The sequence below is a fragment of the Hylobates moloch genome, unplaced genomic scaffold (genome assembly GCF_009828535.3).
Source record: "Hylobates moloch isolate HMO894 unplaced genomic scaffold, HMol_V3 SCAFFOLD_3, whole genome shotgun sequence".
Taxonomy (NCBI): Eukaryota; Metazoa; Chordata; class Mammalia; order Primates; family Hylobatidae; genus Hylobates; species Hylobates moloch.
Window position 1 is genome coordinate 58,364,766 of NW_026652278.1, and position 71,666 is coordinate 58,436,431.

The 71,666-nt window shown below is 43.1% G+C and overlaps 2 protein-coding genes across 3 annotated transcripts in view; one reads left to right on the forward strand and one right to left on the reverse strand.

Annotated features, from left to right (window-relative positions):
- Positions 1-30,446: 30,446 nt before the first annotated feature.
- Positions 30,447-52,151, forward strand: NRBF2 (nuclear receptor binding factor 2). 2 transcript variants are annotated; one of them, XM_032138220.2, is made up of 4 exons: positions 30,448-30,669; positions 43,264-43,348; positions 49,265-49,305; positions 50,630-52,151. In XM_032138220.2, the coding sequence occupies exons 1-4, from the start codon at positions 30,640-30,642 to the stop codon at positions 51,335-51,337; spliced, it is 864 nt and encodes a 287-aa protein (XP_031994111.1). In that variant the 5' UTR covers positions 30,448-30,639; the 3' UTR covers positions 51,338-52,151. The 2 variants fall into 2 exon arrangements, with proteins under 2 accessions (XP_031994121.1, XP_031994111.1); XM_032138230.3 differs by lacking the exon at positions 43,264-43,348 and having other exon boundaries at positions 30,447-30,669.
- A 10,703-nt stretch (positions 52,152-62,854) lies between these two features.
- LOC131383159 (probable JmjC domain-containing histone demethylation protein 2C) overlaps positions 62,855-71,666 on the reverse strand; it is a 19,376-nt gene continuing 10,564 nt past the window's right edge. Inside the window, exons 3-4 of the mRNA XM_058437015.1 lie at positions 65,497-65,628; positions 62,855-65,207 (exon numbers count right to left, since the gene is read on the reverse strand). Coding sequence (XP_058292998.1) covers positions 65,118-65,207; positions 65,497-65,628 — 222 coding nt within the window. The 3' untranslated portion in view covers positions 62,855-65,117. The remainder of the gene's footprint in view (positions 65,208-65,496; positions 65,629-71,666) is intronic.

A 71,666-nucleotide genomic window follows, 5' to 3' on the forward strand; every position in this document is an offset into this window, starting at 1 on the left:
TGTTTTTCCCCAGTTTTTTTTTCCTTTGAAACAGAGTCTTGCTCTGTCACCCAGGCTGGTGTTCAGTGGCGTGACTCAGCTCACTGCAACCTCTGCCTTCTGGGTTTAAGCGATTCTCATGCCTCAGCCTCCTGAGTAACTGGGACTACAGGCATGTGCCACAATGACCAGCTAATTTTTTGTATTTTTTGTAGAGACAGGGTTTCGCCATGTTGGCCAGGCTGGTCTCAAACTCCTGGGCTCAAGTGATCTACCCATCTCAGCCTCCCAAAGTGCTAGGATTACAGTCGTGAGCCACCTTGCTGGGCCCCCAATTTTATGTACTCACAGAGCAGAATGCCATAGAAATGTTGATGTTATCATATGACCTCAAGCTTTGCAACTTCATGTCACAACCCTGGGTGAGATGGTGCAGAGGTAGAAAGAATATTCCTGGAACTCCTTCCATATGGTATGACCACACTGGTATGACCAAATCCAAACTCAATGTTTGTAACTCAACTTTCCTGAGCTGGATCCCAAAATGCAGGAAGAAATGTGATCAAGAGGAGGTGAGAGTGAAACCAGACAGTGGTCTTGACTGACTGCGGTAAAAATAGTTTGCAAATTATACAGAATTACATGACCTTGTGAACTCATGGCTAGAATTCCTTGTATGTCCTTGGAAGGAGCAGGTGCCAGTGAAAAGCCCTGTGTCCTATGCTTCGTTCTCTTCACAGAAAATTATTCTCCACAAGGCAATAAAGTGTTTTAAGAGGAAGATAGGGTTTGCTGTATCAAATGCTGCCAAGAAGTATAATAGGATAAGGACTGACACGCAGTCCAGTCCTTTGGACTTGGCAATTGAAGGTCTTTAGTGATCTTGAAAATAATAGTGATTCTAAGCCGGGAGCAGTGGCTCATGCCTGTAATCCCAGTACTTTGGGAGGCCAAGGTGGTTGGATCACAAGGTCAAGAGATCGAGACCATCCTGGCCAACATGGTGAAACCTCATCTCTACAAAAAATACAAAAATTAGCTGGGTGTGGTGGTGCATGCCTGTAGTCCCAGCTACTTGGGAGGCTGAGGCAGAAGAATCACTTGAACCCGGGAGGCGGAGTTTCCAATGGGCCGAGATTGCACCACCGCACTCTAGCGTGGCAACAGAATGAGACTCTGTCTCAAAAAAAAAAAAAAGAAAATAGCGATTCCATTAGATGATACAGAAGCCAAATTAGAATAGATTAAGGAAAGAATGGGAGATTAGGAAGATAAGGCAATGACAACATGCAAAAACTTCTGTTTGGCTATGGTCTTTCTGTACTGATATAGAAAGATTTCCAAGATACATTGTTTAGTGAAAGGTAGAGAATAGTGTGTACACTATACTTCTCTTGCTGTATGGATTGATATGTGTATCTCTCAAATCCACAGAAGATGCCTCCAGTGAGGGAAATTGGCCTTTGGAATTTTTGAAGCATGCAAATGTATTACCTATTCAAAACATAATTTTTAGCCAGGCATAGTGGCTTGTAACTGCTCAATGGGTTCACCTTGCCTGCTGCCTAGACAGAGCCAATTTACCAGGGGAACTGCAATAGAGAAAGAGTAATTGATGCAGAGCCGGCTGTGCAGGAGACCGGGAGTTTCATTATTATTCAAATCAGTCTCCCCCAGCATTGGGGATCAGAGTTTTTTTTTTTTTTTTTTTTTTTTTTGAGATGGAGTCTTGCTCTGTAGCCCAGGCTGGAGTACAGTGGCACAATCTCGGCTCACTGCCAGCTCCGCCTCCCGGGTTCAGGCCATTCTCCTGCCTCAGCCTCCCAAATAGCTGGGACTACAGGCACCCGCCACCACGCCCGGCTCATTTTTTGTACTTTTAGTAGAAACGGGGTTTCACCGTGTTAGCCAGGATGGTCTCGATCTCCTGACCTCATGATCCACCCGCCTCAGCCTCCCAAAGTGCTAGGATTACAGGCGTGAGCCACCGCGCCCGGCCTGGGGATCAGAGTTTTTAAGTACAACTTGGTGAGTTGGGGGAAGCCAGTGAGCCGGGACTGCTGATTTGTTGGGTCGGAGATGAAGTCATAGGGAGTCGAAGCTGTCTTCTTGCGCTGAGTCAGTTCCTGGTGCGGGGGTCACAAGATCAGATGAGCCAGTTTATCAATCTCGATGGTACCAGCTGATCCATCAAGTGCAGGGTCTGCAAAATATCTCAAGCACAGATTTTAGGCTTTACAATAGTGATGCTATCCCCAGGAGCAATTTGGGAGGGTCAGAATCTTGTAGCCTCCAGCTGCATGACTCCTAAACCATAATTTTTAATCTTTTGGCTCATTTGTTAGTCCTCCAAAGGCCATCTAGTCCCCAGGCAAGAAAAGGGTTTGTTTTGGGAAAGGGCCTTTGTTTTAAACTATAAACCAATGGCCAAGCATGGTGGCTCACACCTGTAATCCCAGCACTTTGGGAGGCCGAGGCAGGTGGATCACCTGAGGTCGGGATTTCGAGACCAGCCTGGCTAACATGGTGAAACCCCTATCCCTACTAAAAATACAAAATTGCCAGGTGTGGTGGTGCATGCCTGTAATCCCAGTTACATGGGAGGCTGAGGCAGGAGAATCCCTTGAACCTGCGAGGCGGAGGTTGCAGTGAGCTGAGATCGCACCATTGCATTTCAGCCGGGCAACAAGAGCAAAACTATATCTCAAAAAATAATAATAATAATAAACTATAAACTAAGTTCCTCCCATAGTTAGTTCACCCTGCACTCAGGAATGAACAAAGATAGCTTGGAAATTAGAAGCAAGATGGAGTTGGGGGCCCAGTGAGGTGGCTCATCCCTGTAATCCTAGAACTTTGGGAGGACGAGGTAGGAGGATCACTTGAGGTCTGGAGTTCAAGACCAGCCTGGCCAATATGGTGAAACCCTATCTCTACTAAAAATATAACAATTAGCCAGGTGTGGTGTCAGGCCCCTATAATTCCAGCTACTCTGGAAGCCAAGGCAGGAGAATCGCTTGAACCTGGGAGGCGGAGGTTGCAATGAGCTGAGATCGTGCCACTGCACTCTAGCCTGGGCAACACAGCGAGATCAAGCTGCAACTACATTTACTGAGTCGGAGAGGGAGCTGGTGACAGGAAAAAGCAATCAGAAACAAGAGAAAGACCTCATCCCTACAGAAAACTTAAAAACCAGCTGGGCGTGGTGTCATGCCACTGCACTACAGCCTGGGCAACAGAGTGAGACCCTGTCTCAAAAACAAAAAAAGTGATCTCACACTTACTGTTTTGTTTTTTGTTTTTTGAGACAGAGTTTCACTCTTGTTGCCCAGGCTGGAGTACAATGGCACGATCTCAGCTCACTGCAACCTCCAACTCCCGGGTTCAAGCGATTCTCCTGCCTCGGGCTCCAGAGTAGCTGAGATTACAGGCGCCCACCATCACAGCTGGACAATTTTTGTATTTTTAGTAGAGACGGCGTCTCACCATGTTGGCCAGGCCTGTCTTGAACTCCTGATCTCAGTGATCCGCCCACCTCAGCCTCCCAAAGTGCTGGGATTAGGATTATAGGCGTGAGCCACCGAGCCTGGCTACACTTACTGTTGATATGTACTAAGAACTATGGTAGGACATTCACATGTGCTACTTCACTAATTTATTTATTATTCAAAAATATTAATTGAGTGCCTATAATGTATGTGGCATAAGAAATACATTTGGTCTTTGTCTCAGGTTCCTGTGACAGAGTTCCTAAAACCCTTGGAATTTCCTGAGTAATAGTGAAACTGCCTTTGCAAAACTGTGACTGAGACAGTGAAAGAGATCTAACGTAATCGACTCAAACTTGCTTCTACCCTCCAAGCTGTCTTGTTCATTCCTGGGCATAGGCTGAACTAACTTTGGGAGAAACTCAGTTTATTGTTTATAGTTTAAAACAAAGACAATAACAGCACTTTCCCAAAGCAGACCTCCTTCTTGCCTGGGGACTAGATTGCCTTTGCAGGACTAATATTAGCCACAAGATTAGAAATTATGGTTCAGGGGTCATGCAGCTAAAGGCTACAAGATTCTGACCCTCCCTAAACTGCTCCTAAGATCAGTGCTTGAGATATTTTGCAGACCCCGCACTTGATGGATCAGCTGGCACCACCCAGATGAACAAACTGGCTGGTCTGATCTTGTGGCCCCCACCCAGGAACTGACTCAGTGCAAGAAGACAGCTTCGACTCCCTATGATTTCATCCCTGACCAATCAGCACTCCTGGCTCGCTGGCTTCCCCGCACCCACCAACTTGTCCTTAAAAACTCTGATCCCTGAATGCTCAGAGAGACTGACTTGAGTAATAATAAAAGTCTGGTCTCCCCCACAGCCAGCTCTGTGTGAATTACTCTTTATCTATTGTAAATTCCTCTGTCTTGATGAATCGGCTCTGTCTAGGCAGCTGTCAAGGTGAACAAACCCCTTGCGTGGTTACACTAGGAGGGTGTCTCTGCATCCCTCCCCATATCATACCCTATGCATCTTTTCATCTTGCTGTTCATCTGTATCCTTTATCTATTTTTGTTTTTCCTTTTTTTTTGTGAGACAGAGTCTCACGCTGTTGCCCAGGCTGGAGTGAAGTGGTTTTATCTTGGCTCATTGCAACCTCTGCCTCCAGGGTTCAAGTGATTCTCCTGCCTCAGACACCTGAGTAGCTGGGATTACAGGTGCGTGCCATCATGCCCAGCTAATTTTTGCATTTTTAGTAGAGACGGGGTTTTACCATGTTGGCTGGGCTGATCTCAAACTCCTGGCCTCAAGAGATCCACCTGCCTTGACCTCCCAAAGTCTGGGATTACAAGCATGAGCCACTGCACCCAGACCTATATCCTTTATAATATAGACCATTAAACCAAATCCTGGGGAAGGAGGGTTGTGGGAACCCAATTTGTAATCAGTCAGCCAGAAGCACAGGTCAAAACCTGGGACTTGGGACTGATGCCTGAAGCAGGGCAGCCTTTTGGGACTGAACCCTTAACCTGTGGGATCTGACCCAATCTCCAGGTAGGCAGCGTCAGAATGGAATTGAATTATAGGACACCCAGTTAGCACCTGCTGGAGAATTGCTTGGTGTGTGGTGAAAAACCCACACATCTCTTCATAGAAGTGTTTTGCATTGGGTGTGAGTAGAGAGAAAAACAGTTTGGGTTTTTCATTACAATGTGCTAGCTACTATGCAGGTGCTGGGTTATGGTGGTGAAGAAGCTAGACAAATCCCTGCTCTTGGACAGCTTCCAGTCTAAAGGGAGGACATAAAGGACAAACCAGATAACTACAATATCATGTGGTAAAGGTTCTAAGGCACACTATGAGAAGACAGAGGGAAGATTATGTATTAGGGGCTGGGCGCAGTGGCTCACACCTGTAATCCCAGCACACTGGAAGGCTGAGGCAGGCCTTAGGCCAGAAGTTTGAGACTAGCTTGGCCAACATGGCGAAACCCCATCTCTACTAAAAACACAAAAATTAGCTGGGTGTGGTGGCGCTCACCTGTAATCCCAGCTACTCAGGAGGCTGATGCAGGAGAATCGCTTGAACCTGGGAGGCGGAGGTTGCAGTGAGCCGAGATCACACCACTGCACTCCAGCCTGGGTGATGAGAGCCTCAAAAGATTGTATGTTAGTGTGCGAAGGCAACCATAACAAAATAACACAGACTGGGTGGCTTAAAGGACAAAATTTTATTTTCTCACAGTTCTAAAGCCTGAAAGTCGGAGACCAGGTGCTGGCAAGGCTGGTTTCTCCTGAGGTCTTTCTTTTTGCCTTGCAGACAGCTGCTTTCTTGCTCTCTCCTCAGATGGCCTTCTCTGTGAAACCACCTTTGCAAAATTATGACAGTAAGAGAAATCTGACAACGTTGACTCCATCTTGCTTCTGACCTCCAAGCCATCTTTGGTCATTCCTGGGCACAGGTCAAGCTCTCTTTGGGAGCATTTTAGTTTAACTTTGAAGCAAGGATGACAATAGTCCCTAAAATGAATCCAATCGCTGTTCAGGGGCTGAAACTGCCTTTGTAAGACTAACGAAAGGCCACGAGATTAGGATTAAGGGAATGACATGAATTTTGCTAAAATGTAAGCATAGTTCCTATAATCCCTTACTGCTCAGGGGTACCACCATGTGGTACAAGGTCACAAGACTTACGACTTCCCCAATTGTTCCTATAGATAACATCACCATTGTAGAACCTAAGATTGGTTTTCTTTTTTTTTTTTTTTACTTTTATTTTTTTGAAACTGAGTCTTGCTCTGTCACCCAGGCTGGAGTGCAGTGGCGCGATCTTGGCTCACTGTAAGCTCTGCCTCCTGGGTTCACGCCATTCTCCTGCCTCAGCCTCCCGAGTAGCTGGGACTACAGGCGCCCACCACAGCACCCGGCTAATCTTTTGTATTTTTAGTAGAGACAGGGTTTCACTGTGTTAGCCAGGATGGTCTCGATCTCCTGACCTTGTGATCCGCCTGCCTTGGCTTCCCAAAGTGCTGGGATTACTGGTGTGAGCACCACGCCCAGCCTATAGAACCTAAGATTGGTTTTCTGAGATGTTTTCCAGACTGACCCCACCTGGACTCATGACTGATGACTCAACTGGTCATGTGGCCCCACTGACAGACTCAGCATATAAAGACCATTTTCCACACCCCTGTGATTTCATCCCCAACCAATCAGCAGCACCCTTTCCCTAGGTCCCCCTACCCCCCACCAAATTGTCCATAAAAATCCTAACCTCTGAGCCTTTGGAGAGACTGATTTGAGTAATACTGTTACGTCCTGCGTGGCCAGCCTCATGTTGATTAAACTCTTTCTCTACTGCAGTAGCATGTTCTCTAGTTTTGTCTTTGCTATGGGCAAGAAGCACTCATAGGGTGATTACACCTGTGCAGACATACCCCTGGTGTCTCTACCTCTTTTTGTTGTTGTTGTTGTTGAGACAGGGTCTTACTCTGTCTCCCAGGCTGGAGTGCAGTGGTGTGATCTCACACCACTCTACAACCTCTGCCTCCTGGGTTCAAGCAATTCTCCTGCCTCAGCCTCCCAAGTAGCTAGGATTACAGGCACTCACCACTGCATCTGGCTAATTTTTGTATTTTTAGTAGAGATGGGGTTTCACTATGTTGATCAGGCTGGTCTTGAACTCCTGACCTCAGGTGATCCACTGAAGTGGGAGCGCTGGGATTACAGGATTGAGCCACCTTGCCCAGCTTCTCTACCTCTTCTTACAATTATACCACTTCTGTCAGATTAGGGCCCACCCTTATGACCTTCCTTAAACTTAATTATCTCCTTAAACGCTGGTCAAAGGCCAGAGAAACAAAAAAGTATGACACATCAGAAAACCAAAAGTATTTTCTTTTTTTTTTTTTTTTCTCTGAGATGGAGTCTCGCTCTGTCACCCAGGCTGGAGTGCAATGGCATAATCTCAGCTCACTACAACCTCCACCTCCTGGATTCAAGTGATTCTCCCACCTCAGCCTCCCCAGTAGCTGGGATTACAGGCGCCCACCACCACACCTGGCTAATTTTTGTATTTTTAGTAGAGATGGGGTTTCGCCGTGTTGGCCAGGCTGGTCTCGAACTCCTGACCTCAGGTGATCTGCCCGCCTCGGCATCCCAGACTGCTGGGATTACAGGCATGAGCCACTGCACCTGGCCAAAAACCAAAAGTATTTTCTAGATAATACCAGAGAGGTCAACAGAGAACCTTGGAAGGCCTTGGAAGTCATGACAGAATTGGGACTTTGTCTCAGGGCAACAGGAAGCCAGTGGAACTCTGTAAGCAGAGACTGATAGAACCATGTCTACATTGATCACTTTGGCTTTAGTGTGGACAGTGAAGTGAAAAATAGTAACATTGGAAATAGAATGACAAGTTAGGAGGTATTTATAATAAAATAGGTAGGATGGGAATAGAGAGAAGTATACAGAACAGAGAAATCTTCAGAACCTGTAGTTGGCAGGACTTGCTAATGGACTGGAAGATAAGGAATAAACTGAGGATGATGCTTAGGTTTCTGAGTTGAGCCAGTGGTTGGGCAGTTAGTGACATGCCCTGAGATAGAAAACAAAAAAGCAGATGGTCAGGGCGAGGGCCGGATGGTAAACTCAGTATTCAATACAGTACATTGAGTTGTAGATACGTGAGTCATAAAAGTAAAGATGTTCACAGCCTTATCAGCTAGCTATTTTCATCCCTGTTTTAGAAATAAAAAGCAACAGGCCAGGCGCAGTGGCTCACACCTGTAATCTCAGCACTTTGGGAGGCCGAGGCAGGTGGATCACCTGAGGTCAGGAGTTTGAGACAAGCCTGGCCAACATGGTGAAAGCCTGTCTCTACTAAAAATACAAAAAAATTAGCCAGGCTTGGTGGCGGGTGCCTGTAATCCCAGCTACTCCTGAGGCTGAGGCAGCAGAATCACTCAAACCCGGGAGGCGGAGGTTGCAGTGAGCTGAAATTGTGCCATTGCACTCCAGCCTGGGTGACAAAAGTGAAACTCCATCTCAAAAAATAAAATAAAATAAAAATAAAAAGCAACAGCTGACGTTTTGAGACATTAAGTGAAATGGGATCCATGCCCAGGTTCATTGGACTCTATGCTTTTTCAACTACAGTCCACAAAATCTTGCCCAAAACTCCGAGTCAGTCAGATATCTTACAGAATTCAGAATTTACTGATTTTAGAAAGATAATATAGTGCCTATACTCTATATTATAGAACAGGGACTGGGAAAGTATCTCACAATCAAACACGTTGATAAATCTTTAATGAATCATATGAATATTCGTAAGTGGGTTAAAGAAGGACCAAAAATAGTCTTGTGACAGTTCAGGATGAGTGTGCCATTAAATGAGTATATAAAAATTTCACCAGCCTGAGCAACATAGTGAGACGCCATCTCTACAAAAAGTTTAAAAATTAGCTGGGAGTGGTGGTGCATGCCTATAGTCCCAGCTACTGGGGAGACTGAGGTGGGGGGATCACTTGAGCCTGGGAGATGGAGGCTGCAGTGAGCCATGATTGTGCCACTGTACACCAGCCTGGGCAACAGAGCAAGACCCTGTCTCAAAAAAAAGAAAAAAAAAAGAAAAAGAAAAAAAATCAGGCCAAATGCGGTGGCTCATACCTAATCCCAACACTTTAGGAGGCCAAGGGAGTGATCACTTGAGATCAGGAGTTTGAGACCAGTCTGGCCAACACGGTGAAACCCTGTCTGTACTAAAAATACAAAAGTTAGCTGGACGTGGTGGCACAGGACCTCTAGTCCCAGCTACTTGGGTGCCTAAACACGAGAATTGCTTGAACCTGGGAGGCGAAGATTGCAGTGAGCCCAGATCGCACCACTGCACTCCAGCTTTGTTCTGTCTCAAAAAAACAAAACAAAACAAAACAAAACAAATACCTTGAGAGCAAGGTTCTGTCTCAAAAAAAAAGAAGAATTTAGTTTTCAGGGTATATTGGATTTTGAAATTGTGGATAAATGATAAATGCGTACCTTCTAAGATAACACTGTATGATAGAAGTCAAAAAAATAGAGTTTCGAGAAAAAAGTGGTGTTAAATATTACTGTGAGATGAAGGACAAGAATTGAAGAAAAGTCTTCAAACTTGGTGATCAAGAGCTTAGTAGAGATATCTTCAGAAGCACCTCGTTTAACTGCATAAAGTAATGGGAACAGAAGTCAGCTTTTAAGGGGTTAAAGAGTAAGACAATCTTCATACCCAGTAAAATTGTTAAAATTAAAAAGACAAAGAATACAAACTACTGACAACCTTTTAAAGCAAGTGGCATTTTTATTCACTGCTGGTGGTAGTGTATTTTGAAAAACTGTTTGGCGATCTCTGCTAAAGCCAAACATATGCATAATCCTTGATGCAGCAATTCTAGCCTATATAAGTGTTTAGCAAAATGCATGCACATGAACTCAGGAAAACATGTACAGGAATGTTCACATCAGCTTTGTTTTGGAGTAGTGGTGGATATTCATTACACTGTAAATCAAATTAACTACAAACAAAAGGTACCATGCATGAACCACTGATGACAATTGGTCATGAACCAAGGATTATAATTTATTCAAATCTGTGCGGTAATATTCATAAGAAAAGGGGAAGAATGTAAGTCATTAATGAGAATGCACCTATCCAAAAATGAATTAGGCCAGGTGCAGTGGCTCACACCTGTAACCCCAGCACTTTGGGAGGCCAAGGCAGGCAGATCACTTGAGGCCAGGAGTTTGAGACCAGCCTGGCCAACATGGTGAAACCCCTTCTCTACTAAAAATCCAAAAATTAGTCAGGCATGGTGGCACACACCTGTAATCCCAGCTACTAGGGAGGCTGAGGCAGGAGAATCACTTGAACCCGGGAGGTGGAGGTTGCAGTGAGCCGAGATCTCGCCACTGCACTCCAGCCTGGGTGACAGAGCGAGATTCTGTCTCAAAAAAATAAAAATAAAAAAGGATCAATTATTTATACATTTACAAAGTAAACATCCTGTTAAAGCCAGCCAAGAAAATTTGCTCCATGATGATGGAAGGAGTCTAGAGGTTTCTGCAAATTATTTCAATATTGTGACCAAAACTTTTCCAATTGGTCCATTTCTCTAATTACTTTGCTCCCTTCCCTGAAACCCTGAACTGGAAAAAAAAAAAAAGCTTGTGATATGTATGGCAATCATGCTGGGAAAGTCAGAGCCCTGCAGATTTTAGAAATGGCAAGAGAGAACTCAGTGTAGAATAACCTGTGTCTAGCCAAAGCTGAAGCCTGGCCAGGCTCCATGTATGTTGTGAAAATTCTTTGGCCACAGTCCTGATGTCCTAACATCTGAGGTTGCATCATTCTTCCCGTAGTTGCTTCTGGACTGAATATCAACAGCGTATGATGAAAACATGTCAGGGTAGAGGTAAAAGGTATTTGTCATATTTTCTTTTTCTTTCTTTTCCTTCCTTCCTTCCTTCCACAGAAGAATGGAGAAAATATTTTATTTTATTTTTTATTTTTTTTTTTTTTTTTGAGACAGAGTCTTGCTCTGCCGCCCAGGCTGGAGTGCAGTGGTGCGATCTCGGCTCACTGCAAGCTCCGCCTCCCAGGTTTGCGCCGTTCTCCTGCCTCAGCCTCCCAAGTAGCTGGGACTACAGGTGCCCACCACCACGCCTGGCTAATTTTTTGTATTTTTAGTAGAGACGGGGTTTCACCGTGTTAGCCAGGATGGTCTCGATCTCCTGACCTCGTGATCTGCCCGCCTCGGCCTCCCAAAGTGCTGGGATTACAAGTGTGAGCCACTGTGCCCAGCCTGAAAATATTTTAAAGGACCACCTCAGAAATAAAGAATACAGTGAAAATGAAAGGTAGAAAATTCAATTCATGGTAAAATTCTTATTTTTCCTGTGCTGTTTGGCTTGACCCTTCCCTTTCCCGAAGCGCTCATATGGCTTCCCAGGATGTCAAACACATATCTTCTGTGCTAGTATCATTTAGGAGGGACAGCAGCAGGCAGCATGGAACACAGGAGAAACAAAATAGATTAACAGTGGATTGAAGAATCATGGCAACTGTGGAAAATACTTTTAAAAGGAGGCTGGAGGCAAATTTCTCTTAGAAAATTTAATAGCAGAGGCCTGGCACGGTAGCTCACACCTGTAATTCCAGCACTTTGGAAGGTCGAGGAAGGCAGATCACTTGAGGTCAGGAGTTTGAGACCAGCCTGGCCAACATGGTGAAACTCCACCTCTTCTAAAAATCCAAAAATTAGATGGGTGTGGTGGCAGGCGCCTGTAATCTCAGCTACTCAGGAGGCTGAGGCAGGAGAATCACTTGAACCTGGGAGGCAGAGGTTGCAGTGGGCCGAGATCACGCCATTGCACTCCGGCCTGGGGAACAGAGAGAGGCTCCGTCTCAAAAAAATAAAAAGAAAAGAAAAGAAAACTTAAGAGCAGTTGCTGAATTTATGCCTTATGATTTCAATCATTTCTAAGTGTCCTCTCACTGACATTTACTTAAGGCCATGATACTCTACCATCTTCTAATATCTCATGATTCTCTTGATCCCTTCCCAGTATGCGACCACTCTGTTTGAAATAAAGTCCAGATTGACTAGCATTTTCTATCAAAGGATCAGAGGAAAAGGTAGAACTGGAAGTTTGAGGTCTGTGTAATTGGGGGTAGTGAATATAATGGGTGGAAAGGATTTGATTAGGATGTCTCAGTGTCCTGAAGTGCCTGGAAAGAAAATGTAGGTGAAACGGATTTCCCTTGTGTCCAACCCAGCATAAATCAATAGGTAAGTTCTATATATATATATATTTCTTTTTGAGACAGAGTCTCGCTCTGTCACCAGGCTGGAGTGCGGTGGCACAATCTTGGCTCACTGCAATCTCTGCCTCCCGGGTTCAAGCGATTCTCCTGCCTCAGCCTCCTGAGAAGCTGGGACTACAGGCACGTGCCACCACGCCCAGCTAATTTCTGTATTTTTAGTAGAGACGGGGTTTCATCATGTTGGCCAGGATGGTCTTGATCTCTTGACCTTGTGATCCGCCTGCCTTGGCCTCCCAAAGTGCTGGGATTACAGGCGTGAGCCACAGCGCCCAGCCGAAGTTATATTTTATAGATAGAAAAAAGGCAGCACTACTGGTGCACCAGAAGCTGAGTGGTCCAAGGACATTAGGATTCTGGAGCATTTGCTTCAGCTTCCTTATTTGAGAAACACTAACTTAGTACAAAGTCGATTGAATCATTGCCTTTCTGCATTTATTTGACTGCCTTTTCCCAAGTGTCAGCTTACTGAATAAAAAACCTACCCTGAAATTCTGCTTTCCTTGGACTCTCCTCTATTGAACTTGGTTGAACAGAATGCCTGACTCCTGCCTAACTTGGCTTTGTTCACCCTGGCTCAGGCTGAAGCAACTGGACAAGTTGGCTCAGAGTCCCAGGAGTTAGAGCCTGCTGACCTCACGCTACCCTCCCCCTTCTCACATGGCCAGTTCCTGCCCAGTCTAGTTTGTGAATAGTTCTTGGAAAATACCCTGGAGGAGAATAGAGTCACTAACAATAGCAACTCTCTTTTTAGCCTGAACCTCTTAGTACTCTGGACTGTGAACCTAGGAAAACCAAAAATAACATATGTAATTGCAGTGGGTTACCCTCTATTTCTATTATTACCAACATCCAGTCATTCCGGTAGATATTTAGCTGCTTGTCGTGGAAAAATAACTAGGTTTATAACCAGACAGAGCTAGATTCAAGACCTAGCTCAGCCATTTATTAATTTTATGACATTGGACAAGTCCCTAATTTGAGCCCGTTGGAATTGAAAGAGAGAATGTACATGTAAGTGCTTGGAAACGTGCAAAGTATTATACGGTACAAAGTTAAACCATTAGTATTGGGAAATAGGGATAATTTGAAAGTTTCAGGAAACAGAATAATTTAATTGTTCAAAAAACACTTGGGTCGGCCTGAAGCAAAATGGGGCTTACTAGTCAACACCAGTCTTAAAAATAAACAACTAAACTATACTGTAGTTAGTTTCTGTTTAAAGTTAAAGGCAGTCTTCCCTTTTGTTCATGAGGAAGTTGGAAATGGGGAAAGACTTATGAGATCCTTTCATATCAGGGAATGACGCAGAAGGATGATGGGCCCTCACACCTATTAAGTACAGGAAAGATGGCCATTGCTTACAAGCTAGCTCTGCTGGCAAACTGTTTTGTTTTTTTTTTTTCTCTGAAGTTAAGCCCTTGTTTTTGCCACTTAGAATTTTTATTTTATATATAATGAAAGGGGTTGGTTCTTCAGACTTAAGCATATTTTTACCCTATATCTCTCCTGTGCATATATAAAAAGGGAAACAGGCCAGGCACGGTGACTCAGACCTGTAATCCCAGCACATTGGGAGGCCGAGATGGGCAGATTGCTTGAGCTCAGGAGTTCAAGACCAGCCTAGGTAGCATGGCGAAAACCCGTCTTTACCAAAAAAGATACAAAAATTAGCCAGGAGTGATAGCACAAGCCTGTAGTCCCAGCTACTCAGAGGCTGAGATGGGAGGATCACTTGAGCCCAGGTGGTCGCGTTATCAGTGAGCCAACATTGTGCCATTGCATTCCAGCCTGGGTGACAGAGCGAGACCCTGTTTAAAAGAAAAAGGCCGGGCGCAGTGGCTCACGCCTGTAATCCCAGCACTTTGGGAGGCCAAGGCAGCTGGATCATGAGGTCAAGAGATCGAGACCATCCTGGATAACATGGTGAAACCCTGTCTCTACTAAAAGTACAAAAAAAAAAAAAAAATTAGCCCGGCATGGTGGAGGGCGCCTGTAGTCCCAGCTACTCGGGAGACTGAGGCAGAAGAATAGCGTGAACCCAGGAGGCGGAGCTTGCAGTGAGCCGAGATCACGCCACTGCACTCCAGCCTGGGAGACAGAGCAAGACACTGTCTCAAAAAAAAAAAAAAAAACATACTCCCCCAAGTCCAGATCCCTATGGTAGCTTCCTGCTCTAGTTCTTCTTTAACAGGCTCAGCTTCAAAGATTACCATCTACCTCATTGGTCTCATATCCCGATACAATGATCTCTAGCCCCTGGCTACCCTCTGCTGTCTCCAGAGAGCCCCCAGGTTGCTGCCCTCTATTGTCTTAGACATCATGTCCCTCTCTCTACCAGGTAGTGGGGCCACTGTTCTTTCTTGTAGTAGTGTTGGCTTTGCAGTAGCTTAAGAAAGAGCCTATCCTGCTGGATATCTTACTTACAGAATCTGAACTAGTTTGTAGAGCAGCTTCCCAATTCCAATGGTGAAATGTCCTAGAATCTTTTATGGTGGGATAGTGCCTAAAGTTCTTGTGAGTGGAGAAGCTGTTGCTGGTGCCTCTTGGGCTGCTCCTGCCCTTGTTCTTTTTGTAATTTATTTATTTACTTTTTAGAGAGTATCTGGCTCTGTCACCCAGGCTGGAGTGCAGTGGCCCAATTATAGCTCACCACAGCCTCAAACTCCTGGGTTCAAGCAATCCTCCCATGTTGGCCTCCCAAAATGCTGGAATTGCAGGTGTGAGCCACCATGCTTAGCCCTTTTTAAAATTTCTAATGGTCTCATGGCTAACGACTGGCAGGAAGATAATTTTCAGATTTACTTGTCTTCATTTGTCTTGCTGCTATCTTCACACATCCTCCTGTAATGGAGGATTCTCCAATTTAGAGTTCTATGTTCTGTACCTTCCCCTTGCTTCCTATCTTTCCATCTGGACCTCAGCACTGACCTGGGAAACTCTCTATCATCCCATTCATTTATGCAGCCTTGATTCTGTTATTATTATTATTTTCAGATCCAGACCTATAGATGCAGACTTTACTCTATAAGATTGAAAGGAGAGATCTCCCTACTGGCCCTTTTGCTGTTTTCACAACACTCCTGGTAGTGATCTCTACTACTGTAGTCACCACACTCATTCTGCCTTCTGGGCATCCCTTGGCAGCCCCTGGCCACATGCTAGACATGCTCTCCAAGGATATGCATGAAGCACCCGCACAGCTAATTTAACACCCACTGAGGATGCGCTGGTGGTCCTGCTATGACCATCCTGGCTCCTTTTCCTCCTGGGCCCTTGCTGGCTGCTCCTGACATTGCTGTGCTACCTGTTCTGGGCATGTGGACTTGGTTGCAGCCAAGCACCCAGCAGTGCTCTGGGGCCTGCTGCTGCCCCTGCTACTCCCAACCCTGCTGTTGTCCCTGTTACTGTCTCTGTGGCAGGCCCTTGTAGGTTTTGTGACTACAGAAGAGTGTTCTTAGGCGGCTTCACTGGGCAGTCTGCAAACATCATATGTGTGGCAGGTGCACTGGACTCCCTCTCCTACTGCATAATGGAGGTTCATCTTTTTCTTCTGTTCAGCAGAGAAGCTCAGAAAGCAGAAAGTGGGACCAGTACGGTCTGCTCCACTCTCTTCCCATAAATGAGCAAACGAAGGGCTTATAACCAGACAGACTTTTGAGGTCATCAATCCAAGCTTCCATCTGATGCAGGAATCCCTCTCTCTAGCAGGCCTGTCAAATGGTCTGGCTAGTTTTGTTTGAACTATTCCAAAACTAGGGAGGGCACTATTATGGCACCCCCATGAACATCCTCACATACCTTTATTTTCTACCTCTGTGCTAGTATTTCTGTAGAGAAGGTTTCTACAGTGGGGATTGCTGAGTCAAGGATGTGCACATTTTGCATTTTGATACAGGGAACAGATTGTGCCTGGTTGCACACACATATGTTATAGTGATTTATAAAAAAAAAAAAAATTCAGAGCATAATAGTCATGGGAAGACAGATTACAATTCACACAAATGAAAGACTTTCTAATAGTAAAAAAAAAAAATCCAACACCAAACATACAAATATTAGAATTTTAAAATGTATCCTACCACAGATTGGTCTGCCTTGATTTGAGTAGCTCAAGGAGAGACTGGATTATCATGATGGTAAACAGATGATTATAATAATTACAATATTGAGTATGAGATTAGAGCAGCTAATATCCAAGGAATGTCTGAAATTTAGCCTTGTGGCACATTCTGGAGAAGCATCAAGAACCTGTCCAATGTGGCAAATACCTCAATACTGGCCCATTTAGGCTTGGGCTCTTTGACATGAAATGCATTTTCCTGGGGAGGCTTGGAGAGCACCAAAGGCTTTGGAGGACCAGCTTTTAGATGCTCTCTCAAAGCACCCAGGCCCCATTTTTTTCTGAGTTGCAGAAGCCTTACTGCTTGGCTCTTCTTGTCTCTCATTTAATAATAGGCATTTCCATTGTGTCTCTAGTTGGGATTGCCTAGGGATTAGTGCAACCCTCCACTGGTGGTCTCAGAAAATAAATGGCTTTTTCTGATAACTAAGGAAGTCTTCCATGTATCTGAAGGGATACAAAAATGGAAAACAAAGAACACCCTGTGGCCAGTTCAGGCATAGCTGCTGTTTCCCAAGTATCAAGGGAAGAAACCTGGATAGGTTTTATTTGTTTGTTGGCTTGTTTTTTCCAAGACAGAGTCTTGCTCTGTCGCCAGGCTGAAGTGCAGTGGCACGATCTCGGCTCACTGCAACCTCTGCCTCCCAAGTTCAAGGGATTCTCCTGCCTCAGCCTCCCAAGTAGCTGGGATTACAGGAGGGTGCCACCACACCCAGCTAACATTTGTATTCTTAGTAGAGACGGGATTTCACTGTGTTGGCCAGGCTGCTCTCCAACTCCTGACCTCGTGATCCACCTGCTTAGGCCTCCCAAAGTGCTGGGATTACAGGCGTGAGCCACCGTTCCTGGCCAAAACCCAGATAGTTTTAAAGTCTTTGTAGGTGCTATGGATTGAATGTGTCCCCCAAAAAGCAAATATTGGAAACTTAATCCCCAATGCAACAATGTTAATAGGTGGCATCTTTGAGAGGCAATTAGGCCATAATGGCTTCACCTTTATGAACGGACTTAGGCCAGTTATAAAAGAGCTTGAGGCTGCAAGTTTGATCTCTTGCTTTCTTGCATGCATGCTCTCTTGCCCTTATACCTTCCCCCAAGGGATGCTGTAGCAACGTTTTAGGACCAATAGCTTGCATGCCGGATGTGCAGTAACAGACTGAGACAGCAGAGTTTGCAGCAGACAAAGAGTTTAATGATCACAGTGCACAGGGCAAACAGATGGGAGGAGGCCCTCAAATCGATCTCCCCAAGGACTTCTGGGCTGGGGTTTTTAAGGGAATCATGGGGGATGAGGGGCTGGAAAATTGAAGTCATTAGTTATGGTAAAAGGAATGAAATAATCAGGACATGGCAACTGCATTATTTGGTGAGTCAACTACTTCTCGGGTCCTTCAGACCAGCTGGTGTCAGTAGTTTCACTGGTATGCAGGACTTGACAGAATATCTCAAAGAGGAAAACTTAATGTTTTATAATGTTCAAGTTGTTATCTATAGATCAGTGGTCCCCAACCCCCCATGCCACTAACTGGTAATGGTCCATGGCCTGTTAGGAACCAGGCCGCACAGCAGGAGGTGAACAGTGGGCAAGCAAGAATTACCACCTGAACTCCGCCTCCTGTCAGATCAGTGGCAGCATTAGATTCTCATAGGAGCACAAACCCTGTTGTGAACTGCACATGATCTAGGTTGCTGAAGGGTCTAGGTTGCTAGCTCCTTATCTTATGAGAATCTAATGCCTGATGATCTGAGATGGGGCAGTTTCATCCCAAAACCACCCCGCAACCCTCGTCTGTGGAAAAATTGTCTTCCACTAAACCCATCTCTGATGTCAAAAAGGTTGGGAACTGCTGCTATAGAGCATTTAAGGGGACCTATAATCTTGTAACAGGGTCTATGTGATTCTGAGGCAATAGGCAGCAAATAACTATGAGGCAGCAGGTTAGGGAGAACAAGCTGACCTAATAATTCATGCTGAATGTGCTGCAAGCTTGGTTTATTTTTGGTTTTCCCCTTTCCTTCTTCCCTGATTAATTCATAAAGTTTATAAGCATAGTTTCAGTAAGAAGGCCCTCACCAGATGTGAGCCCCTCAACCTTTGACTATCCAGCCTCTAAGACTGTAAGAAATAAATCCCTGTTCTTTATAAATTACCTAGTCTCAGGTATTCTGTTATAGCAGCACAAAATAGACTAAGACAGTAGGTTTATAATATCTTCCCTTAATAGCCTGGCCAAGTCCAGCATGCTCTTCACAGCCTGTGACTGATTGACCAACAGCCTGACATCAAATGGCAGAGAATGGCACAGGTGGGTGCTATGCCCATCGTCACCATCTGGACATGGTTGTAAAATTCCATCCTTTCTCCTCTTTTGCTGATCCTGATGAAGTGGTTCTCACACGTCAGTGTGTTTGGCATGTACCTGAATATATCGTACTTTCTTTCCTTGTTGAGTAGTTGCTGAAGTTGCCCTCAGAGGTATTAAGCCCAGTGTGCAGCAGCCTCTGTGGACTGAGTAGTGCAATGACATGAATTCACTACTCATGGTTATTGTTTCTCTTTCTTTTTTTTTTTTTTTTTTTTGACATGGAGTTTTGCTCTTGTTGCCCAGGCTGGAGTGCAATGGCTCTATCTTGGCTCACTGCAACCTCCGCCTCCTGGGTTCAAGTGATTCTCCTGCCTTAGCCACCTGAGTAGCTGGGATTACAGGCATGCACCACCACGCCTAGCTAATTTTGTATTTTTAGTAGAGTTGGGGATTTCATCATGTTGGTCAGGCTGGTCTCAAACTCCCCACCTCAGGTGATCTGCCCATCTCAGCCTCCCAAAGTGCTGGGATTACAGGTGTGAGCCACCATGCCTGGCCATGATTATTGTTTTTCAAGAAAATTCTGCCTCTGAATTCCACTCTCTTAAGGAGTCTGCAGTAGTTTTCTATGCCACATAACAAACTTAGCGGCTTAAGACAACACATGTGTATTACCTCATAATTGTTGTGGGTCAGGAGTCTGGGCATGTCTTTGACAGGTCTTCTACTCCAGATCTCACAAGGCTGCAATCAAGGCATAGGCCAGGGCTAGGGCTCACCTGAAGCCTGGGGTGAAGATTGGGGACCCCTGCTCTGTAGAAAACAACTTGAACATTATGAAACATTAAATTTTCCTCTTTCAGATATTCTGTCAAGTCCTGCATACCAGTGAAACTACTGACACCAGCTGGTCTGAAGGACCCCACAAGCTCACATGGCTTTTGAAACAATTCATTTCTTTGAAGCTGTAGAATTCACAGTGGCTTCCTTCCTCAAAGCTGATAAGAGAGCATCCTCTCTTCAGGAAAGTTCTAGCCCCTCTTTTAAGATATTTTAACTCATTAAGTTAGGCCCACCCAAGAGAATCTCTCCTCTGATTAAATTAAAATCAACCAACTGGAACCTTAATTACATCTGCACATTCCCTTCATCTTTGCCATATAATGTGGCCTAATCCTAGAAGTGATATGCCAACATATTCCCAGGTTCTGGACACACTCAAGAGAAGGGGGTTTACAGTGCATGCATTCCAGGGTAAGAAATCTTGGTGGCCATTTTAGAATTCAGCCTACCATAGGCCTAGAAATGGTAGTCCTATGGAGAGGAGAGATGGTGACTGCTTACTTCCCTGTCTCCTTTGGAGCCTCTGCTGTGGCAGCCATTGTGGTCTGTCATATACTCTTTTATTCTCATCCCCCAGCAGCTGGCCCCTCAGGGCAAAACCTCATCCTCCTCTCCAAAATACAACCTCCACCTCCCTACTCTCCACCCTCAGACAGGCTCACTCTGCCAGGTGTGGTGAGGGCAGGAGTGTGTGCTAAAGCCATTATTTAGAGAGGTTCTGAGAGAGCATGGGGTTTGCACTCTTCCTCAGAGTAACTACCTAATCAAAGAAGCCGCTTGCTTATGTATTTGCAAATGGGCCATTGTGTATTATCCTGTTAACTTCCGTCAGCTGAAGAATAATGAGGTTCATAAGACTGGAAAGGAAAGATTTCTTTCATTCCTTTTCTTTTTTTTTTTTTTTTTGAGATGAAGCTTGCTCCATCACCCAGGTTGGAGTGCAACGGCATGATCTTGGCTCACTGCTACCTCCGCCTTCTGGGTTCAAGAGATTCTCCTGCCTTGGCCTCCAGCGTAGCTGGGGTTACAGGCACGCACCACCACGCCTGGCTAATTTTTGTATTTTTAGTAGAGATGGGGTTTCACCATGTTGGCCAGGCTGGTCTTGAACTCCTGACCTCAGGTGATCCAGCCACCTCAGCCTGCCAAAGTGCTGGGATTACAGGCATGAGCCACTGCGCCTGGCTGGAAAGATTTATTTCTCATAAATGGTTGCAGACTGGAGAGTGGCCATTCCAACAGACTGGGAAACATAGTCTCTGAATAGAAGTCAGAAAGAGGCACTTCAAGGGAGGGGCAAAAGGAATAAGAATTTATGCTGAAATGAGTGGTCAAATATACATATTTAATAGCTACAGGAGGAGTCATAAATATTTATGAAAGGGGAAACATGCACAACGGCAACTGAGCTTCATGCCTCTTCATGGAAGCCTGGAGGCATGGGTGGAGTTTTCTGCCCTCTGATGTCAAAAGGTGAAGCAGAGGACACTAAGGTACTCAGTGCGCATCCTTTGTAGACTGGCCAGAACCACTCCAAGGTCAGTGGTCTATTATCAGGAAGGAATGCTGGTCAGTTGTTGTGTCTGGTTGCTGTGTTGAAACCACAAAAAGGAGTGGAGTGAGTTTTTCTATTTAACCCCAAGGGAAGAAAGCCTAATGGTGATTAGCAAGGGAGAGCGTATAATGAGGCATTTGTGTCCAGCCTCTCATCCCATCAAGGCCAGGAACTCAGTTTTTTTGTGTGTGGTTTCTTTGAGACAGAGTCTCACTCTGTCACCCAGGCTGGAGTGCAATGGCGTGGTCTCAGCTCACTGCAACCTCCACCTCCCGGGTTCAAGCGATTCTCCTGCCTCAGCCTCCTGAATAGCTGGGACTACAGGCACGTACCACCACACCTGGCTAATTTTTGTATTTTTAGTAGAGATGGGGGTTTCGCTATGTTGGCCAGGCTGGTCTCAAACTCCTGACCTCATGATCTGCCCACCTCAGCCTCCCAAAGTGCTGGGATTACAGGCGTGAGCCACACTCCCACCTGGCCGGAACTCAGTTTTTAAGGTTTCTGTGGGGTCTCCTTGGACAAGAGGGAGTCTGATCAGCTGGTTGGGGGGGTCTCAGGATTTTATTTTTCTCACCTCTTTTTTCATCACACCTCAGGCCTCTAAACTGTCTCTGAGAGGTAGGTGGTGATGTCAATGCTTACAATAGGATATGGCCAAACTTCAGGTCTAGGATAACATTTGGTTCATGCTACTGCTCAGTGTCTGGTTTTTAGGTCTCCACTGAAAGAATCAAGATGTAGTCAGTGAATTCTGGACATACAGGTCTCCCACAAACTGTCATTCACTTGGTGGGACGCGGTGGCTCACGCCTGTAATCCCAGCACTTTGGGAGGCTGAGGCGGGCGGATCACGAGGTTAAGAGATTGAGACCATCCTGGCTAACACAGTGAAACCCCATCTCTACTAAAAACACAAAAAATTAGCCAGGTGTGGTGGCGGGCGCCTGTGGTCCCAGCTACTCCGGAGGCTGAGGCAGGAGAATGGCGTGAACCAGGGAGGCGGAGCTTGCAGTGAGCCGAGATCACACCACTGCATTCCAGCCTGGGCGACAGAGCAAGACTCTGTCTCAAAAAAAAAAAAAAAACCTGTCATTCCTCTCCCTGAGTCTCCTCAGTACTAACCCTACCTCCACCAGACCTGAGGCCCAGCTCAAATGGCACTGCCCCCATGGTCTTCTGTGGCCCAACATCTAAAAGAAACCTCTGCTCCTTTGGCACTACCTTTACTCGCTTTCGACATTACTTTTTGCCTTATTTGTAATTTCATACCTCAAATGGGCACACAGCATTACCCACAAAATAAACGATTTCTCTCTTAGGTTGACTTTCCCACTCTGAGGCTCTCTTTTGTCAAGTTTAGTGTAAAGCTGCCTCTTATGTATTTTAAGTTTGGCCTAAGGTTTCTCCATACCTAGTGAACTGTAACCTCACTGGATGTATAAACAAACTGTAACCCACTCTTGTAACAGGAGCTGAGTCTCAGCCAATCACAGCAGCCATTCACAGGTGGCCAACTGTTCAAACTGTGTTCAAGTAAGGTAAACACCCGAACTTTAACCAACCCACCTGTTTCTGTACCTCCCTCCTATTTTCCGTACATCACTTTCCTTTTTCTGCCCATAAATTTTCTCCCACCACACAGCAGTAGTAGAGCCTCTCTGAACTTATTCTGGATCGGGGGTCTGCCTGATTCAATAATCATTCTTTGCTCAATTAAATTCTGTTTTAATTTTTCTTACGTTTTTCTTTTGCCAGGTGCGGTGGCTCACGCCTGTAATCTCAGCACTTTGGGAGGCCAAGGCAGGCGGATCACGAGGTCTGGAGATTGAGACCACCTTGGCCGACACGGTGAAACTCCGTCTCTACTAAAAATACAAAAAATTAGCCGGGCATGGTGGCGGGCGCCTGTGGTCCCAGCTACTCGGGAGGCTGAGGCAGGAGAATGGCGTGAACCCGGAAGGCAGAGCTTGCAGTGAGCTGAGATCGCGCCACTGCACTCCAGCCTGGGCGGCAGAGCGAGACTCCGTCTCAAAAAAAAAAAAGGAAAAAAAAGTTTTTCTTTTAACATTTTTAGATAAACTCTATCCCCTCTGTTCTCAGTTAATAATTTTACTTCATGCTTCATTTTTTTCTTTCTTCTTTTTTTTTTAATTATACTTTAAGTTCTAGGGTACATGTGCACAACCTGCAGGTTTGATACATAGCTATACTTGTGCCATGTTGGTTTGCTGCACTCGCTTCATTTTTTTTAAACCAGTAATTGGGCCGGGTGCGGTGGCTCATGCCTGTAATGCCAGCACTTTGGGAGGCTGAGGTGGGTGGATCACCTGAGGTCAGGAGTGCGAGACCAGCCTGGCCAACATGGGAAACACTGTCTCTACTAAAAACACAAAAAATTGGCTGGGCACAGTGGCTCATGCCTGTAATCGTAGCACTTTGGGAGGCCGAGGTGGGTGGATCACCTGAAGTCAGGAGTTCAAGACCAGCCTGGCCAACATGGTGAAACCCCGTCTCTACTAAAAATACAAAAAAAAAAATTAGCCATGCATGGTGGCACACACCTGTAATCCCAACTACTGGGGAGGCTGGCTGAGGCAGGAGAATCACTCCTGGGAGGCAGAGGTTGCAATGAGCCGAGATTGGGCCACTGCACTCCAGCCTGGGCAACAAGAGCAAAAGTCCATCTAAAAAAAAAAAAAAAGCAAGCAGTAATTGGCTTCAAATCCTCACATTTTCTCCATAAGTAAACTACACAATTACTTTTATATGCCCACCTTTTCTTTTTCCTACTTGTTAAAATGGAGCAAGCATCCTTCCTTCCCATGGCCAGTTTCTGTATTTGGGCTCTGAGTTCCATTCCTCCTTCATCTTCTCAAGGAACTTCATTGATACAGTCATCCTATCTACATCACCTGTTGTCTTTCTATTGTATATTTTTATGTATGTCACTTTGATTCTTTCCACCACTGTCCCATTTTTATTCTCTATGGAATGTCTTGGATTTCCTTACTTCACTGGCTCTGCCTTCCTCTTCTACCATATGTCTAATTGCTGGCTCCTCAGCAGCAGTTCTAGGTCTGCTGCTCTTTTCTGCAGCAGAAAATGAAATGTGGCCGGGCACTGTGGCTCACGCCTGTAATCCCAGCACTTTGGGAGGCCAAGGCGGGCGGATCACCTGACGTCAGGAGTTTGAGACCAGCCTGGCCAACATAGTGAAACCCCGTCTCTACTAAAAATACATATACACAAAAAAACTAGCTCGGTGTGGTGGCACGCACCTGTAGTCCCAGCTACTCAGGCAGGCTGAGGCAGGAGAAGTGCCTGAACCTGGGAGGGAGAGGTTGCAGTGAGCCAAGATCCTAACATTGCACTCCAGCCTGGGCAACAGAGGGAGACTCTGTCTCAAAAAAAAAAAAAAAAAAAAAAGAAAAGAAAATTAAATGTTCTCCCTATTAAAATTAATGTATTTACCTAGACCAAACTTGTCCAACCCACAGCCCACAGGCCGCATGCGGCCGAAGACGGCTTTGAATGTGGCCCAATACAAATTTGTAAACTTTCTTAAAACATTATGAGGTATGTATAATTTTTTTTGTTTTTTGCTCATTAGCTATCATTAGTGTATTTTATGTGTGGCCCAAGACCTTTCAGTGTGGCCCAGGGAAGCCAAAAGATTGGACACCCCTGACCCAGACCTTTCCTGAGCTTCAGTCTTTTTCTGTTTTGTTTTGTTTTTTTGTTTTTGTTTGAGACAGAGTCTTGCTCTGTCGCCCAGGCTGGAGTGCAGTGGCGTGATCTCGGCTCACTGCAACCTCTGCCTCCCAGGTTCAAGCAATTCTCCTGCCTCAGCATCCTGAGTAGCTGGGATTACAGGCGCCCGCTACCACGCCCAGTGAATTTTTTTGTATTTTTAGTAGAGACGGGGTTTCACCATGTTGGTCAGGCTGGTCTCGAACCCCTGACCTCGTGATCCACCTGCCTCGGCCTCCCAAAGTGCTGGGATTATAGGCGTGAGCCACCGCGCCCAGCCTCTTCAGTCTTGTGTATCTACCTGCCTACCTCACATATCCACTTGGATGTGTGAAAATAATTAATATTGAGGCTATTAGGCCGAGGTGGCTCCAGAGTCTTGGGTCTTGGACTCCTACTTAAGCAAACTAAAACCCAATTCAATGTAAACAGTAAGACAAAATTACTGGGTGCAGTGGCTCACGCCTATAATCCCAGCACTTTGGGAGGCTGAGGAAGGTGGATCACCTAAGTTAGGAGTTCGAGACCAGATTGGCCAACATGGCAAAACCTTGTCTCAACTAAAAATACAAAAGTTAGCTGGGCATGGTGGCAGGTGCCTGTAAACCCAGCTACTGGGGAGGCTGAGGCAGGAGATTGCTTGAACCAGGAGGCAGAAGTTGCAGTGAGCTGAGGTTGTGCCATTGCACTCCAGCCTGGGCAACAAGAGCAAAACTCTGTCTCAAAAAAAAAAAAAAAAAAATCCAGCAAGACAAAACTTAACCAGTTAGAAATCACCAACCAGCCAAGCACAATGGCTCACGCCTGTAATCCCAGCATTTTTGGAGGCCGAGGTGGGTGGATCACGAGGTCGGGAGTTCGAGACCAGCCTGACCAACATGGTGAAACCCCATCTCTACTAAAAACACAAATATTAGCTGGGCGTGGTGGTGTGCACCTGTAATCCCAGCTACTCAGGAAGCTGAGGCAGGAGAATTGCTTAAACCCGGGAGGCAGAGGTTGCAGTGAGCCAACATGGCACTACTGCACTCCAGCCTGGGCGACAGAGCGAGATTCTGTCTCAGAAAAAAAAAAAAACCGCCACCAAACAACCTCTCACTAGGGACTCTGCACTAGACCATACCCAAATAGGGCAAATGCTTAGCTATAGCCAATCAAGTAATTACTTCCACATTCAGCGAATAAACGTTCACTGCCTCTGCTGCTGTGGGCAGCTCTCTGAAATTTTGAGTGCTTCCTGATTCACAAGTCATTCTTTGCTCCAATAAACTCTTCTACATTTAATTCGTCTAAAGTTTCCCTATTAACAGATGTTGGCTGGGCACAGTGGCTCACACCTGTAATCCCAGCACTTTGAGAGGCTGAAGAGGGTGGATCACCTGAGGCCAGGAGTTTGAAACCAGTCTGGCCAACATGGTGAAACCCTGTCTCTACTAAAAATACAAAAATTAGCTGGGCAAGGTCACTCGGGAAGCTGAGGCAGGAGAATCCCTTGAACCTGGGAAGTGGAGATTGCAGTGAGCTGAGATCACACCACTTCACTGCAACCTGGGCAACAGAGGAAGACTCCATCTCAAAAACAAACAAACAAAAACAGATGTTAAATCTTTCATTTGTATGTGCCAGATATTTTGTATTACTCTTTCCAGATCCGGTCTCTACCTCTTACTACCCTGCTCCCTGCCCTTGGAGGCTGATTTTTATGAATTACATCAATGGGCTCCCTTGTCTTCTGGCTTCTGGTTGGGTTTGGACAACGGAAGTCAGAGGAAGAGGAAATAAGGTGATTTCCCTGGATCCTCCCTGCGAGGTCACCTCAGGATAGAGTGTCCTTGATTGAAGGTCAGTGCTTCTTCAAACTATATTCTACATTTTTCTCCTCATTTCAGATTTCCCTCTTATTCATTTCTCTTTTTTTTTTTTTTTTTTTTGAGACAGAGTCTTGCTCTATCTCCCAGGATGGAGTGCAGTGGTGCGGCCTCAGCTCACTGCAAGCTCTGCCTCCCAGGTTCAAGTTATTGTCGTGCTTCAACCTCCAGAGCAGCTGGGACTATAGGCATGTGCCACCAGGCCTGGCTAATTTTTGTATTTTGGATAGAGATGAGGTTTTGCCATGTTGGCCAGGCTGGTCTTGAACTCCTGGCCTCAACTGATCCACCCACCTCCGCCTCCACCTCCCAAAGTGCTGGGATTACAGGTGTGAGACACTGCACCCGGCCCCTCCTATTTCTTTCTTTATAGCCTAGGAGCTATTGCTTTTCTCATGTAAATACCTAAACTCTGGCCACACCTTTGTAAAATAGTCCCTTCTGGGATTATTATTATTATTATTATTATAGTCCCTTCTGGGATTATTTTGAGTACGTCATTGATTTGCTTTAGATACAATGCCTCTGGTAGTCTGAATAATGGTCCCAAAGATATCCAGGTCCTAATCTGTGGAAGCTGAGAATGTTACCTTATATGGCAAACGGACTTTGTAGCTATGATTAAGTTAACCTTGAGATAGGAAGACTATCCTTAATTATTTGGTGGACTCAATGTATTCACAGGGTCCTTACTAGAGGGAGGCAGAAGGATTTTAAGAGGAAATGACATGACAAAAGCAGAAAGAGCTTTGAAGATGCAGTGCTGCTGGCTTTGAACATGGAGGAAGGGGCTGAGTCAAAGGAATGCAAAGAATGTAGCTCCAGAGACTGGAAAAGAAGGGGGCAAGGCCTTGCTGTATACCTTGGTTTTGGCGCTATGAAATTATTTTGGACTTCTAGCCTCCAGAACTGCTAGCCTCCAAATTTCTGTTGTTTTAATCCACTAAATGTGTAGTAACTTCTTACAGCAGCCATAGGAAATTAATACAGTGACCAAGATAGAACTTTTCATTTTCCATACAAATTAGCTCCTTCCTATTGTTATGGGGGGCGGGGAGGGGAGGGGATCTTTGTTCTTAGAGCTCCCAAGATAGTGGTGGGCCACTTCCAAGATGGCGGCAAGACTTTTGTTCCCTGACCTGGGGTGCTCGGCCTCACGGATTCCAAGGAATGGAACCTTGGGCCATGCGGTGAGTGTTATAGCTCTATTAGAAGCCGTGGGTCACAGAAGAGAACCGTGGAACCCAGCAACTAGTGTTCAGCTCCATTAGGACGAACCCTGGGCCCTTAGCCATGCAGGAACAATGGCGAGTGTCTAGCCCGACTGGGAGCGGCAATGGGCGCCTTGCTGGATCAGGAGCACAGTGGACACCCTGCTGGATCCGGAGGGGTGGAAGTCAGCGGTGGGTCTGTGATGGCAGCAAACAGCGGTGGTGAACAGTGAGTGAAAGCTCAGCTCGAGCTATAACAAACATGGACCAGAAGAGTGTGCAGTTGCAAGATTTAATAGAGTGAAAACAGAGCTCCCATACAATGGGAGGGGACCCAAAGGGGATTGCCACTCCCTGCTCGAATGCCTGGGTTTATATCCCGTCATTGTCCCTGCCCCTGTCCTCTCAGGCAATATATGATTTGACTATTTCTTTACCTCCTGCTTCTAGCCTAATTTGTATTTTAGTGAGCCCTCTTTACTACCTGATTAGTCAGGTGTGAGCTGAGTTACAAGCCCTGTGTTTAAAGGTGGGTATGGTCACCTTCCCCAGCTAGGCTTAGGAATTCTTAGTTGGCCTAGGAAATCCAGCTAGTCCTGTCTCTCACTATCTTGTCCACTTGGTTGTTTACTTTTTTAATTTATTTTTTTATTTTTGGAGACAGAGTCTCTCTGTGTCACCCAGGCTGGAATGCAGTGGTGTGATTGGTCTCAGCTCACTGCAACCTCTGCCTCCCAGGTTCAAGCAATTCTCGTGCCTCAGTCTCCCCAGTAGCTAGGATTACAGGCACGCGCCACCACACTTGGCTAAGTTTTAGTGCTTTTAGTAGAGACGAAGTTTCACCACGTTGGCCAGGCTGGTCTCGAACTCCTGGCCTCAAGTGATCTGCTCTCCTCGACCTCCCAACGTGCTGGGATTACAGGGGTGAGCCAGTGTGCCAGGCCACTTGGTTGTTTAAATACAAGATTTGATTCTTCCATTTTCTGTATGCTTTACTGCCATTCCATCACAAACTGCTCTCAACTTGACGCCCAAAAATATATCTTGAATATATCTACTTCTCTTCCAAAGTTTCTGGCACATGGTAGAAACACAATGACTATGTAACAAGTGGATGCATGACCCAATTTTCCCTACTTTCATTCCAGTCTAAGCTCCCATAATTAGTCAATCAACTAGCTTGTCTTGGTTCTTTTTCCTTAGGCCTTCCACAATCTATTCTTCACATTACAGGGAAATTAATCTTTTCAAAACTGTAAATTAAAGCAGATTATTCTCTAGCTTAATATCCTTATTTCCCAATGCACTTTGAGTAAAATTCAAATGTTTCATTGTGCACTACAAGGACACCTATGTTTTGGAAGTTTCCTATCTCTCTGGTATCTTCTTTTGCATCTCTCTGAAATGCTGCAGCTTCCCCCACCCTACCTCCCCGCCTTTAGAGTTGAGGCATAAGACATTTCCTTTGTCGAGAAGGATCTTTGTTTAACTGGCATTTTAAGGTTTAAAGATTATGCCCTTAGCCAGGTGCTGTAGCTCATGCCTATAATCCCATCAGTTTGTGAGGTCCAGGAGGGCGGATCACTGAGCTCACTTGAGCTTAGGAGTTCAAGATCAGCATAGGCAACATGGCAAAACCCCATCTCTACAAAAAATACAAAAATTAACCTGGCCTGAGCACTTGCAGTTCCTAGCTACTTAAGAGGCTGAGGTGGGAGGATCACCTGGGGCAGGGGGCGGGCAGAGGGAGGTTGCAGTGAGTGGAGATTGCGTCAGCAAGACCCTTTCTCAAAAAAAAAAAATCACGCCCCCCATGAGAGGCTTTCCTTTACCACCCAACTCCACCTTGGTTACTCTATCACAGCTCCCTATGTGTTCCCTTTCCAGCATAAATCACAACTATTTGTCAGTGAATTCCATGACAGAACGAAACTAGCTTTGATTTGGCACATAATTGTTAAATGAATCCAGTATTACATTTGGCTAGACCAAAATTATTTCCCTATCAGTTTGTCCCTATCAGTATCAGAGCCCTAAATCATCCCAGTGTGCTGACCTCTAGGGGGGTTAGCCCAGTGCATGGTCTAGAATTGCTCAAATCGGCCTTTTGAAAAAATGAATCATGTACAAGGATAAAGGTGTGGACGGGACCACAAGTAACAGTGTAACGATTAGCAGATTTAAGGAAAAGTCAGTCTAAAAGGAAACGTGAGAAGCCAATTGCAGAAGACAACGATTTCAAGTCTTCAACAAGGCTGTACCTCCTCACGTGACTTCAGAGTAGACTTTAAGAACCTAAACTAACGCTTCTCGCGAGAGGAAAGATTGACCGCTCGCAAGCGTACATCAGCTGGTGCCCCGCCTTCCCTGGGCCCCACCCACTGCCTGTCCTCACTCCCACCTTGAACCAGCCTTTTGCGCGTGTGACGTCATGGCGCCGTGCGCGGCCGCGGCGGTGGCGCAGGGGGCGGTCCCGCGGAGCGGCGCCGGAGGAGGAAGTGGTGAGGTTGTTGCTCCCTCAGCGCCTACCGCTGGCTGTTGGGGCGCAGAGAGGGGCCGCAGTGTCCGCGGCTGCGTCGCGCTCCCTTGCAGTCCCCTCCATGTTCCACGGCGCCACTACTCCCCTTCCTAAGGCCGCCGCTTACCCCGGGGTCTATGGAAGTAATGGAAGGACCCCTCAACCTGGTGAGTGTCCCACAGAATATAGCGTTCGTCTTGGGTGCCTTTGCCTCAGGAGCCCGGCCCCGTCCCCGGCGCGTCGGCTAACCCTTGAGGCTGGCAGGTTGGTTTGGCAGGAGTGGTCGCAGAGGCTGTGAGGGGGTGCTAGGCAGGCCCTGGCCCAACTGCGGCTCCAGGCTAGCCACTTCAGACTTTGCCCTCCTAGGGGATCCCCGGGAAGTCCTGGCGCCCCCTGTCGCGGGGCCCCGGGAGAGGGGATGCCACCAGCTGGAGCTGCCACCTCCTCTCTGGCTGGGGGAAGTTCTCCTAGCGCCACGTAGCCACCTCCCTACAGCCTGGAGAGGCACTGAAGCCGGCTAAGGCAGAAATGGGGTGTGATACTGATTTTAAGTTCTAGCAGGAGGGTCTGAGTCTTAAGTCGCCCCGCTTTGGAGAGATGGAGGAATGAATAGCCTCCTCACCCCCCACTTCCCCCTCATTTCTCACATACATTCACATGCTTAAACTGAGTCTACCTTCTTCCAAATATATTAGAGACAGCTGGGAAAAAGATAGCCGTTCCTGTTTTTAGCTCAGATTCATCAATTTAGGCATCATGAAAGTGTAATCGGTGTTTGCTGTTCTCAGGAAAACGGCTGATAGCCTGTTTACTTGTGTTTTAAGGCGTTTCAGGTGTTGCAATTAAAAAATCAACAGAACCCCACTAACAACGGGAAGCATGAGTTCTTTTCAGACTGGCCGTTGCATCTTTTAGTTTCCCAGAGAGGTTACCCATTTTGGATGTAAAAGTCAGATTACTTAAGGTTGCACACAGGAAGAACTTTTGAGTCACAGGTTTGCAATTCATTTGCAATGGTGGGATTGAAAAAAAGCACTATAGAGGATTCGTTTCTCACATTAGAAATCTGAGCCCTAGAAGAGCAATGGAGTCTGGTGGTTTAAGACTCTAGGTTTTGAAGCTATGCTGCTTGGATTTGAATTCTAACCTCGTCACTTGATAGCTGTGTTACCTTGGGCAAACTACTTGGCTTCACTCGGCTTCAGGTTTTTTGGGAGGATTAAAGGAGTAAATAGGTGTAAAGCACTTAGAACTGTACTAAGTACATAGTACAGTGTAAGAGTTAGCGATTATAACCAGACCATAAGCCCTTAATTTAAAATCTATTTGTAGAATAAAGGTTTGGACTTGAGCTTTAAAAGCCTAAGATTCTCGGACCAAATCACTGGTGCCAGGTTAACTATTGTGAGGCGCCCCTCCCAGTTTTAAGTTGGGTCTTGCCCCAGGTGGTAGGTAAGAGTTATTTACACTTAAGACGAATTGGACTACATTTGCGAGTTTTTTTTAAACCAGAGAACTGGCCAGGCGCGGCGGCCCACGCCTGTATTGCCAGCACTTTGGGAGGCCGAGGCGGACGAATCACTTGAGCTCAGGAGTTCGAGACCAGCCTGGGCAACATGGCGAAAACGGGTCTCTACAAAAAATACAAAAATAGCCGGGCGTGGTGGCGCCCGCCTGTGGTCCCAGCTACTCGGGAGGCTGAGGTGGCAGGATCGCTTGAGCCTGGGAGGTGGAGGTTGCAGTGGGCCGAGATTGTGCCACTGCACTCCAACCTGGGCGACAGAGCGAGACTCTGACTCAAATAACCAGGGAACTGTCTTGCACTTTTCTTGTTTTTAAGGCGACATATAGTTGGCAATGAAATATAGTGGATGGCTCAATACTGAAACTTCACAGGAGTATTACTAGAAATAATCAGCTGTTTACGAAGTGCTTCAGAGTTCAGGTGTCCTTGCCAAATGACCATTGGTTCAGTTCTAGTTAGCTTCACATTATTTGGCTGCAGCATAACCCCTGCCAACTGCCCCACGAATGTGTGGTGTTTTATGAGGAGACTGAAACTGGGTGACAGTTGCAGATGGAACTGCAGAATCATTACCAGTTCAGGAAAAATTAAATGGTGGCAATACTATTTAAATTCTCCTCCATAAAACGGAGTGAGTTTCGACAGTCTTTTTAAGCAGGCTAGCGTAACTCCGTATTTCAGCCATAAAATTCATGTGGGCAAGTATCAGAAATTTGGCATCTTGAATTCTTTTTTTTTTTTGAGATGGAATCTCTCTCTGTCACCAGACTAGAGTGCAGTGGCGCGATCTCAGCTCACTGCAACCTCCGACTCCCTGGTTTAAGCAATTTTTCTGCCTCAGCCTTCTGAGTAGCTGGGATTTCAGGCAGGCGCCACCACGCCCAGCTAATTTTTGTATTTTTAGTAGAGACGGGGTTTCACCATGTTGGCCAGGATGGTCTTGATCTCCTGACCTCGTGATCCGCCCGCCTTGGCCTCCCAAAGTGCTGGGATTACAGGCGTGAGCCAGCGTGCCTGGCCAACACCTTGAATTCTTAAACCATTTGAGTCTTGAAAGATCTGATTTCCAGCATAGTTGTTTATTGGAAGGTAACAATAGAACAGACCTTGACAGTTACTTGAATGAGTACCAATTACAGGCCTCTGGCACTCAGAATTGTCACTCACAGTTTTATAAGATGGGGTTTTTGGCCGGGCGCGGTGGCTCAAGCCTGTAATCCCAGCACTTTGGGAGGCCGAGGCGGGCGGATCACGAGGTCAGGAGATCGAGACCATCCTGGCTAACACGGTGAAACCCCGTCTCTACTAAAAATACAAAAAAAAAATTAGCCGGGTGTGTTGGCGGGCGCCTGTAGTCCCAGCTACTCGGGAGGCTGAGGCAGGAGAATGGCGTGAACCCGGGAGGCGGAGCTTGCAGTGAGCCGAGATCGCGCCTGCACTCCAGCCTGGGGCACAGAGCAAGACTCCGTCTCAAAAAAAAAAAAAATAATTTTTTTTTTTTTTTTTTTTTTTTTTTTGAGACGGAGTCTCGCTCTGTAACCCAGGCTAGGGTGCAGTGGTGCTATCTGGGCTCACTGCAACCTCCACCTCACGGGTTCAAGCAGTTCTCTGCCTCAGCCTCCTGAGTAGCTGGGATTACAGGCATGCACCACCACGCCCGGCTACGAAAATTCTGACATTCTTTTATGTCAGTGAACACCTAACTTGGTATCTAGTTGACTCAAGATGAGAGATAGTTCTCAATGCTATAATTTGAATGTCTTTGAAAATTCCACTAGTATTATACAAGCTTTCTCTTTTTCTATACTCAGAGAGTTACTAATGCAATAAGCTTTGTCTAATGACATCATAGTGTAGTCCAAATTCATTGCATAAGGACTCATCACAGTACATGGATTTGTAATCATGTGTCCTCAGAGCATCCTCGGAACTTAGTAAGATGTGTTTTCCAATTTTACAGATAAATAAGCCTAAGCTGAGAGAATTAGGTAATTACTTAGGTCAGTGACTTAAATACATTATGAATCACGAGTTATTTTGATATCAAGACCTCTTTCTAGCAATGCTGCCATATTGTACTCATCATGTTCATTTCAATGTGGTTCTCATCTATATTGAACTGTAGATTCTGTGTTAGCATTTATTACCTCTGCTCCAGTATTGATTCTTTTATGTTAGGTTTGGCAGTAAGGGCCTTAGAAATTCCTCACAGTGAATTTTTAAGATCTGGAAGAGACTAGTTTGAAATACTCATTTTAATATGTACCACAGAGGTAATGGATTCTAATTCTCTGGTTATTGAAGTTTGTCAAAAGAAAAATTGTACTTCCACTGAAGAAAAAAATAGCTAGTCTTTGCACTCTGAATAAGTTTGTTTCATTAGGGTTTTTTGGTCAATTTTTCTTTAAGAGACAGGGTCTTACTCTGTTGCCCACACTCAAGGGATCCTCCTGCCTGAGCCCTCCACAGTAGCTGGGACTGCAGGTTTGCACCACCATGCCCAGCTAATTTTTTCAAAAACTTTTTGTGGAGATGGGGTCTTGCTGTGTTGCCCAAGCTGGTCTTGAACTCCTGGCCTCAAGCAATCTTCCTGTCTCAGCCTCCCAAAGTGTTGGGATTACAGGCATGTGCCACTGTGCCCAGCCTGTCAATTTTAAATATGGAAAAATAACTTATAAAATTAGTGCATATTTAGATATTTCTTTCCATACACATTTTGTCAATGTGACTACTGGTAACAAATGTCAAAACTCATGTGAGATAATTTGTAGTTCTTTGGTTTGTTTGCTGCTGATTTGGAAAGTGATGTCAGATCTTAATTTATATGTGACTATTGCTCATGTTTTGCTTACCTCCGCTGCAAAGGGCAGGGTCCATGTGACTGCCTGGCCACAATCGTTTTCTATGTGTTTAGCCCTTAAGAGTGCTGAGAATGTTGAGTAACAGCTTCCCTCCAGAGTGGTCAGTTCTCACATCACATGAGGTAGTTAATGAAGCCTCTTACTTTCCAGCTTCTGTAAGAAAAGTAGTCAGATATCATGGTCCAAGGAATGGCCTTATGCATACCTGGAGTCCTTATAACTATCCCATTTTAATTATATTGGCTTTAAAATCTTGAAGGTAAAAAGAGGCAATTTGAACCCCTTCTTTGTTGCCCTGAAAAATTCCAAGGAAAATTTATTTCTTTGTCACAAGCTGAGCTAGGCATAATGAAAGCACTCTGGAAAAAGGAGGTAGAGAGTACTGATATCCAGCAATTATTGCTAAGTGGTAGGATTGGCATCGGGCACGTTATGTATCTTTTTTATCTTTTCCTCTTAATAGCTAAATATGAGATATTCCCCCTGTTTTAAAGATGAAGACTTTGAAATGCAGGGTAAGTGGTGATAGTAGGATATGAAGGCAAGATTGGGCTGGGCACAGTGGCTCATGCCTGTAATCCCAGCACTTTGGGAGGCTGAGGTGGGTAGGTCACCAAGACCAGCCTGGCCAACAAGGTGAAACCCTGTCTGTACTAAAAACAAAAATTAGCCAGGTGTGGTGGCGGGTGCCTGTAATCCCAGCTACTTGGGAGGCCGAAGCAGGAGAATCACTTGAATCCAGGAGGTGGAGGTTGCAGTGAGCCAAGATTGTGCCCTTGCACTCCAGGCTGGGTGACAGAGTGAAACTTCATATCAAAAAACAAAACAAAACAAAAATTAGCCAGGTGTGGTGGCACATGCCTATAATCCCAGCTACTTGGGAAGCTGAGACAGGAGAATTGCTTGAACCCGGGAGGTGAAGATTGTGGTGAGCCAAGCTCACGCCACTGCACTGCAGCCTGAGCGACTGAGTGAGACCTTGTCTCAAAGAAAAAATTTGGGAGGCCGAGGCGGACGGATCATGAGGTCAGGAGATCGAGACCATCCTGGCTAACACAGTGAAACCCCGTCCTTACTAAAAATACAAAAAATTAGCTGGGTGTGGTGGCGGGCGCCTGTAGTCCCAGCTACTCGGGAGGCTGAGGCAGGAGAATGGCCTCAACCCAGGAGGCAGAGCTTGCAGTGAGCCGAGATCGCACCACTGCACTCCAGCCTGGGCGATAGAGCGAGACTCAGTCTCAAAAAAAAAAAAAAAAAAAAAAAAAAGGCTTTCCTGGAATTCTCCAACATTTGAGCACTTATCTTAAGTATAATTGCATTATATTGGTTAGACAGTCAATTCAGTGCTTATTGATTTGAGATAACTGTTTGCTACTTGTTTGTAGGAGACGCACATTGATTGGGAAAGGGGGGAGTGAGTGAGGTTTCTCTTTCAACTGAAGACCCTACCATAAGGTCAGGTGTATATTAGATTTTCCTCTGCTGCCTTTTCATTAATGTGTTCATATGGTGTTCATTTTCTTTTTTTCTTTTTCTTTTTTGTTTTGAGACAGAGTATCACTCTGTTGCCCAGGCTGGAGTACAATGGCATAATCTCAGCTTAGCACAACCTCCGCCTCCCGGGTTCAGGCGGTTCTCCTGCCTCAGCCTTCCACGCAGCTGGGACCACAGGCGCGTGCCATCATGCCTGGCTAATTTTTGTATTTTTAGTATAGATGGGGTTTCTCCATGTTGGCCAGGCTGGTCTCGAACTCTTGCCCTCGTGATCCGCCCACCTTGGCCTCCCAAACCAAAGTGCCTGGATTATAGGCGTGAGCCACCATGCCTGGCCTGGTGTTCCTTTTCATCTTTACTTAACAGCTTTCCCCAAGGATACAGAAAAAAATAAATAGAAAGTTACAGAAAGTAATACTGTTTTCTTTTGGGAAAGAGGGTAGTATTGAACATGTATTTTTGAAGCAGTTAGCATGTGGAGGTAAAAGGTACTTGCCAGTGATGGCAGTCACTTAGTAACCTAGTTGTTGTAGTTAGGATTTTTGTTGGTTGTAGTTGATGAAAACCCACTTAAAATTAGCTTGAGCCAAAAGAGATAATTTATTGGACTCCAAAGAAAGGTACAGGAAGGGCAGGGGTATAATGTAGCTTGGTTTATGAACGTATAGAGCCTGTCAGTCGGACTTAGTCCGACTCTCCCTCTCTTTTTGCCTTTTCAGGCTTGTCTGCTTCACTCCTCTTTCTGCAGACCTATATTTCCACCTGGCTAGCCTCTGAATGTCACATCAATTAGACTTTCTTCATATTCTCTGCTCTTAAGTTTGAAAATCTGAAGAAGGGATTCTTTAGGTATCCAGACGACAAGGTAATACAAGAATGTGGGCCCAGTATGGTAGCTCACACCTGTAATCCTAGCACTTTGAGAGGCCGAGGCAGGTGGATTGCTTGAGCCCAGGAGTTCAAGACCAGCCTGGGCAACATAGTGAAAACCAGTCTCTACCAAAAGAAAAAAAAAGGCCAGGCGCGGTGGCTCACGCTTGTAATCCCAGCACTTTGGGAGGCCGAGGCGGGTGGATCACGAGGTCAGGAGATCGAGACCACAGTGAAACCCTGTCTCTACTAAAAATACAAAAAATTAGCCGGGCGTGGTGGCGGGCGCCTGTAGTCTCAGCTACTCGGAGAGGCTGAGGCAGGAGAATGGCGTGAACCTGGGAGGCGGAGCTTGCAGTGAGCCGAGATCGCGCCACTGCACTCCAGCCTGGGCGACAGAGCGAGATTCCGTCTCAAAAAAAAAAAAAAAAAAAAAAAAAGTTAGCTGAGCATGGTGGCACATGTCTATGGTTCCAGCTACTTGAGAGGCTGAGATAGGAAGATCACTTGAGCCCAGGAGGTTGAGGCTGCAGTGAGCCGTTACCATGCCACTACATTCCAGCCTCTGGGTGACAGAATGAGACCCCATCTCAAAAAAAAACAGCAAGGAAATCATAAGGAAGAGAAAATATATTTATAGTTCTATACTATAGTTATCAATACCATAAGTTTATGTCAGCTGTTTACAAAATGAATCGTCTGTCAGAAATGATGGGCAACCACAGCTGTAGACCTCAATCTAACGTAACCCATCAAGCAATTAAACAAAAAAAAGAATGTGGGAAGTCCCACAGAATCATATGGATTGCCTAGGAAGTACACAGAGGTGGGACTGTTTTATTGTGAATTTCATAACTTATTTTGAATTACCAGAGAAACATATTTATGGACTTACTACCCTTTTCTTTTTGAGACGGTATCTTCTCTGTCCCACAGACTAGAGCACAGTGGTGTAATCACAGCTCACTGTAGCCTCAACCTCCTGAGCTCCTGATCCTCCTACCAGTCCCTCCTGTAGCTGGGATTACAGGTGCACACCACTACACCCAACTAATTTTTCTATTTTTTGTAGAGATGGGGTCTCACTATGTTGCCTATGCTGGTCTCAAGCAACCCTCCGACCTCAGCCTCCCAGAGTGCTGGGATGATAGGCATGAACCACCGTGCCCAGCCTATTACCTTTTTTTTTTTTTTTTTTTTGAGATGGAGTCTCACTGTGTCGCCCAGGCTGGAGTGCAGTGGCGCAATCTTGGCTCACCACAACCTCTGCCTCCCAGGTTCAAGCGATTCTCCTGCCTCAGCCTCCCGAGTAGCTGGGACTACAGGTGGGTGACACCATGTCCAGCTAATTTTTGTATTTTTTGTAGAGACGAGGTTTCATTATGTTGGCCAGGCTGGTCTCAAACTCCTGACCTCGTGATCTGCCTGCCTCGGCCTCCCAAAGTGCTGGGATTACAGACGTGAGCCTCCGCTCCCGGCCTCAGCCGATTACTTTTAATGGCTGTGATTCTACCAAGAACAGTATTTAAAGAGAGACCAGTTTTAATATGTGTAAACTGTAAAAGTTGTTTTGAAGCACCACCAAGATAGGTTTTCTGTAAAATCTTCAGTTTATAAAAAATGCAATTTAGCTGGGCATGGTGGCTCATGCCTATAATTCCAGCACTTTGGATGAGTGAGGGAGGAATATTGCTTGAGCCCAGGAGTTTGAGACCAGCCTGGGCAAGATATCAAGACCCCACCTCTACAAAAAATAAAAGCTGGATGTGGTGCCATGTGACTGTATTTCTAGCTACTCAGGAGGCTGAGGTGGCAGGATTGCTGGAGCCCAGGATATTGAGGCTGCAGTGAGCTATGATTGCACCACTCCACTCCAGCCTGGGCAACAGAGCAAAACCCTGTCTTAAAAATAATTAAGATGAAAAATTTTTTTAAATGCAATTTAGTCTAGACCCAACTATATTGTCAACTTCTTGATGGCAGGTACTTCCATCACTTCTATTGTCTTTTGTAGTACTTAACGAGGGATATATCGAGTATGTACCAGTACCAGGCACCATTCTAAGCACTGTGATGTTTCAGCTAGTTTAATTTTCACAAACTCTTTTGTTTTTGGTGCCATCAAATTTACATAAGCAGACAATAACTCTCATTTTAGAGATGAGAAAACTGAGGCAGATAATTGGGAAAGCCGGGCTCATGTGTTTCATATGTGGTCAAACTGAGATTTGAACGTTGGCAGTCGAGCTCTATCGAGTCTGTGTTTGCTGTGTGTCTGATAAGAATGTAGTAGGAACTGCACTTAAAATATGAAATTTGGTTGCTCTGGTGCCAAATAACCTAGAGGAGATGGTGTGCTTTTGTTGAGCTCAGCAATAATCCGAAACTATAATGAGATTTAACTTCTAAATTGGCAGACTGATTAGAAATTGGACTCTACATGGGGATGTTTTAAGGGAGCTGGGAGAGCCATGAGGACCTGCTCTCACTGAGAACTTTTTTTTTTTTTTGGTGTTCAATTAAGAATTTATTCTGTCATCACAGAGTTTGAAGTTTAATTATGGAGCTACATAAATATCCATAGTATAAGAAAGTGATTGAAGTCATCAGCGACACACACAGATAGAAAAAAGGTGTTAGAATGAAGTAACCTGAAATAGCATCTCATCCCTGCTTCTTAGAGTGTATCCATAAGCCAGCAACTTTGGCTTTATCTGGGTGGAATCTCAAGCCGTACTCCAAACCTCCTGAATCAGAATCTTTTTTTTTTTTTTTTTTTTTTTTTTTTTTGAGATGGAGTTTCACTCTTGTTGCCCAGGCTGGAGTGCAATGGCACGATCTCAGCTCACTGCAACCTCTGCCTCCCTGGTTCAAGCAGTTCTCCTGCCTCGTCCTCTCAAAGTGCTGGGATTACAGGTGTGAGCCACCACGCCTGGCCTTTTAGAATCAGTATTTTAACCAAGTGATTTGTATTTTCATTAAAACCTAGAGCCTTATTGCTTGATGATTTAATACCACTTGCTTTAATAGTGTCAAAACATGTTCATTAGAGAAATTAGGTTAATCATAACTGCTTGTACATGCTAGCTTTCTTTATCATGTACATTCTCTTCCCAAAATATCTGTATAATTTGTGGGTACTAGAAAATACTCATGTGTTCAGAATGTATTTTTTGCTCAGTCCAAGTCTCCAGGTTAAAATTCAACCATTATTTTAAGCCCCCAGTCATTTCTTTTCTTTCTTTTTTTGGGGGGGGGGGGGGGGGGGGGCGGGGCTATCTTGCTCTGTTGCCCAGGCTGGAGTACAGTAGCACGATCTCGGCTCACTGCAACCTCCTCCTTCCAGGTTCAAGCAATTCTTGTGCCTCAGCCACCTGAGTAGCTGGGATTACAGGCATGTGCCACCACACCTGGCTAATTTTTGTACTTCTAGTTGAGATGGGGTTTCACCGTATTGGCCAGGCTGGTCTTGAACTCCTGGCCTTGAGTGATCTGCCTGCCTCAGCCTCCCAAAGTGCTGGGATTACAGGCATGAGCCACTGCGCCCAGCCTACCCAGTCATTTCTTGTGGCTATTGTTATTCCCAGGCATATGTTCAGACTTAGAGGAAAGTTTGATTACTATTTAAAGAATAAAAAGTATCTGAAATCCTCTAATTGAAAGGCACGAATCTTGTCTTTAAGATTGTTGCTTCTTTCTTACAAAAATAGAAGTGGGGAAAAGGCGAACAGCAACCCATTGCTGGAGGTGCTGTTTTCTACTTTTGTCTTCACCTGTGTTTTATACTGAGTATGATTTGTAAACATGCCCAGAATATTTATTATCTCAGTTGCAAACGTGATTCTGTGAAGTATTTTTATGCAGCATCAAAGGGACATGTCTTTAAAAAGCATCCAAGACAAATCATTTTTCACATAACTGACAGAACAGATTTGGGTTTTTTTTGGGACCGAGTCTTACTGTGTTACCCAGGCTGAAGTGTAATGGTGCAATCTCGGCTCACTGCAACCTTTGCCTCCTGGGTTGAAGCGATTCTCTTGCCTCAGCCTCCCGAGTGGCTGGGATTACAGGCACCCACCATCCTGCTGGGCTAATTTTTGTATTTTTGTAGAGACAGGGTTTCACCATGTTAGCCAGACTGGTCTCAAACTCCTGACCTCAGGTGATCCACCTGCCTCGGCCTCCGCAAGTGCTGGGATCACAGGCATGAGCCACCATGCCCGACTTTTTTTTTTTTTTTTTTTTGAGACAAGATCTCATTCCGTTGCCCGGGCTGGAGTTTAGTGGTGCGATCACAGGTCACTGCAGCCCCCATTTCCCAGGCTCAAGTGATTGTCCTACCTCAGCCTCCTGAGTAGCTGGGACTACTACAGGTGCGAGCGCCACACCCGGCTAATTTTTGTGTTTTTTTGTAGAGATGGGTTTTCACCATATTGCCCAGGCTTGTCTCAAACTCTTGAGCTCAAGTCATCTGCCTGCTTTGGCCTCCTAAAGTGCTGGGATTATAGGCATGAGCCACAGCACCTGGCCACTTTTCACCTTTTTTAAGTGATGTAAAAAACACGTAAAGTTTACCCTCTTAATTATTTTTAAGTGTACAGTTTAGTAGTGTTAAGTATATTTGCATGGTTGTGCAACAAATCTCCAGAATTTTTTCATCTTGCAAAACTGAAACTATGCCGTTTGCATACCTACTCCCCATTTCCCCCTCCCCCATTCAATGATGAGTTCCACCATTCAACTTTCCTGTTTTTTATGAATTTGACTACTTTAGATACCCAATAAGTCGATTTGTATAGTATTTGTCCTTTTATGACTGGCTTATTTTATTCAGTCTGATGTCTTCACAGTTCATCCATGTTGTAGTATGTCAGAATTATCTTCCCTTTTTGTTTGAGACACAGTCTCGCTCTGTCACCCAGGCTGCAGTGCAGTGGCGCGATCTCCGCTCACTGCAAGCTCTGCCTCCCGGGTTCACGCTATTCTCCTGCCTCAGCCTCCTGAGTAGCTGGGACTACAGGTGCCCACCACCATGCCCGGCTAATTTTTTTTGTATTTTTAGTAGAGACGGGGTTTCACCGTGTTAGCCAGGATGGTCTCAATCTCCTGACCTCATGATCTGCCTGCCTTGGCCTCCCAAAGTGCTGGGATTACAGGCGTGAGCCACTGCGCCCAGCTAATTTTTGTATTTTTAGTAGAGATGGGGTTTCACCATGTTGGCCAGGCTGGTCTTGAACTCCTGACCTCAGATGATGCGCCTGCCTCAGCCTCCCAAAGTGCTGGGATTACAGCCGTGAGCCACTGCGCCTGGCCTTAAAGCTCTTTTGAAATTATTAAAGTGTAAGGAGGCCAGTGACTGCTTATTTAATCAGTTTTCCTTCAATTACATTATTTGCTGTTAGAACTTCTGATTTTTTTTTGACTTTGTTGTTTTGACGAGATATCTTTAAAACAATCTTTGTAATATTAGATGTCGGTATCATGAATTCATCAACTGTGCAATGTCCAAATTTTTTATTTTAAAAACAAATAGTAACTTTAATGTTGAAAGAATGAGATGATAGAAGCTTGGATTTTACTACATGATGAGTGATTTCCTGATTATAGTTTTTAGACTATACAGATTAGTGAAAGTATCTACAAAATAGCTCTTGTTTTGAAAGGAGCTTGTTAAAAATAAAGAAAATAGACATTTTGAATAACAATCTATGATTGTAACTCTTGGTTAATCTCCAAAGAGTGAAAGAATGTGAGTCACTGAAGAAGTTAAGTGCCTGGTGTTAACCTTGAGAGGGCTTATGGTAGAAGTGAAAGAAGTTGCCAGTTCCTTTCAGATGCTGCAGTTCTAGGCTCTACCCATTACATTTCCCCAGCTACAGATAGAGCTGTAACAGTGATTTGATATGTGGCAACAAACAGTATTATTTATCTTCTTAAAAGGTAGTTGCTTTTTAAAAGAAATCATGTTTTATTTTATGATCCAGAGGAACTTAGGGATGTTTGTCTTCTAGGCTCATCAACAGAGCAGACGAGCAGACCGTTTATTAGCTGCAGGCAAATACGAAGAGGCTATTTCTTGTCACAAAAAGGCTGCAGGTGAGTATTCTTATTAAGTACTCAGTGTAAAACTGAAGAGCAGAAAGTCGCAATAGTAATAATGTGTGTTGCTTTTCATATGCAAGACTGATACTGCTGACCCATCAGAATATCAGCTTTGATTATTTTTCAAGTAAGTGTGTTGGATTTCCCAGCTCCTGCTAATCCAATCTTCTTTCTAAACCATGAAGATGGCATAAATGTGGTAAACAATTCCTGGATACAGCTTTCTGAGCCCAAAGATCCCTAAAAACAGGAGCTGATTTTAACAAGTCTGCCATTTTATCTTAGTTATTATAAAAAAGGAGTTTGGGTTTCAAATAGTTGGCCATTTCAGGTTCTAAAAATAGTAATTCAATTCCAACCAATTCATTTTCACTGAGTTTCTGTTTTCTAACATGCTGATAATGCAAAACTTACTATAAGACTTTTGTTACCTAAAATGTGGGAGATTTTTCCTGTGGTCTTTTTTTAGCTTCCCTTCTGAATATCTCATCTCTACATGCATGCCTATAGTAACATGCTGATGATAGCTTTCATTTCAGTATGAATTTTAGAATTGTTGGCTTTTTATCAAAGACCTAATTTTACCCTAGTCAGTCAAGCAACCTAGCATATGTTGAATTCAGAAATAGATCTTGGGGGCCTGTTTTGCTTAGACCAGTTTCTGTTGGCTGAGTAACCAAAAAACTTTGGGTCCTCATTAGTGTAGTGGTAAGTATAAAAATAAAAATAAAAAAATTTTAAAATCTTTGGAGAAAGGATGTTTTACTCATGCCGCATCCAAAATGAGTGCAAGTCACCTTTCTTAGGGCAAACCCTGAAGTCTTCTGCTGGCAGGCATGTTCCTTTCCCTCTAGGCCAGTATGATGATCAGAGCCATATCCTTTCCTGACAGAAGCTGCCCTTCCCTTGTTATTTTACTTGTGAAATACAGACTGCAAGGTGAGCAGTAGATTGGATAAGTCTTCTTGCTACAGTGGTTTTTGCCTAGAAGTTGGTAATTTTCAGAGAAAATTAAAATTTTTGTTTTGTTTTTTTTGGAGACGGAGTCTTGCTCTGTTGCCCAGGCTGGAGTGCAGTGGCACCGTCTCAGCTCACTGCAATCTCCGCCTCCTGGTTTGAAGTGGTTCTCCTGCCTCAGCCTCCCAAGTAGCTGGGACTACAGGTGTGTGCCACCACACCCGGCTTGTATTTTTGTAGAGACGGGGTTTCTCCATGTTGGCCAGGCTGGTCTTGAACTCCTGACCTCGTGATTGACCCGCCTTGGCCTCCCAAAGTGCTGGGTTTACAGGCGTTAGCCACTGCTCTCAGCCATTTTTTTTTTTTTTTTTAATTCTGGAGTACATGTGCAGAATGTGCATGTTTGTTACATAGGTATACACGTGCCATGGTGGTTTGCTGCACCCATCAACCTGTCGTCTACATTAGGTATTTCTCCTAATGCTATCCCGCCCCTAGCCTCCCACCCCCCCTTTTTTTTAAAAAAGAAATAGTTTTGCCACTGAAGTGTACTGGAGGTATCTGCTGTAGGGCCGAGCATACTGTAGATATCCCATAAATCTTTGGGTGTTTTTATGGTGAGAGGGCTTTGTACAGTATTAAACATGTCAACTAGTGCTCTTTAAATCTTTCCTAAACCATATTTTGTTATGAATCAGATTGTTAAATCTGTAGTCACTACAAAGACGATGTACCATGTTTAACTATTTAAGAAAACCATGTTTTATATGGATGCCCTAGTGAAACAATACCTTATGTAACCCAAAATGGTCATGGTTACATATATATAACATATGTTAAGTGGAGTGAATCAGCATATGTTAGGCACTGAGCTATGGGATGTTATGAATATATAAAGAGAAGGAAGTTTTAGTTGTAACCTAATCCTTGTCTTTGAAGACTTAAAACTGATGTTGGGTTTCAGTTAACCACTCCCCACTCCAGAAAAATAAGGCAAACTGTTAGATCACATTAGCTTACATTATAGAGATAGAACTTAATGTGATTAGTAAATCCCATTGAGTTGATTGGGGTTTCAACTTGTGTTTTAGAATGGAGTTGAAAATTGACATGATTGAAATGAGCTCACTTTTTGAAATTGATTTGCATCTCTAGGGCTTATAACTGGTCTTGGAAGGTATGGATTAGGTGTATTCTGAAAGGAAGCAACTTATTATTTGGAAATCGTTTTAGAGATGTGGCAAGGAAAGATCAACATCTGAGAAAGACTAATAGGAAGGAAAGGCTGAAATGAGAGAATTTAAGGGCAAACAGAGGGGACCTGGGTGTCCAGCTGTCAAAGATCAGAGGAGATTCTGAGACTAAAAAACTTACCCTGAGATTACCTAGCTAAGGACTTTATAGCCTCTTTGTAGTGTTTGTATTGTAAATGTGCTGAAATAAGTTGCTTGATGTCTCTTTCCTTTTGAGGAAAGGTAGGATCTACTCTTGAAGTGGACAATGGCCGAATTAAATGAAACTGAGCATGTGAGCATTCATTTGCCAGATAAGCACATCCCTAAGTGAATTTCTCTTCTTTCATACACAACAAAAGAACAAAACCTGAAATAAGTTAATAGCCATTGACAGTGCTTAGAACTCAAAATGAGCATTTCAGAAGATGAGCAGGCCCCAGAGTACACAGTATTTGGATGGATTTGATGAATATTTTGTTTGAAAACAAATCTTAACCTAAGCCTTTTGAAACTGGTAACATGAAAACGATTCTATCCTTATCATTCAGAGGCAGTATATTGCTGCACCTTGTATGCTTTGGGACCAGTTTAACAGATTCCTGATAGAAGAGTAATAGATGTTATTATTTTTTGTTTTTTGGTTTTTGTTTGAGACCGAGTCTTGCCCTGTCGCTCAGGGTGGAGTGCATGATCTCAGCTTACTGCAACCTCCGCCTCCCAGGCTCAAGTGATTCTTCTGCCTCAGCCTCCCGAGTAGCTGGGACTACAGGCATGCGCCATCACACTTGGCTAATTTTTGTATTTTTTGGTAGAGACAGGGTTTCACCATGTTGGCCAGGCTGGTCTCAAACTAACTCCTAACCCCAAGTGATCTGCCCTCCTCGGCCTCCCAAAGTGCTGGGATTACAGGCGTGAGCCACTGTGCCCGGCCAGATGTTATTATTTTAAGATATTCTTCAGATTTCCTTAGTTCCTTTATTGTATCATTTGCTTAATATCTACTTTTAATTTTAGCCTCGTGTCATAATTAAAGGAAGTAGTTTAACCAGGATTGTTAGCAGTTTTTGAGATACTCTTTTTTCTAAATTTCTGTGTTGCTATACTTTTGTTTCTATTGTGAGTTTGTGGAAGAAATCCATGAAATGGAATCAGATTTAAAATAATTTTTTTCTTTAAAAATAACTGTAAAATGCCCCACTTATAAGATTTAAATGTGGGGAATACTTTAAATGACAGTATGATTCTTGTTGAATTCTTTGTGCTTTGGGATATCTTTCTGTAACCTCCTTTGTCATATACAATTTCAAGGTTCTACAAAGGGAGGCATTTCAGTTGTCTAAAGCTTGGTTTTGTGAAAACTATTCCGTTTGTTAAGAAAATGGATTTAAAGCAAACTGTAATTCAAACAGGGAGACAAATATATGCAGGCAAGATGGAAGAGATGTCTAAGAAAATGTGTCTACAGTGTATCAGAGCAGTAGCAGAGCATATAGAATGTCTCCACAAATTTTTTTTTTTTTTTTTTTTTGAAACGGAGTCTCGCTCTATTACCCAGGCTGGAGTGCAATGGCGTGGTCTCGGCTCAGTGCAGTCTCCACCTAATGGGTTAAAGCGATTCTCCTGCCTCAGCTTCCCTAGTAGCTGGGATTACAGGCGCCTGCCACCATGCCCAGCTAATTTTTGTATTTTTTTGTATTTTTTTTTTTAGTAGAGACGGAGTTTCACCATGCTGGCTAGGCTGGTCTCGAACTCCTGACCTCAGGCGATCCACCAGCCTCAGCCTCCCAAAGTGCTAGGATTACAGGTGTGAGCCACCACACGCGGCCGTCTCCACAGATTTAAACATGAACAAAAGGAAAAAAAATAGTATGCAGCTGTACATACTTACTACAGGAAAAAAAGACAAGAAAGGGTTGTGGGAAGGATGTAATTATGGTAAGCATAGCTGGAGCAAAGACTGTATAACCAACTCTGTTTTTTTTTCTTTTTTAAATTCTTTTTAAATTGATACAGGGTCTCGCTATGTTGCCCAGTCTAGTCTTGAACTCCTGGGCTCAGGCAATCCTCCTGTTTGGCCTCCCAAAGTGCTAGCCACTGTGCCTGGCCCCAACTCTCCTTTTTCTTGGAGAGGGAGCATCTAATTCAGCAGTCCCAACCTTTTTGCTGCCAGGGACCGGTTTTGTGGAAGTCAATTTTCCATAGACCTGGGGTCAGGAAAATGGTTTTAGGATGATTCAAGCACATTACATTTATTGTGCACTTTATATTTTACAGTGTAATAATAGAAATAAATAATTATACAACTCAACATAATGTAGAATCAGTGGGAGCCCTGAGCTTGTTTTCCTGCAGCTAGACACTCTCATCTAGGGGTGATGGGAGACAGCGACAGATCATCAGGTGTTAGATTATCATAAGGAGAGCGCAACCTAGATCCCTTGCTTGTGCAGTTCACAGTAGGGTTTGCGCTATGAGAAGCTAATGCCGCTGCTGATCTGATGGGAGGCGGGACTCAGGTGGTAATGCAAGCAATGGGGAGTGGCTGTAAATACAGATGAAACTTCACTGGCTTGCCTGCTGCTCACTTCCTGCTGTCTGTGTGGCCCAGTTCCTAACAAGACATAGACCAGTACCAGCCTGGGGGTTTGGGACCCCTGATATAATTGTATCTTAAGGACTGGTAGAACCTAGCAGGCAAGAACTCTTAAGTTAGGACATCAAATCATTAAGTTATTTGGATTAAAACTGAACAGAAAGCAATGCCTCGTAGTATCTGCAAAAAGGCAAAAGAGGAACTTAACGTAGGTATGAGAGATGCCAAAAATGTTTATAACAAGCAAGATAAAAATGGAGATTCATTATGGACAATTCATTGATAATACAGAACTTATTTATACCTAACCTTGTTCCCGAAAGGTTATAAAATGTCTTACAGATGAATGTACAATGAAATACCGAATGTAATTAAAGATACATAGATAAAGACATCCATAGAGAGATAAAATGAGAAAGGACTAGTAGTATAGTTCACAAAATGTACCATTAGTTCTTGCATTTTTTTTAAGAACTTAAGTTTTCTAGCAGTCGTCCTAAAGAGGAAAGATAATAATTTTTACATTGGCTATTAAAATTCAAACAAATAGTCACCGAGGATCTAAGATCAGAGAGAAGTTTATTGAAGGTCTTCATAAATGACATTGTACTGTCCTCAGTAACTTCCTCACAGTAAATATGTCAACAAGTTCTTAGGGCTTTTAACCATAAGGCTGATGGCTTAGCTCAGAGACAGTTCATTAAAAGTGATTCTGTAGGAGTCCAAAATGATAGATTACAGGTATTCAGATGGATAAAAAGTCATTGATAATCTCATGATATTTTTGTGAGTATAATGAGTAATAGGGTTTGGATAGGTTCTTGTTTGATTTTAATCTTCCCTAAACCTATTTTTCTGATTAGGCCATCTTCAGTTTCTGAATTATAAAAATCTACAGGAGTTTTGAATAACAAAACCTTCAAGATAGGGTAGGGAATATTTTCATTTTATTGCCACTGACATCCTGTTGGGGGAAGTTAAGAATTCTTTTTAAAAAATCCCCAATTGTATCAGAATTATCAGACCAGTTCTCTTTGTCATATGAGGATTATTAAAACTCTTCCTTTTACCTGTTAATTACAAAATGAAGGCACATATTAACATGCCTGTTTTTTCTTTTAACAGCATATCTTTCTGAAGCCATGAAGCTGACACAGTCTGAGCAGGTGAGACATATTCCCAATATTTGCAACAAGGGTTAGAAAGGTTTTCTTGTAGCGGCTTAAATTGTGTGTAAAGCAAAGCATTGTGTCCTTCTCAAAATGCTATAGTTAAAAATATATAAAATGGGCAAGGGAAGAGCACTCCACAACGGAAATTAAAACTAAATGAACTGCAGTGATGCCCCAGACATGGAATGCAGAAACTTCTTTTTTTCCAGTGGTTACTCACAGATCTCAGATTGCCAGCCAGATGTACCTTTTAGAGAGCCCTCTTCAGACCATTCCTGATCATTAGCTCTTATTTGATCATTAGCTCACAGTCAGTAAACAGGCCTGGCCAAGAGGAAACCAGTTGGACCACCCTTTGCTTGTCAAAGATAATTTAAATCTGACCAGTCTCCCACTTGTCTCTGCTTGAATTCTTAAGCAGTTCAGGTACTTTTAAATTTGTTTCACCAATTGCTTTAAATTGTCTTCTGTGTTTGGGGAGGCTCTGCCAAGTGTTTCAAGATACATTTATTCATAAGATGGCATGGTGGCCCGTGCCTGTAATCCCAGCACTTTGGGAGGCCAAGGCAGGGGGATCACTTGAGCCCAGGAGTTCGAGACCAGCCTTGGCAACACAGTGAGACCCCATCTCTACAAAAATTTAAAAAATTGGCTGGGTGTGGTGGCACATGCCTGTAGTTCTAGCTACTTGGGAGGCTGAGGTGGGAGGATCACTGAACACCTGAGTTCAAGGCTGCAGTGAGCTATGACTGCGCCATTGCACTTCAGCCTCAGCAACAGGGACTCTGTCTCTAAAATAAATATATATAAAATATCTTTTTAAAAACTTTTTGTTATAAAAGTATCAGTTAAAGAGATCATTTCAGTGAGGTATATCAGTGGCAGGGAAAGCCACTAGTTTCTCAAACTGAACCAAGGGAACTTTAAAGTTATGTTCTATCCCTTTCACTGCCTTTGAAAGTATAGAATCTGCTCATGATACAGGCATGCATTGAGCTACCTAAACACACTGTTGATAGGAAGACTTTCTTTTTAGCTGTTGGTAGAATTAATATGTCTACAGAAGAAGGATTTCTAATTTTAAGTTGAGTACAAATGACATTACACATGGGGTCAGGCACATTGAGGAAAACATCCAATTTAGTGTGTTGATTGGGAATAGGACTTCTAACTTTCTGAATGGTATTTTTGCAAACATAGTAAATTGTAAGTTTTGTTGGGTTATTCAGAAAGGATTTTGAATAGTACATGTTGGACATTACTAAGACACTTAAAATATTAAAATTCTTCCAATTTTATCTTTCCTTCTATGTAATAGGCTCATCTTTCACTGGAATTGCAAAGGGATAGTCATATGAAACAGCTCCTCCTCATCCAAGAGAGATGGAAAAGGGCCCAGCGTGAAGAAAGATTGAAAGCCCAGCAGAACATAGACAAGGATGTAGCTGCCCATCTTCAGGCATCTCACAAACCCTCTGCAGAGGATGCAGAGGGCCAGAGTCCCCTTTCTCAGAAGTACAGCCCTTCCACAGAGAAATGCCTGCCTGAGATTCAGGGGATCTTTGACAGGGATCCAGACACACTACTTTATTTACTTCAGCAAAAGAATGAGCCAGCAGAGCCATGTATTGGAAGCAAAGCCCCAAAAGATGATAAAACAATTATAGAGGAGCAGGCAACCAAAATTGCAGATTTGAAGAGGCATGTGGAATTCCTTGTGGCTGAGAATGAAAGATTAAGGAAAGAAAATAAACAACTAAAGGCTGAAAAGGCCAGACTTCTAAAAGGTCCAATAGAAAAGGAGCTGGATGTAGATGCTGATTTTGTAGAAACGTCAGAGTTATGGAGCTTGCCACCACATTCAGAAACTGCTACAGCCTCCTCAACCTGGCAGAAGTTCGCAGCAAATACCGGGAAAGCCAAGGACATTCCAATCCCCAATCTTCCTCCCTTGGATTTTCCATCTCCAGAACTTCCTCTTATGGAGCTCTCTGAGGATATTCTGAAAGGATTTATGAATAATTAAAATGGAAGGCCACAGAAAAGGGGAAAAGAGGAAATAATACAGTAATCATTAATCCAGCAAAAAAAAAAAAAAAAAAAAAATGAAAAGGGAAACCACATAGAAGGGTCATCCCGGAAATGCTTCATCTGGTGGACTGTGGGAGCAGAGGCATTGCCAGGACTTGGGAAACAGTCACTGTGAAATGCGCCACGTATCTCATTCACTCACTTGAGCTAATGATTCCGACTTGGCAGACGCTAAACTCATGGAGGTTCGGTTTCTCCTGATACAAACCAAATGGCTACCTGGAATAATTTCTTTCAAGCAACAGTTATTTTTCTTATCTTCAGGGTTAAAATGTATAAAAGTTATGTGTAATTAATCTATAATGCCATAAATGATAATGCAAAACCTAAATAATATGGTGGCCGGAGGGGCTGCCTTATATTTGAAACATGCTTTCTATCATGCATTGACTGTATGGATTTTGTTAATGCACATTTTGTTTAAGGTGTGTAAGATACACACCCTTCTAGATGAAACTATATGTGCCACACTTTGCACTACTCATAATGATAACCTCAAGACTATCAGAAGAAATATTTAAATTTCCATTTTATGAAGAAAGGAACCAAATTATTATGCTTTTTTAAACAAATTACCAGTTTACATAATTAATCAGGGTGCATTTTAAGTTCTAACTTTGTTTATTGTATAATGCATCACTTGAAAATACCAAGGAGGAAATACCCTTTGTTTTTAATGATGCAAGAGTGGAAGTAATGCTAGTTGGCAGTATTTGATTGTAAGAAATCAATAAAGTAATTGTGTTTTATACCTTTGTTGAACGTGGTTGATAGTTAAAAAGCAAGGCACTGAGTGGCTTCTCTCTGCGTTGTAAACTTTGAATTTGAACAGATGTGGTTAGATGATTACTTTTGTGTGTCAAGGATTTGTTTTTTTCTTTCAGTGTTTTGTAGTCCATTTCCCTTACAACTAGGGTGACAGAGAGTACAGAAGTTCCTGAGGTTTAAATGTGTTGTTTCCAACCTTTTTCCTGACTACCACATGGAAAATGCTCAGGGCTGCTCTAGGCTGGAGGCAGCTGTCCCTTGGGCACCTGCCACCCTGTCAGAGCATAGTGTGGGGAGGTGCTGCTTTGGATTCTGTCTACCAAGCTGGATGATGTTCCATGAGAAGGAAGGGGAAGAGGAGAATATAAGCAAAACATTTGGGTGCAAGCTACTGGGCGTGTTTAAAGCTTGGATTTGCTGTGTGGAATTACAAAAGTAAGAGAAATATATTGCCTTCTCTGAGGACAATTGGATTGAGGAAGTTGGGTTAGGCTCACAAATCCAGTGATGAAACTAGTAGAAATAGGGCCAGGCGTGCTGATTTATACCTGTAATCCCAACACTTCGGGAGGCTGAGGTGGGAGGGTTGCTTGAGCCCAAGAGTTTGTGACCAGCCAGGGCAACATAGTGAGACCCTGTCTCTACCCAAAAAACTTTAGCTGGGTGCAGTGATGGCACGCCTGTAGTTGCGGTTACTCCAGAGGCAGAGGTGGGAGGATGACTCAAGCCTGGGAGGTGAAGGCTGCAGTGAGCTGTCATCACACCACTGCATTCCAACCTGGACTCCAGAGTGAGATTCTGTCTCAAAAAAAAAAAAAAAAAAAAACAGAAGTGACCATGGAGAAATCATATTTTTTCCTGTCTCATCTTGCTGCAGATGAAACCAAAAATAAACTAGCCTGCTAAATTGTCTTGAGTTCTATACTCTCTTAAAAGTTATATTAATTTGCTGGGCACAGTGGCTCATGCTTGTAATCCCAGCACTTTGGGAGACGGAGGCAGGCGGATCACCTGAAGTCTGGAGTTCGAGACCAGCCTGACCAATATGGCAAAAACCCTGTCTCTTACTAACAATACAAAGATTAGCTGAGTGTGGTGGCAGGCGCCTGTAGTCCCAGCTACTTAGGAGGCTGAGGCAGGAGAATCACTTGAACCTGGGAGGCAGAGATTGCAGTGAGCCGAGATTGCGCCACTGCACTCCATCCTGGGCAACAGAGCTGGACTGTCTCAAAAAAAAAATTAATTTATCTCAGTGTTTTTTTATTATTTTTTCTGTTTGGCCGACTAGAATTTCTGTTCTGCTAAATATCTAAGTGTTTTAATATCCTAGACTCAGGACATTTTACTTGCCTAACCTTGCTCATAAAACTTGACATTTAAAAGCTTGTGCCAAAAATAGTCATATGTTGCTTAACAAGGATGTGTTCTGAGGAATGTGTTGTTAGGTGATTTTTTCATGTGAGCATCCTGAAGTGGACTTACACAAACGTAGAAGGCAGAGCCTACTCCACACCTAGGCTGTATAGTCTTGCTCCTGGGCTACAAACCTTTACAGCATGGGACTGTACTGGCTAGGCAGTTGTAACACAATGGTATTTGTGTATCTAAATATAAAGGTATGGTCTTATCATCTGTCATGTGGCCCATCATTGACTGAAATGTTACATGGCACATGACTGTTAGCCTAGCCATTTCTCTCTAAAAGATGAGCTCTGTTAGAGGTACCTCTGCTACTTTCTGCTTCCCAAGGAGGCATTGGAGACTAGGATATTGTGATTTATAAGAAGAAATATTTTGCTGTTTGTCTCTGGTTCTTGGCACAGAGCTCCCAAGTCTGCTGTAATTTCCTGGCTGGTGGGAGCTTCTGTTCTAATGTGATGACTCTCAGTGGGCCCCTGGATAGGGATTGGACACCAGAGAGACCAGCATGATTAGAAGCTTAAAACTTTCAGCTCCATGCCCCATCCTTTGGAAGGGGAGAGAGGCTGCAGATTGAGTTACAATTGATTATGCCCATATGATTAAGCCTCCATAAAAATCCCTGAACTGCAGGATCCTGAGAGCGTCCATGTTACTGAACATGTGGAGCTGGTGTGCCCTGAGAGGACACAGAAGCTCCGTGCCCCTGCCCCATGTCTCCCATCTAGCTGTTCTGATAAGTACTTTCATAATAAATGGTTAAAAGTAAACAAGATGTTTCCCTAAAGCCATTCTAGCAAAGGATTGAATCCAAAGGTGTGAGGCAGCGGTGGGGAGTGTTGTGGGAACGTCTGATTTACAACTGGTTGGTCAGAATACCAGGTCGAACCTGGGACTTGTGGTTGGGTCTGAATTAAGGGTAGTCTTGTGGGACTGAGCCCTTAACTTCCAGGTAGGTAGAGTCAGAGTTGAGTTAAATTTGTAGGACCACCTACCAGAGAATTGATGTGTGGGAAATAAAAAAAAAAGCTCACATCTGGTGCTGGAAGTGAAGTACTCAGAGTGAGTTGAGAGAAAAAAAAGTGTTGATTTTTCTTTTTTTTTTTTAAGATCATTTTATTTTTTGAGATGGTCTCACTGTTGCCCAGGCTGAAGTACAGTGGATCAATCATGGTTCACTGCAGCCTTGATCTCCTGGCCTCAAGGGATCTTCCTACCTCAGCCTCCCGAGTACCAAGGACTACAGATGTGCCACCACACCTGATTTTTTAATTTTTTCTAGAGATGGAATTTCACTATGTTGCCCAGGCTGGTCTCAAACTCCTGGCCTGAAGTGATCCTCCTGCCTCAACCTCCAAAAGTGCTGGGATTACAGGCACGAGCTACCATGCCTGGCCTGGTTTTTCTTTATTCAGAGACCATCTGGTGAGACTTGAGTTTGTCTTTACACTCAGTAGAAAAAAGCTTCATGTCCATTTTTAATGATAACCCTTCATTCGTGAGCAGTTGTGGTTAGAATCTTGTTTGAAAATGACTAAGATGGATACTTGTGTGAGGCAGTCTGCCACAGGGTGTTTATAACCTATTTGAAGAGTCAGAGTGTAAACTAATAGCTATTATTTATTGATTCATTCTAGATCATAGGTTATGTAAAGGTCAAAAGTGTTTTATTTTAATATCATTATATTGTGTCATTATCCCAGTGCAGCCTAATCAAAGATCTCTGGGAGTGGATGGCGTTTAAAAAAGTAAAGGGCATCCTCAGATTATTTGTTGCATCCCAGGTGCAATCTTGTCCTTTTAAGAGCTACTGCTAACCAACACTGCCATCTGGTGGACAGTAAGAAACTTCTGGTTCTTGTTGGGTCCATTAGCCAGGAAGGGTATTATGGTGTCCAGACTCAAGGCTAGGCCCTGCCAATGACGGACATGGAAAAATGAATCTGTTGAGGTCTTCCTTGACTTCCTGTCTAGAACAGATATGGAAAACCAATTCAAAAAGAAAGTGTCTTTAAGAAGCCTGGGCCAGGTTAGTGTAGGCAGGGACTGTAGTTTTGCATACTAGTTTCCTGTCTGATACGACCTTTCAGGTTTTGATGCCTGGGTTTAATCTCGAGAAGGCTGACCCTCAGTGGGCCTGGAAGTGCCTGGAGGTTAGGTTGAAAGCTACCATTAGCAAGACTTGGTCTAGCTGGGGAGAAGGGTTTGCTGATCTGGAGAATTTGGCAGCCAAAGCAGGCCTGAACCAATACCAATTTCTTTAGAAAAGAATCAACTTGATGTTTGCTCAGGACCTGGGAAGGAGGTGTGGTGGGCCACAAAGCGTTAACCAAGGCTGGGCGCAGTGGCCCACACCTGTAATCCCAGCACTTTGGGAGGCCGAGGCGGGTGGATCATTTGAGGTCAGGAGTTCAAAACCAGCCTGGCCAATATGGTGAAACCCCATCTCTACTAGAAATACAAAAATTAGCCAGGCAGTAGTGGTGGGCGCCTGTAATCCCAGCTACTCAGGAGGCTGAGGCAGGAGAATCGCTTCAGCCTGGGAAGTGGAGGTTGCAGTGAGCCGACATCGCACCACTGCACTCCAGCCTGGGCGACAGAGTGAGACACTGTCTCAAAAAAAAAAAGTCCTTAGTTGGATGCTGGTATGTCTCATAGTAAGTATGTCTCATAGTAAGAGCAGTTTATAAACATCTTGCCTTATGCTATTAAAAATACAAAGTAGCTGTTATACTTCTCACCTTCAGGAAAGTATCTGGGATCAAAGAATGGGGAAATGACTTTCTAGGTATTTCTTTTTTTTTTTCTTCGTTTAGATGGAGTCTAGCTCTGTTGCCCAGGATGGAGTGCGGTGGTGTGATCTCGGCTCACCACAACCTCCGCCTGCCGGGTTCAAGCGATCATGCTGCCTCGGCCTCCCAAGTAGCTGGGACTACAGGCATGCACACCACCACACCCAGCTAATTTTTGTATTTTTAGTAGAGATGGGATTTCACTATGTTAGCCAGGCTGGTCTCGAACTCCTGACCTCGTGATCCACCCGCTTTGGCCTCCCAAAGTGCTGGGATTACAGGCGTGAGCCACTGCGCCTGGCTGTATTTCTAGAACAGCAGGAACAAAGGCGTGGAATTAAGGGAGGTGAGTAATCTTGGTCAGAATCATATCATAGTAGGACAATATGAGATGAAATTTGAGGGAGGCTCAAGTGGAGATTAGCTTTTTATTTCCTAAAGGTGAAGGGGCCAGGATCAGGTTCCGGACTTGAGGAATGGAAAATATTTGGAATAGGCCCCCAGAGTTAGGGCCGAAAGAATCCAAGTGAAGGCGAGTTTAGTTTTTGCGTTCTTAGCCTGTTTCTCTAATGTGGGCGCACTACATTAGAAAAAAAGTGGGAGGGGTAGTCCAGATATGACAGAAGGATAAACGGTGAAGGAATCAAGAATACAAATGAGAATGTCTTTAAAGTTGCCAAACACAGATTCCAGAATGTACAGGAAGACAAAGGAGACAGGTTAATTAGGGAGTGGGATAGGGCTGAGGGACCAAAGCCTCCTAAAGGGATGCCCAAAGGTAGTTTCCAGAAAGAGGAAAGGGAGTTTGTCATCTGAGAAAGGGACTCTTGATTTGATTAGAAGAACCAAACAACGATTAGCCCTAGGCTTCCTCTGTGGAAATTCCCTAAAGAAAAGTTTTGCTATTCAGAGTGTTATCAAGTCCCAGGGTCTTCGTTGCCACTAGTAGATCTTTTTGGAGGGACTGATATCAGATATTTCCCTATTCTTAGGAGGAGATGGCTGTTCAGGCAAGGCCGGATGTTAACAGAAGAAACAGAAGGATATTAAACATGCCATTAAGCTGGTGATTGGAAAAGAAAAAAAAAAGTTAAACATTGCCACAAAATCCTTTGGTTTCAGTGTTAAAACTAAATAAACCTCTATGGAGGCAGCAAGATATTAAGTGGGGCAGAAGGGTCATAGACCAGTTTTCATCCTTAGGTAATTTTCATTTATTTGAAATACCCACACTTTGGGCATTGTGGTAAATTCCAGAAGGGCACTTGTCTTGGTCTTTAAAGTTGGTTGAATACAGTACTTGAGGTATTGGTTGGATTTTTGAAAGGTAGGCTCATTTATTGAAAGGCTGGCAACGATAAATAGGCTTACAATTCAAAATGGAGTGATACAGACTTACATTGCTTGTCCGTGGTTCTGTGATGATAAATCTGTATGTGGGACTATGAAGCTATTAGAAATGTTCAGTTTAAGTGTTTGACATATATGCTGACAGAAAAAATGGTATGCCAATTTTTATATAATGATCTATGCTCTGTAGAGTGGAATACATAGAAAAGATTTGTCAGAAGTAAGCCAATAACCATGATCGCCTCTGAGTGGGGAAATTACAGGTGTCCCCCCTCCAGGTACCCTTCCTTCCCCCATTCCTTACACTTTTTAGTCCTCACATTATCTTGGTAAGTTTGGGGAAAAAGTAGATAAAACTCGTGAGGTTTTTAAGAATCAGAAACAATTTGAGCTCAAATCAATTAGTGGTCACCCCTGTATACCTTTTAAATAAACCCCTCTCTCTATAGTTGACAGTAGTGGCTTCTGGCTCACTGAGTATCACAGAAAACTTTAGCTTAACTTAGTTTAAACATTAGGAACACAAAATTAGGTGACTATGAGAATTTTTCAGTTGACTAAAATTTTTTCAACTGACTTGAAAAATCCAGCCACCTGCTAAAGGTTGGAAAGACATGACTGGAATACTTAGGTGGACTCCTAACTCAGGTTGCATACAGGAAAGCAGACTACAGTGGCCCAGGGATGAGCAGCAATTTTCCAGGACTAAGTAATTTCTGGAGCTTGTACATTTAGAACACATTTACAACAATTTGTCCTGGGACTCAATCTAAAGGGGCTAAATTGCTACTTTTATTTATCCTCTGGGAGGGAATGTGAGAAATAATGGATCAAGTCACATGATACCAATTCAACAGATATGCCAAATCCTTAATGTTCTAGAATTGGTTTCTGAAATCCTATGATTTCATTGGCTTTAGAAAGCTTTGATTCGAAGAATCTTTTGGTGTACAAGTCAATTCAGCTGTTAAGTTAGTTTTCAACATGCAAATTTGTTCCAACATAATATATTGTTTGTTTAGCGGGCAATTCATTCTGCAAGAAAATGAATGCGGAAAACTGCACCTCTTGAACCAAGCTGCAGGGAAACACATAAAGCACATAAACACACCTCCAATAGATACCAGCTAACTTCTTTCACAGTGACATTGAACTACACCCATCCATAATTCCTTTCCCTCTGATTCTAGATAGCCCACCTTCCAGATAACCCACCTTCTTTTCTCTCTATTCCAGATAGTCCTTCATTTCACAGGAAGTCAAATCACCACAACCCTTCTGAGGCCCACTTCGAGTCTTCCTCAAGGTAAAGTGCCGTATTTGTTTGAAGTGTTTATATACTTCTTAACTGTTTAACATGTGTAAACTCACTGTTTTTAAATGTGTCACTGGTGAAGTTTTAAAGTGCTATGCCCTAATACCATTTTTAATATAAGCCCTGTGGTTTGTATTTGTGGGACTTTTCATAGTGTAGTGATTTTTAGAAACTAAAATGGAATTCAGTTTCCTAAAAGGTTGTATAGGTTGGCCTTTTTCCTTTCTATATGAAATGTGTGCTTAATAAAATATTTTGTTGTTCAACATAATTTGTTTCTGCAAAACAGGAGTAAATTCTAGTTATTCAAAAATTTGGGAGACGAGTCCCCACATACAGATTACCCACTCCCAAGTAAACTAGGGGATAAAATAAATAGGTTAGCTATAAAATCAGTTGTTTTTTTGGTTTTTTTTTTTTTTTTTTGGGAGGCGGGGTCTGGCTGTGTCACCCATGCTAGAGTGCAGTGGTGTGATCTTGACTCACTGCAACCTCCATCTCTTGGGTTCGAGCTATTCTCCTGCCTCAGACTCCAGAGTAGCTGGGATTACAGGCATGCACCACTACACCCAGCTAATTTTTGCATTTTTAGTAGAGACAGGGTTTCACCATGTTGCCCAGCCTGGTCTCAAACTCCTGACCTCAAGTAATCTGCCTGCCTCAGCCTCTCAAAGTGCTAGGATTACGGGCATGAACCACCATGCCCGGCCTCAGTTCACTGATTAAGAAAAGCGCCTCAGGCTACCACAGTATCTTCTAGATGTTTAATGTGAAAATAATATGATTATATTTTATCTATAGAATGGGAGAGATGAGACTACATTGACTTGCCTATGACATCCTGGTAGTTGTTTACTGGACAACTATGATAGGAATTTGTCTATCTGACATTAACCTCTTATAAAGGCCATTCCAAGAAGCAGCTCCTTCCCTGCTGCCCTTCTAGAACAAGAAATGAAGAGTGAATGACTTTGTAAATCTCTCTTGAAAAGTGTATAGAAGTCTCAGTGAATGTGTTTATGCAAAAGGGCCGGAGATCTAAATATGTACACATTTGCTCTGTCCTTTCTGTTACCTGAAGGGTTGTGCAAATACTACCTTTCTGAAGCCTTCCCTAACCCCAGGCAAAATTTATTACACCTTTTCCAAATACTTTGTATATACCTGTTATATAATATTTTTAGCACAGATGGGCCAATCCTCAGCATCTTTTTTTAAATTTTTTAACCATCACATCACCAATGCCTAACACTTTTGAATAAGTTGTAAATAAAAGCTTATTTTTTGTTTTGAGACAGAGTCTTGCCCTGTCTCCCAGGCTGGAGGCAGTGGCATAACCTCGACTCACTGCAACCTCCGCCTCCCGGGTTCAAGCAATTCTCCTGCCTAAGCCCCCTGAGTAGCTGGGATTACACGCCTGCACCACCACATCCGGCTAATTTTTTGTATTTTTAGTAGAGATGGGGTTTCACCATGTTGGTAAGGCTGGTCTCGAACTTTTGACCTCAGGTGATCCACCCGCCTCAGCCTCCCGAAGTGCTGGGATTACAGGCGTGGGCCACCGCACCTGGCCCAAGATAGTTCTATCTTACACTTATGTACGACATGGCATGTGCGGCTGGGAACAGTGATCCGTAAATCTTTATCGTGAACTTCTTCCACTTACTAAAGCAAACCTGTATCACCTACCTTGAACCGTTTCCATATTCTGCAGTAGCCCCACCTGTCAGTTACCATCCTTACTATGCTGCCAGAGGACCACACTCGCTCTCCTTGGGAAAGCAGTCAGTTCACATCTCATCTTATACTTCTCATTTTTTTTTTTTTTTCTATTTTTTTGAGAAAGTCTTGTTCTGTCGCCCAGGCTGGAGTGCAGTGGCACAGTCTCGGCTCACTGCAACCTCTGCCTCCCAGATTCAAGCAATTCTGGTGCCTCAGTCTACAGAGTAGCTGGGACTACAGGCCTGTGCCACCAGGCCCAGCTGATTTTTATATTTTTAGTAGAGAAGGGGTTTCACCATATTGGCCAGGCTGGTCTCAAACTTCTGGCCTTGTGATCTGCCCACTTTGGCCTTCCAAAGTGTATTTGTTTACTCATCCAGCTCTCCACATCTTTTATCATCTGTAAAATTTGGGTCAAAGACTAAGGGGTGGTGAGGTAATGTTGGCCTCTGTACCCATAATGCCCTTCCTCTCAAAGTGGAGTCCATTTGACCCACCCGTACAACACATGTCCTTGGTATACCCTCCACTGGCCCCAGGGCTGAGGTCTTTTTCACAGACAAGACATAGAAAGGACAATCCTGTTTTAGCTACAGCCAGCTGTGAAAACCTCCCCAGCCAAGAAAGGGAACTAACTTACAAGGCATGCAGCCAGTGACCTGGAGCCTGCCAACATTTCATTGTTACTTAAAAGTCAATTAATTTTCATTAAAAGAACCACGCTGATTACCGTGGGAGCCAAAGTACTTCGTATACTACTCACATTTGCTATATTTTTATATGGTTTCAAACCGTATCTATCTAGGTTTACACAGTAATTCATAACCAGGCCATGTCATAACTTTTGCAGCTGGAAAGGTCTGAGTCTGCATCCTGGTGACAGGCCTGGCAGCATACATAACATTGTGTCTTGGCCAACTTGTTATCCCAATTCATACTGAATACTGTATTGAATACAGAATGATAACTAGCTGGGCACGGTGGGTCACGCTTGTAATCCCAGCACTTGGGATGGCCAAGGTGGGCAGATCACCTGAGGTCAGGAGTTCAAGACCAGCCTTGGCCAACATGGTGAAACCCTATCCCTATTAAAAATACAAAAATTTGCTGGGCGTGGTGGCGTGGACCTGTAACTGCACCTACTTGGGAGGCTGAGGCAGGAGAATCACTTGAACCCGGGAGGCGGAGGTTGCAGGGAGCCGGGATCGTGCCACTGCACTCCAGCCTGGATGACAACAGCAAATTCCGTATCAAAACAAAAAATAAAACCAAAAAAAGCCCATTATACAGAATAACTAAATCACTTTTTCCCCTCCCATGGCCGACTGCTGATCTCATTTGTGAGAGCATCTTTGATAGGCTGGCATCTAGAAACAGAACATGTTGAATCAATCTATCTATAGTGTATATGCACAGAGCAAAGATATGACAGCACTTTTCTGAAGCTTATTAATTTTACCCAGATGTTATTAAATCCATAATCCATCTACCAAGAAGGGAAGTGACAGAAAACCTGACACTGATTTGTCGGTATTACAGTCCCCAGATGCATGGCAGAAATGAATTTGAATGCATGTATTGATTATTCATGAAAAATCCATATTCCAGTAAAAACATTATCAATTAGGGCCAGGTGTGGTGGCTTACACTTGTAATCCCAGCACTTCGGGAGGCTGAGGTGGGAAGATCACCTGAGCTCAGGAGACAGAGACCAGCTTTGGTAACATAGTGAGACCTCATCTCTTCTAAGAAAAATAAAAATAAAAAATAACATTTTAAAAATCACGCCTGTAATCCCAACACTTTGGGAGGCTGAGGCTGGCAGACCATCAGGTCAGGAGTTCGAGACCAGCCTGGCCAACATAGTGAAACCCCATCTCTACGAAAAATACAAAAATTAGCCAGGTGTGGTGGCACGCACCTGTAGTCCCAGCTACTCGGGAGTCTGAGGCAGGAGAATCACTTGAACCTGGCAGGTGGAGGTCGCAGTGAGCCAAGATCATGCCATTGCACTCCAGCCTGGGTGACAGAGTGAAACTCAGTCTCCAAAAAAAAAAAAAAAATTAGCTGAGCACAGTGTGATGCGTGCCTATAGTCCCAGCTACTCAGGAGGTTGAGGCAGGAGTATCACCTGAGCCCAGGAGCTCAAAGCTACAGTGAGCTATGATTGTACCACTGCACTCCAGCCTGGGCAACAGAGCGAGACTGTCTCAAAAACATTATACACTAGAATGGGAAAGAACTAAAGTATTCACCACGACTTTCCCTTTATAAAGGCTCTTTGTTGTTTCTCAAATTATTGTACACATTGAAGATAACACCATACCACCATCTGGAGGGAGCTGACATACTCAGACATACTCCTGAGGAGCATCAGACCCAACCAAAAGGATGGAGAGAAAAAGGACAGAGGAATTGCTCCAGTGATTAGGGAGTAATCAGCAATCAATCAACTCCCCAGCCTTCCAAAAAGCCTACAAATATCATTAAGGATGTAAGCATTATGGTCCTCTCTCTTCACCCCAGATTTACAAGGAATTAGGGCAGCAGCATGGAATTCAGACTATGGATAGAATATTCTTCAGACTACGGATAGAACACTGTCATTAAGGTGGGTTTGCACTGAAAGAAGCCACATTGCCTGGCTTTATCTTCATTAGCTTCAACTATTCAGAGTAAGTTGTAAATATGGTTAAAAGGTGGCTCATGCAAGAGCAAGAGAAGCAAAAGGTTTTGAGGAAAAACAATCACCACAGACTTTGGGATCCTGGCAGGCTTTAGGGGACCAGCAGGTGGTACTCTACTCCAGAATTAACACCTTGGCTTTCACTTAATTTTAACATCAAAATTAAATCAGATGGAACATATGAAAGCATTAGGCAAAAGACGCCACTTTATCATCAGCTGAGGCACATTTGGAAAAATGGTATTTAAAAAAGTCAAAAGCTCACAAAAGAAGGTTCACAAAATCATTTGAAATATTCCTCAGGCCAATTTTTCTTTCTAGCCAAGTAGTTATTATCCATCCCATGATAAATATAGGTAATTCATGTGAAATGCCACATGTAGGTAATTCACATGAAATGTAATTGCTCACATTCCTGGCTGAACCTTGCCTGAAATGGAGGGTGGCATAACAGATTACATGGAGCTAAACGATGTTGACATAAGGAAAAACAGTATAAACTAAGCAACTTGCAAGGTGTTACAACTTACTTGGACTCCCACTTTTTTCTTTTAAGCTGAATGCTTTCAGTTGAGAAGAAAGGCTATCCTCTCAATATCCTGCAGGTGTCAGTGGAGACCTACATCATCTTTCCAGTAACTTAAAGGGTTGGGAATATGTAAGCCTCAACCAACCGACAATAGCAGCCAGCTATTAAAACCAAGACTTCCAATTGAAACAACTTGCTAAGGTCATATAGTAAGTGGCAGAACTCATATTTATACCCAGGATGACTGACTTCGGGCTCTTCTCTGCCCCCAGTGGCATGCTTGTCAACAGAGGGAGAACTCTGGAAAAAGTCAATTTTTGATAAAGTCCTTTTAATGGAAAATGTAAAACCCCTTTCAACTTTAATGTACAAAGCCATATGTAACACTTGCACTTTAACAAAAGCAAGCCAATGTTTTAAAAAAATACATCATTAAATGTATATATGTATATATTTACATAGCATATTAAGTTTAATATTTAGCTTTAAAAGTTCACATAAATTTTACCAAAATGAGACAATTTTAAATAAATTACACCTTTTGAAAATGTTTAATTGTACAGTCAATAGCTTCAACAAAATATTGAAGTGTCTGTATTTAGTATCTACTTTATATACTTTATACTTTACAAATTTTACAATTATTTGGCAGTAATTTTCTGACTATGACATGACTGCTGTGCGATTCAGCAATTTCCCAGATGCAGGCAATAGCTGGTGTTTGTGTCCTGTTCTCACAGTAACTGTCTCAATGTAGTGAAAAATATCAGTAATTTTAGTAAACTGTACAAGGTCACATTTACACTTGATCAACAATATAGCATAGAATTTTTTATTTTTTTACCAAAAATAAATACATCATTTTAAATCTGGCATTTTCACAAACATCATATACACTATAATACAAAACAGCCATATAGTGCTGCTTTTAAAATTCTGCTTGTTTTATAATATTTAATCACAGGAGCTGTGACATATGCTATACTGCTGTGGTGTCAGTAACAAGTAATTACTACAAAGAGAATTTCTTGGCACTGATGGTTTTATGAAGCTTAAGTCAGTGTGCATACATATCATCATTCAAGGTTAAGGAATCCCAGTTCAACAACCTAAAAATATCAAACTGGATCACACTTAATTTTCTTCCATATCCTCTACTTCATCCTCATGTATCTTCAAGGCTCTCACCATTTCTTTGACTGCATGATACAAAATATTTTTAACCTGAAAGAGATGTTAATATTTCTAATCACTTCAGTTGGACAGAAATTTTAAAATGACAACTTCCAGATTTAAAAAAACAATTTTAATAGGGACCTAGGAAAACCAAATATTAAGAAAAATGTTTAAAAAGCGTTAAGCCAAAAGGGACACTATAAATCATACAATTAAATACATGTTGGTGTTAATCTTTGGTTGTCACCCTAATGTGACCAACTAGGTTGTTATACATGTATCATATTTCTGAATACAAAAACCCTGCAGAACAGGACCTAGAACACCCAACTCTTACCTGTAGTTTATCATCATAATTGATTTCTTCCTTCAAAAGTCTCAGTTCCTGTGTTAAATGAAATGACTCTACAAGATGTTCTGGAGACACAAAATCTTCAGTTACCTGAATACAGCTGTGAAAATTCTGAACCTATCCCCAAAGGAAAAACCGTGAAATGTAAGTTTTAGGAGGTGGAGCAAAGAAAAGCCAAGTTATTTAAAACCAATAAACACAAGAGACAATTCTGCCGGACAATTTACTTTCTCCAAAACATCAAATGGATTTTAAAGCAGAAGACCACATTTTATGAGAAAGTTATGTCACTGAAAAGCTTCATGTAAAGTGACTTTGTAAATGGAATATTTTTAAATGATAAAAAGAAAATAACTTTTCCAGGAATCCTTGGGAGAGGTTGATAACCAGATATTAAATTATCAATTTTGCCAAAGTGGACTTTTAAAAAATGTGTTACTTTAAAAAACTAACTTGAAAGAATTTACGAGGCAATCTATCTGAGTATGTTTATTGTTGCTCCATTGGCTTTCAGGATTTTGGTCATTTCACTGTTAACTCTTACATCAGAGAATAAAGAAAATGAAACTTTGTTAGGAACTGGGACGGAAAATGTAGTTCCAGACAGATCTACTGACCTCGACTGAGTTTCAGAAATATCCCAGGATTTTGGTTATTCATGCCTTTTGTGACTTTCTTTCAAATTAGCCAATTAAAGATACCCCTTCAATCACCGGTGACATCAGTACAACAGTTTTTCAACAGCTTTCTCTCTCCTGACTAAACAGTTTTCCCAAGAAGCCAGTCAATAGTCTTTATCTGTTACTTGTTCAGCATTTACAAACTGACTTTGCACTTGACTATTAGAGCTGCTTTCTATTAATGCCAGTAAAACAAGAGAGGAAGGCCCAAGCTGATCCAATCTGGGATTTGTGGTGTTTCTAGATTGTCTTCTAGTGTTTTTAAAAAATATCATAAAAATTCCTGGGAAAGGAGAAATAATTGAAAAACTAAGCATTTAAAGTTATTCTAATTTTAAGTATGCAAAATAAATTTAATTGGGAGGAGTGAGATGAAGGAGATAGTAAGTGGGAAATGGAGACTGTGGGAAAAAAAATCTAATTGATGATAGGGTGATGGAATTCCAGAGGGGCTAGAATTCCTCCTCTGGGCATAATGACCACCTGAACAGCTGATGAAGTCTGCAGAGTTCTTTAACTCAAGCACTGTGCCTCTATTGATAACTTGGTAGCATAGTAAAGTAAACATTCTCTTTCTTTAATCATTAGGCTGTTGGTTCCTCTGGAGGATGAACATAGTGGATGCCTCACATTTTCAGCATTTCTGTACAGTCTCACTGGCTCTTCATAATGTGTCTGTAGAACAGATGCTCTATTTCACAGAGCAGGCAACTATGGATGAGATGTTCAGCGCCTGTCCCAAGACAAATCAGCCAATAAATGGCAAGTCAACAGGAGCCCAACTCCTGCGGTGTCTTGTCTAACAGATGCTTTACAGTCCTGCTTATTAACTCTCATACCAGCATACAGAGTCTCCAAATGCCCTCTCTCCTTATGTCTTTCATTTATCTGAACTTAAGGAGAGTCAGTCTTTCCAAAGTTTTAGCATGAAAGAACCTTTTGGTATATCTAGCTCTAGCATGTCCTAAAATCATCTGTAGCTCCAAAATGTATACTTGGTTCTTTTTTTAATATAATTTATCTTTATTGATATTCTCACTTTGTTCATCCAACATTTTCCTGGTTTCTGTTAGCTCTTTGAGCATATTTAAGACAGTTGTCTAGTAAGTCCAATGTCTGGGCTTCCTGGGGATGGTTTCTGCCAATTTATTTTCTCCCTTTGAATGGGCCATACTTTCCTCTGTGTATGCCTTATACCTTTCTGTTGAAAACTGGGCATCTGAACATTACAATGTGTAATCATATTCTCTCCCTGCCTCAGGGTTTGCTGTTACTGATTCCTGAGGGCTCCAGTCATCCATTTGTTTAGTGACTTTTCCAAACTGTTTTTGCAAAGGCAGTATTCCTTGTTGGGTGTGGTCACTGAAGTCTCTGTTCCACTATCTCATTGGTCAGCCAGTGACCTAACAGAGATTTCCTTAAATGCCAAAAATCAGCTGCCCGTTTCTTCATTAAGCAGTCTCTTGGTTGCTGTGTAAGTTTTCAATTAGATTCCAGAGTTCTGAAAAGTTCATTCTGTCAGTCTTTGCCAGCTTATGGTTGTTTTAAAATGACTTTTAGAACAGTAACCTTTATTAGTGCTTACAAGATGCTATTAGGTTTCCTAATGACCCCTACCTGATATATTGTGGATAAAGGCTTGAGGGTTACTTTGAACAGCCAAGGTTCAGTTTTAAAGCAGAACACAGTTTTAAAGCAAAACAACTCAACTTCTCATTTTGATTATCCCTTTTCTTTGCCACATTTGAGTCATTTATATTTCACTTCCTTGACATTGTCTTATTCATACTTGCCTAAAAGCATCAGTTATAATTATAAATAGGTAACGTTAAGAAAATATAATTTGTATTCATAGTAGGAAGGTTATTATACTGACACTTGTGATTGCTATTTACTCAGTTATTTGTGAGAAATTAGTGTGGAAAGATTTTGCCAAGAAGTCCTTTTGGTCATATGAATACAGAGAATTACAACTTTAAAATTTTCTAAACTCATGATAAATGACCAAACACAATCAAACTTAGTATTTTTAGACAAATTTCACTAAAGATTATGTGTTAACTTAAAAAAAAAAAAACAACTGTTGCTGTTTTTAAGTAAAGGCCACTCTAAACTTCAGAATACTACAGCTGAGACAAAACTCCTGGAGGTCAGGGTCATTGCTCTGTGGAGGGATGTACAGGAGTTTCACAGACTGAGTCCCAGTTACCAAGGTAAGATTTGGAAGTCTCCAATTCTAGAATAGTTCTTAGCATATAAAGAGGGCTGTGGCTATGCCGCTTTCCCTCAGCTTGCTAAGATTATATATCTCAGCTTCCTTAAACAGACAGCCCACTCTTCTCTCAGTTTGGCTCTGGCAATGGTCATTGTTGACGGGCCAAAGAACAGAATGTTGTTTCTTCCCTAGCACTGCTGGCCCTTGTCATGCAGAATCACTTGGTTGAAAATTTTTTGATAGGTGCCTTGGGTTTGCATGAGATTCCTATTTGTGTGGTTTCCAAAGTGTGGTCCCTGAACAGTAAAATCAGCATTTTCTGGAAACTTGTTAGAAATCTATAGTTTCAGGTCCTTCCCCAGACCCATTGAAATCAGAAACTCTGGTGGTGGGGTACAGCAATCTGCTTTATCAAGCCCTCCATGAAATTCTAACATATGCTAAAGTGTTAGAATACTGATTTAGAGTCTGATTATTCTGAGGGCCACCTATAGCCTACTGGAAGTGTTGAAGTCATGAACAGTTTTCAGAACTTCTAAGACCTAAACAGGTTGTAAGTAATAATGCATCTCAAATCCAGGTTAATATTGTAAACACTTACTACTTCCCTTGAATTTTCTCTTAAAACTGCACTGCCACCAATTGTGAATTACGGACAACATCCTTTCAACAGAGTGAAGAGCTGTGTTGTTGTCATTAGACCACATAGGAGAGGAAAGGTAGCAATTCCCTTTTGTATAGCTGGCAATTTCTGTGCCAAAATATGTAGCAAAGAAGTTAGATCTTGTTTTGGATCACTCAGCAATTTAGTGGCAGAGCTCAGAATATAATTTGTCAGTCTAGGTCATATATGCTGCCTTGGTGTATTTAGATATAACATTTTTTATAGATGTAATCTTGTTTCTATAATCTATGTGAATTTTCTGACTGTCTCAAAGAAAATGTGTATAGTCATAAAGTGGGTTCCAACCTAAGTAACTTTTGGAAGTAGCCACAGAAAGCACATATAGGAAGAAGTAAACATTTACATGTTTTACAAAAAGCCCAATATATATAAATTATAGAAAGCCATAAATTTGTTTTCCTCTATCCTTGTGCAAAAACATGTTGTTACTGAGAATGTATTTTCAGGCCTTCAGAATAGAGACTTATTAATAATACAAACATTAAGTGCATTATTCTAGGCATGGGAAGAAAGCAATGAAAAAGATAAATCTCTTAATTCATCATGCTTACGTTCCAGTGGGGGTTAAAAGACAAGCAAAGTGAGTAAATTATAAAGCATATTTTAAGGTGACAACTGAAATGGGGGAAAATAAAGCAGGAAAGACGACAGAAAGTTATAGGACACCATTTACAGCTTTAAACTAGACCTCACCAAAAGGTGAAATTTGAATGAAGCCTAAAAAATTGTAAAGAAGCAAGTCTTACAGATACCCGACAGAAAAACGATTCCAAGCAAAAAAGATTAACAAGCACAAAAGCCCTGGGGGTGGGGGGGTGGGAAACATACTTGGTGTGTGTGAAAGCAGCAAAGAGGGCAGGATGGCTAGACAGGAACTAGGAGAGCCATACGAGATGAAGGCAGTGAGACAGAGGGGGAAGTGTGGATATGTAAACTAACCTAACTTCTTAACAAGGTCACTTTGAGCCTATTGAAAGACCACTCTTCCCAAAAAAGTAGCAGCAAGGAGACAAGTGTAAGCATGGAATTTCTTTGGGGTAACAATGATTGCATCTGGAAAAAAGGAACTGGGGGAAAAATGTGAGATACTGAATTTTCACTGTAAACTTTTTATACTTTTGAATTTTTCTGTTTATGTATTATATTTTCAAAAGAAAAACATTAAAAAGTAATATTTTCAACAAATAGTACTGGAACAGCCAAATGCCCATATGCAAAAAATTGAACCTCGATCCGTACTATGCACTACATACAAAGATGAACTAAATTGCATACCCAAATGTAAGACCTCAAACTATAATGGTTCTAGAAGAAAATGAGGAGAAAATCTTAGTGATCTTGGGCTAGGCAACAATTTTGTAGATACTATGAAAATATCATCCATAAAAGAAACTGATCAACTGGACCTCATCAAAATGGAAAAAACCAGCCAGGTGGGTTGGCTCATGCCTACAATCCCAACACTTTGGGAGGCCAAGGCAGGAGGATTGCCTGAGCTTAGGAGTTCGAGACCAGCCTGAGCAACACAGCAAGACCCCATCTCCTTAAAAAATTTAAAAATCAGCTGGGCATCGTGGTGTGTATCTACAGTACTAGCTACTCAGGAGACTGTGAACCCAGGAGTTTGAGATTATAGTGAGCTATGACTGTGCCACTGCACTCTAACCTGGGCAACAGAGCAAGATACTGTATTAAAAAATGGAAAAATGGAAAAAAAAATGCTCTTTGAAAAGAGAAGCTACAGGAAAGGAAAATGTGTTTGTAAAACACATTATCAGATAAAAGGCTTGTTATCAGAAATTGGCAAGACAACACTCAAAACTCAGTAAGAAAAAAAAGCAGCTAAATAGAATATTGGAACACATATTTAACCAAAGTAGATATACAGATGGCAAATTAAGATATAAAAAGATGCCTAATGTTTAGTCATTAAGAAAGTGCAAAGTAAAACCACCATGAGACACCACTGTACACTTACTAGAATGGTCTAAAAACAAAACTGACAGTAACAAGCACTAGTGAGGAAGCAGAGGAAACGAAACTCACATAACCCTGCATTGGGAAATGAAAATGGAACAACCAATTTAGAGAATAGTCTGGCAGTTTCTTAAATTTAATCATACATTATAATATCACCAGGCAATCCCACCATTCAGTATTTACTTAACAGAAATAAAAATCTTTGTTCACATAAAACCATGTATATGAATGTTTATGACAGCTTTATCTATTATTGCCCCAAAGTGGAAAAAACCCAAATGTACTTCAGCTGGTGAATGTAGATTTAAAAAATGAAAAAAAATTCATACAACTACCCAGCAATAAAAAAAGAATCAACTGATCAACACAACAATAGGGATGAGTCTCAAATACATTAAGAAAAGCCAGACTTAAAGGGTACATACTGTGTGATTCCAAATTTATGGCATACTCATAAAAGAGGAACTATAGGGACAAAAAAGCAGATTAGTTACAGGAACTTTGGGTGGGAAGAGGTTGACTATAAAAGTGCAAGAGGACGCCGAGCATGGTGGCTCACGCCTGTAATCCCAGCACTTTTGGGAGGCCAAGGCAG

What these genes read in the sequence shown, in the direction of transcription:
- NRBF2 (XM_032138220.2), top strand. Translation starts at nt 30,640, where the DNA reads ATGGAAGTAATGGAAGGACCCCTCAACCTG. An exon ending in TGGAAGGACCCCTCAACCTG is followed by an intron (nt 30,670 to 43,263) that starts GTGAGTGTCCCA and finishes TTTGTCTTCTAG; the next exon opens with GCTCATCAACAGAGCAGACG. An exon ending in AGCTGACACAGTCTGAGCAG is followed by an intron (nt 49,306 to 50,629) that starts GTGAGACATATT and finishes TCTATGTAATAG; the next exon opens with GCTCATCTTTCACTGGAATT.